Genomic DNA, 62,697 nt, shown 5'->3' with positions numbered 1-62,697 from the left:
CTCTGCTGATGCAGTGATTGGACCAGGATTTCTTTCGATTGACTTCGATTGAATGGTGATGGCTCAATGTGGCTGGCTTCCGATTAATCTTTTTTTGTACTGGGAAGTTGATTTAGATCAACAACCAAAAAATCCACTGATTTACAGATGCCTCTTTCTCAAAGTAAGTCCATGGGGAAAAGTATGGCATTACATAACGGACCCGGAAATTGTAATTCCACGGTTTGGCCACTATGAAAATTGACTTCAAAGCCCGGCGCTCTGTCTGAGGGCTTGTTGGCTCCGGCTGTTGCCATCTTGGCGGGGCCGTCTCCTCCCTTTAACTCCGGTTCTAATGCAGTTTTTTACACTTCCGCGTTCGCTTCACTTTTTATCTTGGTTTACTGCTAATTCTCAAATGTTAGTCTGCATACTAAACTACTAAAAGATATTAGCAATTAGCTCAAAGCACCGCTGTGCGAGAGTACTGGCCTCACAGAGCCGCTCCATGGCTGTTTTGTTCAATGCTTTTGTTGTCTACTGAGCTGTGTTCTAAAGGAGAGCTTCACATACTTTGTTCTGAACTGCAGTAAATATTCACTCTGTTGCATCTATGATCCTCTTCAGAACACTGAAGTGTGCCGTCAGTACTCTAAAGTGAATTCATTAAGAGCGATTCTCACAGTGCTCTGAAGTTAGTAGAGTATTGTAGCTAATGGTGCTGTAAAGTGGCACTTTGCAAACATTGTGCCAGCAGACTGTGAGGTCACTAACATGGTCATGAAGGTTTTTGGAGGGACAACAAATGAGACAGTGGTGGTCACAAAGCATCATTTTAACATCCAAGTGTGCAGTCCCGTACATTTTTATCTTTGCAGCATTTTTATCTTTGCAGCTTTCTGAGCCAAATCTAGCAGCAATGGGATGCAACACATTCTGAAGCTATGTTGCTATTGTGTGGCCTGTTTGTTTAATCTAACTTCTGTGTCTGTCAGGAAAGTGGACAATTTGCAAGTGCTCTTGATATAAAATGTTGAAGTAGGGTTGGCTCATTCCCACATTGCATTCCCACCTTTCCTCCTTCCTTCCCACTTTTGGTTATTTGAAGTGGCGGTTGGAGAGCTGTAACAGGAGTATCATTCACTGTAATGGTGGAGCGTCCTCCTCCACAGCCCTCACTTAGATCACTTAATCCACTTTAACAGTCCAGCGCTGTGCTATGCGTGAGCACAGCACGTTCACAATAGGAGGTTAGACAGAGACTTGCGATGACCTGTCAGCTTGCACTAAAATGCCACACTAAAACACTTGAAACCCTTGTTTCCCAGCTCGCTTAATGTGGATGTGGATGGCTGCCACACGGCTACAAGTCAAAATCTAGAGCTTTTATTGGCAAAAAAGTTTATCATACTATACTCTGAAGAGGACAAAGACGATTAATTGTGATAATTATTGTGATATTACTATTGTTCTGTATTGAATCACTTTCTTTAACACAGGTTTGTGATAGTTTGCAGTTAATGTAGACAAAGTGATAACAGACGGAAAAATTCTTTAGAAATTGTAAAGTCATTGGAATGAACTCAAAGACATTAACAGACACAATGTGGATAAACTATATTCAAGCATCTGCTTTCTGCTCAAGCATACAAAGGATTCAGAGGCAGGTATAGAAGTTCAAAAGAAGGTTAGGCAGCTGTAGAGAAGGTGTTAGTAGATTTAGAGCTAAGTCCACAGCGAAAAAGAAAACAAATTAAAAGACAAACTAAAAGCTGTTGTTCTGGTTGTTTTGCCACGAGACAGTGCTGTAAGTTTCTTTCAAGGGCAGAGAGCTGTAACCTTTAATGCATAATTGAATGTCTTCTGCAGCTGACAGCGGGCTGCAGCCAGTGTAATTGTGTGGTAGTTATATTAGATTGTGAAGGAAACCGTTAGAATATTAATGCCCTGGGCATGCACAGAAAAGAGGCAGGTTGTTAATGAGTCCATTAACGGGTTGCCATACACAAATGTGTGAATTGAGGAATGAAATGTGGCGACCCGTGGACAAGTCAAATGTTGTGTCATGAACATTTAATACCTTTTTCCAGGAGGGAAGGAATCTGCTGTCAGCGACTCTACGTTAACCTCTGTCATAAGTCCATCACACCCGCAATCCATTTTTCATTTCTGCTTTATAGCCAATGATCAAATACCATGGATAGACTTTAAAGAAACACAAAATCATTCTTTGACACACACTGTAACACCACAGAGGAAAAACAAGCTGCCTGTCCCACAGAAATGCAGATATACTCAGTGGTGGGAGGTTACTAAGTACATTAAACTACCCTGCATGCCCCACCTTTACAACCTGCAACATTAAAGTGATGTTTACACATGAATGCGTCGATACAATAATTATAATCCATTATTACACATTTTTGTTGAATACTTGATTATGATTGGTCAATTACGGCATTCTATGGTCTGTCTGTTCTTGATCGCAGACCCGCTTGCTGTACATTTTCTTTACATACCATAATATATATGATTATGTATTCTACATGAGTACTTTTACTTTTGATGCTAATATAATTTTGAATGACTTGTGAGTATTTATACCCTGTATTCCTACTCTTAATTAAGTACAATAGCTGAGTACTTCTGCCACCACTGGACACACTTTCCTTCAACATCTGGACAATGAATTGTACGAACGTCTCCCCATTCTTCTCAGAAAGTCTCACACAAAATGCTTCACACAGTAATTTAATAAAATCAACCACAGACTTGAAAAAAGAAAGCAAAGGCATTTTGTATTAAAGAGGAAAGAAAAAAACTCAACAACTTATTACATGTTTACAGTCTATAACACCTTCATGAGTTCAGTCAAGCTAAATGCTCGACACATCATTAGTGTACGTAACATTGTTTCTGTATCAGGTCATGTTAGCCAGCTAACTTGTAGCAATCAGATGAGATGACGACCATTGAGGTTAACATAAGTATAACCAAAGTGTATTTTATATTTTTCCATAATTAATGAGGACATAGGTTGGACAGTAGCCATTTAAGGTACTGATGTAATGACCTACTTGAGGTGAGCAGTCGTTGACAGTAAGGTGAACAAATTGTCTTTTTAATTTGAAAGCGTAGCTGACTGCAGAAAACACAGAAATGTTTCAGATTTAGAAAGAAAGCACAAAATAAGGCAAACACTGTGAAAAACAAACCAATATCATGACCGGTCCTTCAGAATGTCACTGTGTGTGTGTCTGTCAAAGAAATTACAAAAATATCCGTAATAACAGTGTAATATCTTACATAGGGTCACTCCTGTATCAAACACAAAGGACTTGTTCTGTGGCTTTGCTGCAAAATGTCCCTTTGCATTCACACCAGTGCAGTTTAATCAGTAGTTTCTTTAACTCAGATAGAGATCAGCCACAAAACAAATTATATTGTAAACATTTTAAAAAGAAATGGCAATCTTAAATAGGCTTCTATTTGAACAGAAGAAGGGCGTGCTCAGCATCTTAGAGAAGAGTCAATACTGACCCTTTTTCCAATTGTAATATCTCTATCTAGCTATCAACACCTTACAGTAAAATACTCAGACAGGTAGTTAGGTGTCAGGAAGATTAATGTGTGAGCACTGCACTCTTTATCAGTTTGAAAATCAAACCAGAGATAAACCATTAAACACATTCAAATGTTTGTCCATTTGATATTTTATGAGGCAGTCAGTACAGACAGAGGGTGCTCTTGTGAAAGGAAGAACCATATCGAGCCAGAGAAGTAGGTTTAAGGCCGTATCCCATTAATGAGAATAACATGAGAATAACTAATAGCGTCCTTCTTACTTTGATCCTTATATTATTTTAACCCCGTAAAAAGCCTTCTTGATTTACAGGTTGAGCATGTATTGTTGTACTGAAAGGGTCAAGAACTGGAAGATAAAGCTATGATATGCAACTCCTGGGATTGAAAATAACAATGCAAATGATATTTTATACATTAATCTCAAAATAACCTTTCGCTGATGCACAATGATGGATCCCACATGGGTTATACCAGGACGGTAAAATGACCATGTTTAAAAGTGATAGTTATATTTAGTTATAACGTTTAAAATGGTTGTAGATCAGGGGAGGTTGGTGTTAGGATATTTGGTCACAGTTTGTAGCAGACACGTACATCTCTGCCAATAACTGATGTGCTGTGTTTTGATGTATGTGTCTTCCCGTAGGTGTCATTTGAGCATGGGGTTGTAGCGACGCAGCAGAAATACAATGGCAACAAGAACAAAGCTTAAAAAGTGGAATTAAAAAATACAGTGAACATTATAGTAGCTCCAAAAACTTCTGGTTAATGGCATCATGCTTAAAACAATCAGACTGAAACAGCAGTAGCCATGAGTAATGTATTCACGTGCATGGCATAGCAGGCGACACAAAGAGGAGTTTGGTCCTGATTACTTCAAAGTGGACAACAGACAATAATACAAGTCGTACTGGATAGTCTGGGTTACCGTTTAGCTTAATTAACTCATGACTGATCTTTTTAAAATAAAATCCATCCTTAAATGTTGCACTTACAAACTGTCATTTAAAAAACAAAAACACTCTAACAGCAGAGTCCATCACGTTTCTTCTCTGTGTAGTTGAACACTTAACGAGACAAAATGGAGTCAGAAGCGCAGCGGCATAAAGGCACTGTGTTATTTCTACAAGCCAATAGAAGTGAATCCAAGAGAAATCATGAGCGTATCGCTGACTACAAGTGTCCAAAGGTCCAAACAAAAAGGAATCCAGGCAGGAAAAGCAGGTCGACCTCCAATCACCAATCAAACAGTTTCACTGAAATCTGTCAAGCAGACTCCAGTGAGCATCCAGAGGAGGCTGAACTGAGGGAGCAGAACCAAGTGCAAAGGTCACACAGTAGGGAGGGCACTGAGGGCAATCTTGTTAGTTTGTTTGTTAAACGCCCACAGGCTCAAAACACACACACACACACACACACACACACACACACACACACACACACACACACACACGCACACACACACACACACTGAGCTTCCACCTCACTCGAAATTATGAGAGAAAGTAAATAAAAATATGAATGAACGCAGCAGGTAGAAAATAAATATCAAAGATAATAGACTCAAGCTGCATTTCTGAAGGAATAGTTCGACATTTTGGGAAATGTTATTATTTTTTCAGAGAGTTAAATGAGAAGATCGAACTGTCATGTGTGAACGGGAAATATTAAGCTACAGCCAGCAGCCCGGTTAGCTTAGCTTGGCATAAAATCCAGATCCAAGGGGAAACAGCTTGTTCAAAGTTAAAGAAAATATATTTTTAAATCAGCCTAACGTAAAAAAAAAGAGAGGCAAATTTGGTATGATGTATTAACATGCAGTGACTGAAGGCAAGAAAACATGGAATAGAACCAAAATATAAAAAATGACAATACTGCATTTAGAGCTGACATTAATAAAAAGCTGTGCAGCTCAATCAAAACACAAAACAGTTCAATTGAATGCAAACTTTCACAGGAAGTTGTTACTGAATAAAGCTTTGGATACTTGTTGAGTGTTCGTTGTCTGTATCTAGAGAAATGAACACTACACGCCTGAAAGATGCAATTAAGTGGTGGGGGCAGTATATCATGATGTGGAATAAGGTTGGCAGCGGACTCTGAACAGATTACATGGCATGAAGTTTTGAAGAGAAACTTCTCCCGTGATATTTACATTAACTCAATAGTAATCCTCTCAAGTGTTGCCCCAATTATTTTTAAGCCTTCAGGTACACAAATTACGAAGGCAAGCATGTGTACAACAACGCTCGTGTTGTAGCTACTTGTCCGTGCAAATGTGTTGGTAAAAAAAGAGGCCTAAAAGTGTAAAGGAATGTGATCTGGCCGACGCTGTAACAACAGCATCCTCTCCAGATTCAGTGCACATGGACATTCACTCATCCTCACAACAACAAAAAGCCACTCAGTAAGACAAAAAAAGAAAATCTTTGTGCTTGGTGCTGCTTGTTCGCTTTGATCCACGGCCAGCTAAAAGGTCAAAGAGGTCACTGTCCAAGAAACACTCAGTCTGTTTGGTTAGTTCCATTCAAATCCATTTTATACACATTGTACATAGGTGGTGGAGAAACGGCAGAGTGCCTGGCCCTTCTAGTAGTTGACCTCGTAGACAGTCGCTTTCTTATCGCCTGAGCCCGTCACAATGTACTTATCGTCTATGGAGATGTCGCAGCTCAGCACTGAGGACGACTCCTTTGACTGTAAAGGGAATAAAAGATGAGTGAAAAGTGCGCTTGAGACTGAAAAAGGGGATGAAAGCCAAATGTGTGACAAATAGATGTTAAGCAGAAGATTTATTTCTCAGTCCAGTCCACAGGTATATGTAAAGAGTAAAGTGCAGTGGCAGCTCCCACCTTTTTTTTTTATTAAGACCCGCGATGACGGCTTCTCTTTCAGACATTTGTGTCCTTGACATACAGCGACTTTTACTTTTTAAGATTCTGATTTCGCTGTATTCAGCACATCCACTTGTGTGTTAAAGCTGAAAGAACATTCAATGTCATGCTTAAAGATATTTCACTTCTTTATTTTCTAAATCTTTTTTAATTGAAATGTTCAGCAGAAATCCCCAGGATTGGGCAAATATATTATTATATAATGCAGCAATGTAGAATCATATAAAGATAACAGCAATGACAATAATAACAGTAATGAAGTAAGGCAGCCTCGCCCCGCGCCCTTTATCAGATACTTCCCATTACAGGGCAGGTCATTTAGCAGACGCTCTTATCCAGACCCATGTCGTGGGTAGAGTTAGAAAGTCATGCCATGTTGTTTGGGTGTTATGAAAGTATGTCAGTATCTTGTAGATATTTCTAAGAGCTACTGACTGAGAATTGCTCAAAGATATTTCTGTAGACAAATATTATATTTGACGTCTAAGCTGCCTGTGCGTTTATGTTCTTGTGGTACGTTCTTCCACATTACCTGGAATATGCTGGCTCCATACGGGGTTCTCCATGCGTTAAGCAGATTGTCTTTTCCTGTGCTCACAAACCACTTCCCTGCAGAGGAAGACAAACCACATTAGGCCACATCAACGGAAATCATTTTGGCACAAATTTGAAACATGTCTCAATTACCTGAGCGATTCAGATTAGTGGTGATTAAGGGAGCTAAGACTTACAATAAATGGCACTTTAAGTTAACTGAGCCATGCAGGGTTCTTGTATCAGATTTAAAAAACACTTGAAAATGTATTTATCTGTAATAAAAAATGATGCTAATGTCTATCATTGTCCGGTCTGAAGATTCAGCTGCTAATTCAAATGACAGTTAATCAATCGGCACACAAACTGGCTCAAACAAAGCTGGTCTTGATTTGTCGCTTGACTCTGTAGTAACCTCTTTGGACAATAAACAACAATATCTTGTATTTTGTAATTATGGCAAGTTTATCAATTATATCTATTGCAGCGATAACTCTATTTATTTGATAAGCCAGAGCATAGTGAGTAATAATGTGACTCATTTAACTCATTAAGAACGCTCCCAGCTAGGATACATCAATTGCTTAAGGTCGAAATAAAAAAATAAAAGAATGTAAAGTAAGTCTCAATCCCACATTGCAATATGAAGAGCAGATGAAAGTTGTAACTGAGTAAAAGTGTTGCATGCTGTCTTTAAGAAACGTTAAAATGAGAGGAGGGGGCACCAGCATCTCATTTTAACCGCAGGAGGGCGAATTGATCCAGACTTAGTGGGAGAAGTACGATACCAGCATACTATGATGCTCACATACTGACAGTAAGGGCAACATTGTTGTTGTGTCTGTTATACCTAAATAAACTCAAAAAATCTAATAATTTAGGATATTTTGTTAACATTAGTATGATCCTACATTAGATATGTATGTACAATACAGTACTGATATACAAAGTGGTGGCTTCAAAATTAAACAGGTTTGTCATTATCAACATTTTGGGAAATTGTCCTATTGATCAATTTAACCATTAAGTGATGACAATGTAATATTGGTCGACCGATGTGAGTTTTTCAATGACCGATGCTGATAATGAGAGAGCAGGGCGGCCGATGCTGATATATAATGCCCATATATTGTTGTTGTGTTTTTTGCATCCGATAAAATACAACAATTTAATAATAGCAAGAAATGGGACACAAAATTGCTGAATTTAAATGAACAGTCATTTAAACACTGTTATTGTCTGCATTGTGTCTGTTTGCTTAAGTCGATGGCAGTGCATTTGAACAAAAATGTATCAACTAAATAAATGTCCACAGGTCCAAATAACTAAACGAGTAAAATGAAACTTATAGATAAATAATATATAGAGTTGTAGTGCACTTAACAACAGCTTTTATCAGCAGAACGCAGCATGTTGGTTTCGAGGGACAATGAACATTTGTAAACGTACATAAATAAAGTGTAGTGTCCTTCTCTAGTGTTGCCCGAGAGAAATACTATAATACATAAATATTCAGCCTTGTGAGGGCAGGGATAATCTTCACTACTAAAAAGTCATTATTGGTTTGGATTTTTATGTCATCACTCACCATGCAGCAGTATAAACCTGCAACAAATTGTCATTTCCTCTAATGCATAGTATCACTCAACACTTTATGCTAAAGCAACACTTCTCATCAATTCCTACAGAATTTGATCGACAAGCCAATACACGAATATGACAAGACTCGGTACACACATTCATTTCCTTCATTTAAAACCTTTTCAAAAACACTGATAGGAACATGTTTCAAGACAAATTGTCGATTCTTACCACAGTGAGCAAATCTGAGTGAGAGCACGCAGCTTTCATGCAGGTGGAGCTGGTACTTGTCAGGTTTGGTAACATGTAGGACCTCCACATTATTGTTCTCCATCCCCACTGCCAGCCACTCGCCCGTTGGACAGTATCCCAGTGAGAAGATCTGCAACAAAACCCAACGGTTGGTAGTTATATCTCTCATAGTTTACAATATATAACACATATATTAGTCAACTGTTTGTAGAGATTGTGTTTGTCTGCGGGGGTGGCTGCTGATATTAACATATCTAAGGATGCTGGCAAAAATCCACTGTATGCTTTTGCAAACCATCATAAGCATTTCATACTAATCTGTCAAAGCAGATGGCTGTTTCTGCTTCTAAAATCATATTAAGTATGCAACAGTCCTGCCAGCAGCAATTACACATCATGAAGGTGGGTGAATGATTTAGTCAAATCTCATCTCTTTTTCCAGATGAATGAGACACCCGATGGCTCGATAAACAACATTTGTATTTTTGCTGTTGTTAAACTTGCTGAAGCAGTTTTTAGGGAGGTGGAGGGGTTAGAAGAGATATTATTGGATAGTATTAGCACTCTATTGGCCATGTCTCTCCCTGGCTGGCCTGCCCTCTCTGAGCTCTCTTTAATGCCCACTCACCTCCTCCTGTGCACACTGAGACTGTGAAATGGGTATTTTCAGGAGAATTGCAGTAATGGTCTATTATTGCTGCTCTTTTCCTCCTCACCTGAAAAAAACCCCTAAATTCTAACCACCAGTGTTAGAGTTATTTGAGCACAGAAAACTAGAGCTCAGTCTGGCCTTTATGGTGGGTTAAAATGTTCTGAACTGAGCTTGTAAATTACAGCGATAAAGCAAAGCTGACTGACTGACTGACTTGTCCTGAGATTTTCATCAATCTGTGTATTTTACTTGCAACCACCAAATTGTGCAAAAGCAAACCTGTAAGCAACTATTACCCGCAAACTATTTCCACCCTACTGCTACACAAACCCAGTTAAAATAATAAAGAGGTTGTGTTTGTGTGTAAAAAGTGTCTTCTGTACCTGGGAGGTAAAGTCGTGCTGCTGCAGCTGCCGTCCCTCTCTCAGGTCCCAGGAGCGCACGGTGTTATCCAGTCCTCCAGTCCACAGCTTCGTCCCATCATTAGAGATGTCTATACAGCTGGCTCCGTCGGTGTGGCCCTGAAACTGCCTGCATCAAATCACAGGAAACATATGAATACTTGTGTCTCGTCTTGGGAAGAAGAGACACTCTTAAGATGGCAAAAGGAAAGATCTTTACAGTTTCGGTATGTAGGCCTCAGGTTGCAAGATGTGTTCCATAAATCAGCCACATCAGCATCCAATGGGGGGACATGTCAGAAATCTTACAGCGGTTGCCCCATATACTAAGGCTGTGTCCCTACTTCCCTAATTCTTGTTTTAAAAAAATCCTCTGCTATTTCAGGGGTATGTTTCAAGTTAATGGCATCTCTTATAGATGACTGTCTTGCAAAGTATGGTAGACCAATCATTTGTGGACTGTAGATGGAATAGAGTTGGTGGAATGCCATCGGTTGTTGTAGGTACTTTCTGTTTAATTGTATCAGGTCCAACAACTGGTTTTAGGTTTGGTAACACAACCAACATTTAGTTGATCATCCAGCACTAATCAATACCCTCACACATCACCCCCCCAGCTTCATACCTAACCAGAGTCTGGTTGTGAAGATCCCACACGGCTATGTTTCCGTCGGAGCAGCAGGAAAAGCACACCTTGGAGTCGGGGCTGATGGCCAGAGCATAGCACGCAGGTGCTGACGAAGTTAGTTCAGCCTTGATTCGTGGAGTTGGTGTAGCCAAATCCCAGATTGACAAAGTACTCGCCTCGCCCCCAACGATGAGAGTCCTCCCATCCGGAAGTAGCCGACAGGAACGTATGTAGTTATCTCTGTTCTGATGAGACAGAAGTTTTGTAATTTCATTAAAAAAGTATCAATGCATAAACTAGTTGCTGTCAGCAGTAACAGGTAAAACAATAGAAGACATGTGCTGCCTTTTAACCATATATAAAGTTACATTTCATGTATGTAGCGGTCATTGCACTCACAAGGCAGTCCAGCTGGGACACAGGGGTCTTGTTTCCAGGGTGACTGATGTCCCAGACCTTGACGCAGCCCTTGCCGCCGGTGTAGACATGACGTGTCGGGTTACTGATGGTGACAGCACACACCACCTCCCCGTGGCTGAGAGTATTGATCTGTCGTGCGTGGCGCGGGATGCCGGAGCCGATCAGCGCATCCGGGGGAAAAGGCACAGGCTGCATTTGTCCATCAGCACTCACATGAAACGAGTAGGCTCTAGAGGAAAGAAAGGGAGAGAACAGAGGTGGATGTGTGGGTAAAGGTAAATGTGACAAAGAAGAGGAAATAAATGGGGATTTATTAAACAATCTGGAAGCATACGGTTTTCCACCAGGAATGCCTGACAGGTTGGGAGGAAGGCCAGGGACACGAATGTGGTGGTGAGGATCAAATCCCACCTAGAAAATATGAGACGAGAGTTTAGAATACAATTCAACCAGAAACAAATTACACAAAAACTAGAGCTGTTGGTGGCTGGGATCGTGATGAGTATCTATGTCTCTGTTACTCAGTAGAAAGGTTTTACAAAAGATAAAGACCTTTGATTGCTGCATTGATCTTTTAAAACCAGACATCAACTGGCAGCTTGCATACTATACGCATGTCCTGAATGCTGTTTCCTGTATTCAGTGCATCATAAATTACAAAGCACCAGCGCTGTAAGTGGGTGACTAGGCTTCTGAGATAGTGCCAAAAGTTATATTTTTAGACAACCAAGTTTCACATGGTGTTTCAATAGTATTTAAATGACAATATTTGAATGTGAGGCAGGTTATAACAACTAAAGTATAATATAGTCAACTAAAATGTAGTCACTGAAATGCTGTTGGTTATATATTAACTAGACATTGAAAAAAAACACTTTTATATTTGTATTGAACGTTTTTGACTTGCCAATCACCAAATCAATGCTGATCTACCCAATAAAATAATACTCTCTCACTCACATTACATTTTTCCACATATTTGCCATTTTAGGGCAGTTTTTTAACCATAATTTCCATTTACAGTTGTAAATCTAGTCAAAAATAATGACATTTAAAATAATTAGAATTGGAATGAGTAGCAGAAGCAGGCATATGATTAGAATACTTCATATATTATTTTATTTTTCCCTGTTTAAGTTTAAGTTTGTATGTTGGTAAGTATCCATACATATACAAAGTGTATGTGTGTTGTGTGCATGTTGGGGTACCACTTGTGTGCGTCCATAAGCTGCCACTGCAGCAGCAGCCACTGCGCTCATCTGTGGAGAAATGTTATGCAGGCCGGTGTAGGCTGCTGCGGCTCCACTCAGCTCTCCGTTCATACCCGGGTGGGGAACCATTCCAAACGGACTTGGGTACGTGCAGGGCACTGCCAACGGCGTGCGGAGACCTGGAGCTACAAGAAAAAACACTGTCTGACATTTGCATCTGAGGAAACAGGGATGTTTTTGTACCAGGGATGTTTTTGAGAGGCTACTTTACAAATCCACTATCTCACTGAGGCGTTCAGAGAGGTTGTATGTTCTGCTGCAACACTCACCCAGCGTCTCGACTCCTGGAGGTTTAACGGGTGCTGACCTCAGGCTCGGGGTGGAGGTGCTGCTGGGTGTCGGGGCGTCAGAGCGGGATGTGGGAGTGCTGGACTTGGACACAGGCGTTGTTGACTTCTCATTCTGCAACATAAAAGAAAGAGCTTAACATCACAAAAGTTTAAAACACTAATCCAAAGATTGTCTTCAGATGGAGTACATATCTCGTTGCAGAAGGGTTTTAGAGCTGAAAGACACACGCAGCCAGATTTAATAGCAGAGCAGAAACATTGAAATAATACAGGAACTACTCATGCTGTGGCTGAATTTATGACTCATAAAATTGATATTCTTTAAAAAGGCATTAAGTGCTAAACGCTTTGTGCACCTGATGAAATCCAGGATTCTTCACCTACATTCTGCCCTTTATTTACACTTTGCTTATGGTTTATCTTCTTTTTACCAACATCCCTTCATTAACCCCAAATCTTTATCCTGTTCTATACCTTACTTACAATGATTACATTTTTCTGAATGCCTAAAAATAGGATACTACCCTGAGAAATGATGAAGAAAAAGATCAGAGGGCTATAATTACCCCAACGACTCACCAAATTAATCTCTTTGGATTTGGATGAAGGTGTGCTGCTGGAGGAGGCGATGGAGGACGGACTCAGTGGAGCATCCTTCTTCAACAGGCGGCTCTTGTCCAATCCGTTCTCCCGAGGCGAGTGGGCAGGACTTCCTCTAGGAGACGTTGGATCCTTTGGGTGGTGAGCACAGGCAACAATGAGATCATAAAATGGATTTATTTTTTTAACACAAAAGACGGCGTGCTGCTAAACTGCGTTGTACCTCAGTGGAGACATCCACCACCAAGTTGTCGTCGCTCTTCTCTCCATCACTCTCCTGGGACGGACACATAGGAGACACACACACACACTTGACATTTTGAAGTAGTAGTATATAACATTTGCATGTGCATTTAATGTGCTCAGCATTTTATTTTATTTTGGACAAAAGGGATTTTCTATGTCCTATTTCTAAGCTGTCATAGGAAAAAAAAACATCAACTTAAATTCTCCACCAGTAAAAAATAGAGATAATCAGTGCTTTCATCAAATTCAAAATCCCATCTATTTAAAAGTACATGAAATAGAAATGACATACATTTATAAAAAGGGTGATCGTAAAGTCAAGGATTTAACTAATGTTCTAAAAGAGGACCATGAAGACTGTTTTAATTATTCCTCTGGCATTATTCCTTTTGTATTTTTGCATGTTTTAATTATCATATAAAGTGGTCAAAAATGGTTCCACTGCGTATGATCCAGATGGCTTATCAGGCTGAAGAACAAGTCATAAACTGCAACACACTGAGTTAAAACCCGAGCTACAGCCTTTGACATGGTCTCTCTCACTGTGTTGTCAAAAAAAAGAAAGTGTGTGTTTGAATGTGACTCATGGCGGATAACTTCCCTGCCTGTCTCTGTTTCTCTAAAAAAGGTGAATATTTGAGCCCAGACTCAATTCTGGGCTAAACAATCAAATGAAAAACTCTCGTCTTTCCCTCAGAAACAACATGTTTAAAGGACAAATACACTTATTCAGTCAGAAAAGGTCAAATGAATGTTGATGACTCACATAGCGTGTAGAGGCCAGCTCCTTATCGTCTGTCTTCTGTTTCTTGCTGTCCGAGGAGTAATCACTTGAACTCCTGTGCTTCTCTCGGGTTCGAAAACTGGCCGAAGGCGACACAGATGAGCTCTGGAGGTGGGACAAGAAACAAAAACTTAAGGAGAGGAAAAAACAATCTTTTTTCATTTTAAAAGATATGATTCAAGGTCTCAGTCCTGCTGTGTGTTCATTGTAACCACCTTTATCTTTATGTCAGCAGTAAAGCCGCTCTTTCAACGTTTTTCCTTGGATTTACTTTCTTCCATATAAACATTCCCACTGAAAACAGTTGACAGCGTGATCTGTGAGTTATTCAGAGTAATATGGACATTGATGTTTTGCTGTTAAATCCTTTAAATATAAACAAGCAGCTAAATTCCTAGACGAAAATCCATTCAGCTCCTTTGTATTGGGTGAAAACAGATATCTCCCAAAACCTGAGCAAATACAACCAAAACCATCTGCATGGCTTCATATCAGAAGAGGTAAGAGAGAAAATATTTGTTTGTAATTTGGGAGAAGAAAAACAGAAATAGAATTGCATCCAGTACTGTCAATCAAAGTAAATTAGACGCATGGGCTATTATACAAAACCATTATTTATTTAAATTAACACGGGTACATATTGGCTCTTTATAGCTTACAATTAAAAAATATCCAAAGAGGAATTCAACAGACAGACAAAAATGAAACATTAAGGTCTGAGCAACGCTGGACTGAGACTACCAAGCAAAGAGCAGGGATGTTCCTCTCCTTCTAAAGACAGTGATAGCTGGAGGAAAATGACTTACATGAAAAGCCCAGGACAGAATTCTACTTTGAGTTAAATTAGGACAAATCAAATCGGACCTAAATCAAATCAAATCAAATCAAATGTATTGCTATAGCCCAATATCACAAATTATACATGTGTCTCAGTGTGCTTTACAGACTGTACAGGTTACGACACCCTCTGTCCTTAGACCCTCGCATCGCACAAGGAAAAACCTCCCAAAGCGTGCCGCCAGACAGCAATGCAAACAGCGCAAACACAAAATGACTGTTATATACTCCAGATCACTTTAAAAAACTCCTCTTCCTGTCAAAACTATTTTATTTTGATTGTATCACACAATAACAAAGCAGTTCGGCATCCTCTGAAGTTTGTCTACGCCATCTTGGCTTGAACACCATTATTTTGAAATGTGGAGAAGGGTGGAAGTTGATCCATTGATGTCATCAAGATATCAAGATATTCAATACTCAATATGGCATCCTTTAAATACCATTACTGAAGGATTACAATCTCTCTCTCTCTCATATTGGGAGGCATGGAGGCTCTCCTTACACGGCACACGCCGGACAGAGAGAAGGAAAATAAAGCAGGACCTTTAACTCGACCTTTCCACTAACTCACGCCTGTAACCTTTCCACTGCCCTTTGCCGTGCTGCAAGTGTTGATGACAAAGATTCTGTGGGGGAGCAGTGAGTTTTAGTGGGTGTATGTGTGCGTGTGTGTGCGTGTGTGTGCGTGTGTGTGCGTGTGTGTGCGTGTGTGTGTGTGTGCATGTGTGTGCGTGTGTGCGTGTGTGTGTGCGTGTGCAGTCGGGCAGCACTTGTACCTGTTTGCATTTTAGTACTCCGTATGTGCAAACAGTGTTAAGATGTCAGTGTGTGTACAGGTGTCTCATCTTGAGTGAGAGCAGGTTGGCCCCCCCCCCCCTCTCACTCATTTTCTAGACTGATTAGATTAATTATCCTGCAAATTAGCTCTTTGAAAAACATCAAGGCAAATAAATGTTGCTGCAGAGACAAATGAAGGCTCCGCCGGCAGTACAAGCGCTGCGAGTGTGAAGAACCGTGCGGTGTGACTGGGTGAAAGTATTAATTTACCAGCACATCATAATTATATTTGCCTCCCATTTCAAATTGATTCTGCATGTCCTGATAATGATACCTGTAACCTTCACTGTTTTGCTCAATTACAGTTTTGGAATAACTTTGGTGTCTCTCTTGTAATGACAGGCCCAGAATAACCAAGTGTTTCTTAATGTTGTTAAGTGGCGTGAAGTCAAGTCAAGGCCAGCGATCCTCAAGGTGGATGTTTGGGCTGCATTACATATCAAACACAAATTAAAGGGGAATAAACTCAGTAAAATGTGAAACCTGTAGCTGTTAAGAGATGTTTTCAACATCTTCATGACAACATTCTTCACTTTTACTGTGTAGTTTTGTGTTTTTTATGCTTCATCTACCCAGGGAAGTATCACTGATTGTAATGCCCTCCTTTTTCAGGAACTTCCTGCTCGCAATCACACAGTGGATCTGGAAGCTGCCCGATCTGATTGGCTAAGAGCATCTCCGACGGAGCAGAAAGAGTTGCTCTTTCACCTTCCCCCAAATGTATGCTTTTATAACAAAATGTCTTAAAAAAAAAAAAAAATGTAATCCATAATGTATCGCAATACTGAAAGAAAACACTGTGATATGCAACAGAGTATGTGATATAATATGATGTATATATATATATATATATATATACACTGTATATATATATATATATATATATATATATATGTATATATATATATATACATACTGTATATATATATATATATACTGTATATATATATATATATATATATATATATATATATATATATATATATATATACTGTATATATATATATATACTTATATATATATATATAGTATATATATATATATACTGTATATATATATATACTGTATATATATATCTATATATATATATATAGTATATATATATATATATATATATATATATATATATATATATATATATATATATATAGTATATATATATATATATATATATATATTCTGTATATATACTGTATATATATACACACAATTTGCCATGAATGCATACAAGTTATAGTTTTTAATAAAACAAATATACAATATATACAGTAGATAGACTGTATATATTGTACTGTGAGTGAGAATGAGACGTGTCTGCCATTTGGAAATCTTGTATTTCCTTCGCTTTGTTTTTCAGCTTCTTTCGCTCAATATCCCACAGAAACGATGGCTGTGCTGACACCAAAAAACCTTTTTAACTGTGGTTTCAAGTCAGCATCACCTCTGATCCTTCAGTTCGAATCAATTTATTTCTTATTCTGCTGCGAACACAGCATGGAAGGCCAGACTGTACACTGTAAACACACTTTTTAAAAAGAGCATTTTGACATTAACAAAAGAGACTGACTGCAGCTTACCAGTGGGAAAAAAAACAAGACAAAAAAGTACGAAAAAATGATGTGATGGCGCAGCGGTCACACTAAAAACAAGCTGCAGAATGTTTACTTTCAACAAATGACTCATTCTTAAGGTCAGTCTAACCCTGAAAGCGGCCTTATTAGGAATTCATCCTACAACTTATTTTCTAAGCGTACAGTACACAATCAAGGATGTGTGACTTTGTTAAAGATTTTACATTGAGCGATTACGATTTAAGGTTATTGCGTTTTTTATTGCAACTACTCAACATTTCATCGCATAGTGGACTGAAATGGAAACATTACAAATACACAAAAAAAAAAGATCAATGGAGGTGCAGTGCTTGAACGCATCACGGCATTATAGACCGTCTGTATTGGCAACAATAAGTATGTAGACACAAATGCACGTCTGCACCCACGTACCTTTATCAGGCTGAGGTGCTAACGCAGAGGACATTAAGGCACAGATGTTCATGCAATTCACACACACTGTACCCTGTGGACTGTTGCCAAGGCAACTGTGGACCCCTGACGAGGGGCTTATTGGTTTCATGAAGTGACTGTTGGCTGTGTGTGTTCTCACAGGGCACTAATGAAAGGCATTCATCATTCGGGTCTCTCTATATCTTTACCCCCGATTTCTGACGACCTCACACACACACACACACACACACCTGCACACATACACAGACACACACACTGCTAATCGCTCCCATCATGGTGCCTACAGCTGTGTGTGTGTGTGTGTGTGTGTGTGTGTGTGTGTGTGTGTGTGTGTGTGTGTATGTGTGTGTGTGTGTGTGTGTATACACTACATGGGGGGCAGGAGATAACATATTAAACATTCCTCCTGTCTCCACCTACTCCAAAAACACCAGAGAACACCCATAACCTGCTAAACTCCTGCATGTGTGTGAGTGTGTGTGTGAGCTCAGGCTGCCGGAATAAAGAAATGCTAATCTGCTCATTGAGTATTCAACAAACCAAATGTTTGCCTTGGGAGAAAAAAAGCTCAGCTTAAGGGACTAATTACTACAAGTGCTGGATGTAATGTTTCTCGGTTGAACTGCCTCATTTTGCCCCCTCTTTCCTTCACTAGTCAGACGTGTGCTTTTTGTTTTTCCTTTTCGTTTCTTCCCCCCCCCCCCCCTTCTTCTTTCTTCTTCTGTCTCCAGTTCTACAAATCAGAATGTTTTTTAAATGCATGATTTTGAATGTGGAATACATAAAGGACTAGTTGATCAGAGGATACTAATATTCTGCTAGAGAAATAAAAGTAGCAGTGTGATCATTATAAAACAATATTAAAGTGAAAGCCACATTTCAATTGGTATTTAAAAAGAACACACCTAGGGTTTATATCCAAGTATGTAATATAGTAACTGTTTTCACAATGCTGCTATCAAATTAGATGTTTTCCCTGAACATGCTGTAAAATTAGATAAAAACATTGTTGGTGACAACATGAGACTTTAATTACAGTCAGTTAGGCTGAGACTTTATAACAAACATCAAGTTGACAAAAGAAATTCAAATAAATGTGGCAAAGTTTATGTCAAGAGGGTATTAGCATACCATATACATCATAGCATGTTGGGCTCTGGTGCTGTGTTATTTTTTCCTTCAAACCGTTTTGAACTAGGAAGGCAGGTATCATATATATCAGTCTCACTTCATGTTCTTTGCATATGATTTCAAATCTTCAGCTACTAGTAGGTTACTAGTTACCAATAAAAGTAATGAAGACATTTGGTGGGGAATGATTTGAGAAGAAATTGCTGTATTGCAGGTTGTGTCACCTGATAAAGAAATGTTGATATGATTTAATTAAAAAAAAACTTTATCAAGCTAGGTGGAGTGAGAAGAAATGTACAGCAAACACATCCGTATGTAACGGAGAATGAAAGGAAGGACTTACCTTAACCGAGTCTCTGTCTGAGGAGGCACACATCACATACAGAGAGAAAGAGAGAGAGGGATACGGTTAATGAGGGATTACCATTGTTAGTGATTCTCCTGCTTCATGAAGATACGACCTGAGGTATCATTAATGCCGTCTAAAACTAAAACATTAACTCATTTACATTTACTGGCTGGCTGTACTCTGTCAGAATACAGTGTTTGTGTAAAGAAAAAGTACCGCAGTGGCTGATTGTGCAACAAAAGCATTTTGAAAGTTGTCAACTCTGTTGTCTCTGAAGAGGTCGCAGGATGACATCAGTTCACATTTGCAAACTTTTCCAATGGAAGTTCTGTGATCATCTAATCTGTTTAGATTAGACAAACTAGAAGCCTAAATGTACATTATATGCATGGGTGTAATTTATGGTAGGGACTTTTTTGATATTAATTGCATATGTGTTTTAAATAAAACATAGTTTCCATCGGCTCTACAAAGGGTTAAATCCCTCATGTTCCAACTGGATGACAAATAAAGTTTCTATCGGTGTTTGTTCGCGTTGGTCCTTAACATGCAGCGATGTGATTGTACATTTAGAATGTAAACGCAGTTTAGACAGAGTAGAGATGTCGCCTGAGCAGGCTGTCTGTCGCAGGTGATCGTTATTGTACCGTATCAAAATTAAACACAAAACGATGCTTGTTCAGCGATATGAAAGACAGCTGTCCCGGGTACACACACCAGGAATTGTTTTCGTCTTGCTATCTTCAGCGCTGTACAAACAATAATAGTTAGGTAGTACTTATAGCCTCCTTAGCTAACATTAACAGATAACACAGATAACTAAATGTGGGCCGTAGAGTGATTTGTGTTATTAATGTTACTTATGACTTGGGTACTTTTTTTTGTTCTTTTAAAGTTGGCATTATATCTACATCTCTGTGTGGCTACAGCCTGGGGTTACTCTAGGTAACATTACAATGAATTATTGTATACAATATGCAGACCACTTGTGTCTATCAGTGAGAGGAGAAGACGTGTTTTTGGGTCATACACATGAACTTGTGGGTAATGTAATAATACGGGAGGGGAAAGAAGACAAAGAAATACGTGTTGAATTACAGCTGATGTATAGAGTAAATCTCATTTTAATATAGAGTAAATCTCATTTTAATATAGCATCAACTGCTTTTCGTCTCTAGGTCTCTAGGTAACTGAACACTGAAACCCACTGGAGAAAAGTAATAGCAGGGTATATATCTATGTCTATATATCTATGTCTGTATATCTATGTCTATATATCTATGTCTGTATATCTATGTCTATATGTCTATGTCTATATATCTATGTCTATATATCTATGTCTATATATCTATGTCTGTATATCTATGTCTATGTATCTATGTCTATATATCTATGTCTATATATCTAATCTATGTCTATATATCTATGTCTGTATATCTATGTCTATATATCATATCTATGTCTATATATCTAATCTATGTCTATATATCTATGTCTGTATATCTATGTCTATATATCTATGTATATATATCTATGTCTATATATCTATGTCTATATATGTATGTCTATATATCTATATATCTATATATCTATGTCTATATATATATGTCTATATATTTATGTCTATATATCTATGTCTTCTGTGACCACATTTTTAAAAGGTGTTCAGCAGGTCATTATTGGCATTTGATAAACTTTTTAAATACTGTTAGATTTGAATGAATTCCTAAAATGTTACTTTCACATTGAATTCCCATCTAGTGAAAGATGTTTTGGGGGAGCCCAATATAATATTATTTCATAGGGACTACATTTTCTAGGGGCACCCCTGAGTATATTGTGTAGAATTTCAGGAAATGTGATGAACATTTCAAAGATCTGGGTTAGGACTCCCTGCCAAATGTATGTCCCGACCACTTTCCAAATCAAACCTACGCCATTGATTATATGTCCACATGATCAGCTTTGTGTATGCTTTGAAGGTCCACATATTAACACTGACGATGGAGATATTGTCCAAAACGTTGGTGGATTTGTAAATTAAGGAACCCTTGGAGATCAAAATGACATTACTAAGTGACCTTACTGGCAACATCATTCATTAGAACAAATGCATTTAAAAAGACAAATAAAGAAACCCTAACCCTAACCCTTATATGCTCTGCATACACACAGGAACTCAGCTAGAGGAATTGGATTGTTATTGATTGTACTCCTAATGGGGGTGAGTATTACCTGAGTTAGCAGCTGTTAGCTTTACTGCAGCTACAGGGCAAGGTTAACTGCTCTACTGCACAGTAAAAACACTCACAGTCATGCTGCAACAGAGTAATTAAGAGCTGGCACACACTGTTGCTATCATACACACAGACACACACACACACAGAGACACACACACACACACACACACACACACACACACACACACACACACACACACACACACACACACACACACACACACACACACACACACACAGTCTCTATTAACTGTAATTAAATGCTTGAGCTCAAAGTCAGCTCGCAGAAGAATTAGCAGAGGCGTTCTGTGTATACAAAAGAAAAGAGGCAACATGGTGGTTGTGTATATCACTCCCTATTAGGCCAATTAAAACAGCATAATGACAAATCAGTTTGTAATTACTTTAACTAGTGTTCATTCAGAGTACTAACAAATACGCATCCGCCAGTGCAAGTGGTGGTATCATTCATAACTTTGACTGAATATTCCAGACATGTAAAATTAGTTTGGGATCATTAACTGAACAAAAGGAAAAAGCTTCAGTATGTCTATTAAACACATTTAGTATCTGCTTATGAATGTTTGTGCAATATGTATTGAATATTGACACACATCAACACTTGCAGAGCAGGCCTTACCTCTCGGATGTTCGTTGTTGTTGTCGTGGTGTTTCCTCTCGTCTTTGAGCGGCAGCTGGTGGCTCAGGGCCGAGGACAGAGCCAGCAGGCTGGCAGTACTGGCCCCGGGGGGCAGGGGGGGCTGCAGTCCCGCTGGGTGGGGTGTGAGCGGGACGGGGATGCCGTGGCCGTGGGAGAGGTGCTGAGCCTGGAGCTGCTGCTGCTGAAGCACACACAGAAATAATCTTCACTGTGATGATGCATTTCGACTTGAAGCACTTTGCATGTTCAAAGACAAAAAAAGAAGCTGCAACGGAGAGACAGACAGGAAGGAGAACTGAGGGACAGAAGAAAAAAAAAGAGCCATGAAAGGAACAAAATACCATTTGGAGCACCACAGGTGGAGACATAAGCAGGACTGGATTTTAGAGGTGATACTAATATTTTAAAGTGTCCTCGCAAAAAAGGTTAAAGGTCTCTGGACACCTGAATATGTAGCAGGTGTGTTGGAAAGCACGATGTGAATAAAAATGTAAAACCTTATTTACAATGGTTCAGTGTGTTCCTGATGAAGGTTTGACTAAATCAGTAAGCAAAACACTGTGCAGTGGGGTTTTTCATTCTTATGTAAATGTTTTAAAATAAATGAACATTTCTGAGGATCCCTTAAATGTAACAAGATTTGTTCGAGGTGTTTGAAATATAAACTTGTCGGTGCTCTCTGGTGGACGAACTTGTGACACTGTGTCTTAATTACCTCAAACATATTATCTTTGTCATGTCTGTAGTCAGCTATCATTAGACCTTTAGGCTGATACTCATAATCTGTGATCAAACTGGCCAATGATATGCAGATGTAAATTCACAGCTCTAAACCTATTGCCGTCAACAGCTGCAATTTTAAATGTTTAATGTTATAGGGTTATAATAAGAGTTATAATCATACATGTTGAAAATGTATCTGAAAATGTAACAAATAAAATCCCAAATCTGAAAACTTTATTTAGAAAACATTATTTAAATCAAATGTGATATAATAAGAAAAATTAATTGAGTCTTGAGAAACGTTTATCACAAACTTGACTAAGACAGTAGTAAAAATATTTCCTCTGATGATAAAATAAAAGTCCCCAAATATGTTGCTGCAAAGGCCTTTAGTCTCGTTGCCCCCCCCCACACTTAACATGTGGATGAGAGGTGATGGCAGGTGGAGGAAATCAGCTGCTGGCGATCGTTGCAGAGAAGAAATAAGAGGTTAAGTTGTCTCGTGTTATTAAATGTGCAGTGTCTCTCATACACACACACACACACACACACACACACACACACACACACACACACACACACACACACACACACTTGTGAAATGAATCTGGCGCTCTGATTATCAGGGAATAAATAGGGTGCGTCTGCTGGACGTTTTAATGGTGAGTTTATTGCGTTCTTTCAGATGCGTCAGAGGATGCGCACCTCATCTTTCTTGTTGCATTTATGTCTTTCTCTTCAAGAGCACTCATTTAGCTTTAGCAGTTAGTGTTTAGCTCCAGTATCACTCTCTCTGTTACATCTATTGTGTGTGTGTGTGTGTGTGTGTGTGTGTGTGTGTGTGTGTGTGTGTGTGTGTGTGTGTGTGTGTGTGTGTGTGTGTGTGTGTGTGTAATACACCCACTCCTATGATGGCGTTGAGTTCAGCCATGGTGACCTGCTTGGCCCGCTCCACCGCCTGCACCACCTGCTGCTGATGCTGGGAGAGAGACAGACAGGCATATCAGAGAAAGTGAGATTTTGAAGCAGCAACTGAGACGGGGAAGAGAAGGTCTGTTTGATTCAGACATCTGGATTTTTAAAGAGAGATTATAAAGATGATGATCCCTGTGAACAAACAGAAGGAAGTACAACAACAAATGTATTCCTCCTACATAATTCTCTGGTATAAATGAAGATAAGACTCTCTGCACACCTCACATCAAAGCCATTATTCTGCTTTTTCTATGAAAACCTGAATCACAGCAATACGGCAGCTGTCAGTTAGTCTCACATGGTAATATTACACATCCTGACATGCACTTATCAATCAATACACAGCAGTGCACTGATCATAAAACCTGACAAACTGTTGTACATCTCCGCCTTAATGGTGCAGAGTGAGCTGCAGTATCTTACTGTACCTTGAACCAGATACAGACTAAACCGTCAGACAACGACGAGTTATCACTGCTCTTTATTTGGAAAACAAAAGCCCCTCCTTACAATTTCATACTCACCAGTAGGTACATACATTGTCCCAGAAATAATTGCAATAAATAATATTATTGTCATTTTAAGACCATTTTATACCACTGATGTAATGATTATATAATACCATAAACAAATGCAAGTACAACCTTTCAAAGAGCAACTCACTTTTAGTTATTGAGAATATTAGAACATTGGAATTTAATTTAATAAATGTATTTAAACCCTAAATAAAGGAGCTAAATGTGCAATATCTGCGCTGCACCCAAGTCTTGTAATATTAAAACCCTGCTGTTTATTCTGACATCATCTTGGCTAAAATGTTGGGATGGTTCAAGATCCATGTTTGCAAATGTGTTTAACATATACTGTAGTATAAGTGGCCAAACATCCTGATACAAACACCTACAATATCTTATAGTGAGGCTGTCTATGTGTGTGCATGAGTGTATGTACGCGGGGCTGACAGTAATGAGAATAGAACCGTCCATACAGACACAGCAGCTATAACCATAAATTCGATGCAATCCTGTCGTCCGTTTTCTGCCCACACATCTTAAAATGGTGTAGCTGCAATAACTTCAACATAGAGTAACTGACATATTTGTGGAGAGAAAGAGACAGACAGCCAGAGAGACAGACAGCTAACAGGGCTAAGTCATCCAAAGGTTACAGAGTGAGAACGAGAGATCCAGACGGCGAGAGAGAGCAGCAGAGATTCATCCAGGAGCACAAAACATCAAAGTAGGGCAGAGAAGAAAGAGCTCTCCGGTGTGGAAATGAACCTGACCATCAAGTTCAGGTACACCTCTGAGTCTAACAGCCTGAGCGTGACTCACACACATCCATCAGTCTGATCAATATTGGCTTCTAAACCATTATTACCAATACTTCTAAAAACTATAGACCTGAGATAGACACTATTTACTTTGACATGGTGCTTTTCATTTAATCATATTGCCATTAATATGTATTTGTTACAGTGTAACATGATACTTGATGCAGGAACAAACATCTAGAACATTGCTTTATTAAAACACAGTTTCTATTATATAATATTAGGTAAGATTACTTTTGTCACAACATTGTTAAACATCTTTGTTGTTTTATTCTAAATCACTGAAGGCGTACATGTAAAGTAGTGACTGTCACACACTTACACTGTTGCAAATCAGGTAAAACAAGACTTTAAATACCAAACGTTCCCTGCAATCATTATAACACTTTTAGAAACTCACATCAAATAAGATATTAGTTTGTTCCATTTCATAATTGGCTCGTTATTGTTACATTTTAAAAGACAAAAAGACCAAAATAATTATATCAGTCTAGCTAAATGATGCTGGATTTAAGGCTTGGTTTGTTGAAAACTGATATACTAAAACATTACTTTATTCAATCGTATTATTTGCTGAGTACAAACGCTTGTCTACAGAACCCCTGTTTTCCCTTTTCTTAAAAAAAAAGCACAAACATGAACATATAATAACTTTGCCAAAAGAAAATGCAAAATCATGATTTAAATCAAGAAATATGTGATCAAAGAATGAGACGAGACTATGACCTGGGATTTAATGCTAACTTTAGTTGCTTTACAGTTTTAGATACTCCCGGATGATGCCACACTTTCTTTATTTAAGGTGTGAAGCATAACAATTATTTGCATTAGGCACAATTCTGATAATTGTCAAATATTTCTGAGCAATTACTTTTTGATACAATAGGTTGACTGACACATCAATCGATTAGTGAGAACAACGCTGCTGTCAAAGAAATGTCCGAACTGCAAGAAGAAACAATATCAGAAAATGAGACAAATAAAAACAAAGAGCTATCACAAACACACACAGTCGATTTATGATTTGCTGCACAATTATAATGTGATTGTGTTACATTTCAGATGCAAACCCAGTAAACGAGAATGTGCATCAAAACAAAAGGCAGCAAAAAAGCCATTTCCTCTCCCTGCCTCCCCTCTCTGCGGGCCTCAGGGCTGTGTAGCAGCACCGCAGTCTAATGCCATTATTCCTAATCCACCCTAAACCCTCCTAATCCATGGCTAATCTGGAGGAGAGCTTTGGAGTCCACACTCACTCCTTCCTGCTGTTCCCACCCCTCTCACACACACACACACACACACACACACACACACACACACACACACACACACACACACACACAGAAAGGATTCACGAGTTACACACACACCTAAAGATTCCGTAATAAACATACTGTATGAAACACACCCTCACACACACAGTGTTCTTTATGTGCATGCAGGTGTACAAATACACACACACACACACACACACAAATGAACTCAAACACAAAATATTTTTCTCACTCACACACACACTCAGCCGCTGACTCCTGCATATGTTAGTGGGAGACATTTAATAAATTCAGAGCATATCTGCCTATCCCGAGCAGAAAGGATTAGCCCTGGATAATCTGTGCGTGTGTATATTTGTATGTATGTGTGTGTGTGTGTGTGTGTGTGTGTGTGTGTGTGTGTGTGTGTGTGTGTGTGTGTGTGTGTGTGTGTGTGTGTGTGTGTGTGTGTGTGCGCGAAAGGCAGTGTGCAATCATGTGTGTGTCCATATCTGTCTGTTTTGCCTCACAATCCACCACACACTTCTATTCCTTCTATGGGTTGTATCTGTCTTCCTTCCTCCGTCTCTGTCTCTCTCACCCACCTCATTCTTAACTCACAGTGACAGGCATTTTTGAGTCTTACCTCTTGAGAGAGGAAGGGGATGACTTGGGCGCAGATTGCGTTCAGCCGTTTGACGATCTCCGCCTGCAAGACAGAGAGGTGGGCGCAGACAATAAAATCATGTTCAAATTCAACAGACAAGGAGGCGTCGGCCTCTTCACACAACCTACAAATGCTCAGTGTGATGTGCGTTAAATTAAAGTAATAGCGCACATTATTTTCACATGATGGTCAGCTCATGTGAAACAATAGTAATTTGATGCATTCTCAGTTGTTGAAAGCTTTAACGTGTGGTGTTGGAAACACCATGTCTTGTGGGTTTTTCCCAAGAAAAGTATTTTGGCTCATAGGAAGTCAGTCTTTGCAAATATTTTACGAGGAAGGAAATGCATTTGGCACGTTTGTTAGATACACAATGCATTTTAATGAGTAACACTGAGTGTACACATAACTTTTGTTTACAAAAAGACCCCACAGAGGCCCTTTAAGTTAAGCATTTTAATCAACAGATGAACTGTGATGGATAGCCTGCGCAGCAAGGGCCTTACAAAAACAAAACCACCAGAAACTCAAACTTCATCTGCAGAAAGATGCAAGATAAAAGACATCAAAGCACCACCCACACTGTGTGTTTTAAAGAAGATCTCTGGAAAGTGCAGTGCACAGACAGCACGGTAATGAGCGCTTAGCACCAATGTCACTAAAACAGAAAAAAACAAACCTCACAGAGAGAGTGCTCTCTGAAACTTTATTATTCGGTGTTAAAAGTAAAGCTGATTGTCAGCCAAGAATTCTGACTACATGTCAACCAGGGAGAGAGTTAGCAACACCTGTATAAGATTGTCAGGTTAAAAGGTACAGCTTAATTAACGAGCAGTTCATTATTCGATGGCCAGATAATGAATCAATCAATTAATTGTTTCAATTATTATTCGAAAACAAATGCAAAATATTTTCTGCTGTCTGCGTCTCGGAGGTGAGGATTTGCTGACAAATCAGCAGCCCAAAGACACGTGTGTCTGGCCTTTTTTCTGAGATTTTATAGACTTGCAAGAAGATTAATCGATAGTGAAAATAATTATTCGTTGTTGCCCTGGCTGAAGGTGATCTTTAATGTGATTCAGATAACGATAGACAAACACTGCTCAAGGTAGGTTACCTAATCACCTAATCACTCCTAGTCAACACACCCCATATATTTACACATGCACGCACAAACACACACACACACAGACAGACACACACACACACACACACACACACACACACACACACACACACACGTCATAAAATATTGCTGATGATTTCTTCTTTGCTATGAATCGATGTACACACAGCACATGCACAGAGTGGCATTAACACTGCCAAATCAATTGACTCAAACACGAAATTCACAGATTGTAAGGAGAAGTCAGCTGCTTTTCAACAACCTTAAGTTATTTTACATCAACAAATGCTTCTTCAGACAATCAGTTGTTTAAGAAACTTTAATCCCATGTATTAGAAGCAAAATAAATGTTGTTAACGTACTGAAAAGCACTGCTGCATGCTGTGATATTGTTCTGTCTTTTCTGCCAAGACGCCGTAGACTTCCTGTGCACCCTACTGTCCAACCCATCCATGACAGAATAATGGAATAGAAATAATTGTCCGACTGTTCAGCAAAAGACAAAAACAAAACCCTTGGTTTGCGTTAAGCATTTTCTGATTTTATTTCATGCATTCTTCTTCCTTGTCAAAACCATAACCCACAATGCAACCAGGCCCTTCATCGGACTCCCTCTACTGCCTCGAAGGCCACAATGATCACAGCACTGACTGACAATAAAAGAACGCACAAGAACCACTGCTATGACAAGATTTGTGACTTTTTTAAAACTATTTGAGAGACATTTTGTCAGCAAGATTTAGTACTTCATGACCGTTAAACTTCTTGTTATCTGATGACTCAAAGATCGATATCAGTATCAGCCTCAAAAAACACAGTTTCTGGCTTTACCACATATCCTTCAGTATCTCTGGAAAGTTATTACTCTCTGAACCTCAATCAACACCAGCCTAATGGATGATTTGTAAATATAAATCCAAGATGTTCTCCTTTTGAGAATTTGGAGGAGTACAGAGAGGAGTCTGAATTGACTGCTGAAGGGAAACGTGAGGTTTTTGTCAACTCAATCAGCTAGATTAAGAGCCAACTACTGAAAAAGCCATCAAGGACTGTGATAATTCCTTCAAGTCAAACACAAATGCAGAGGAAGCTACATGTCAAGGGCTTCTTTCATGTATATAACCTTGACAGAGGTGATCTTTGCTCTGGTATCAGTAATAACAGAAGCCCCCGGAGGCCATGAGAGCAAACCTGCAGACACACACTGATACGAACCCTTCAGACAGAAGCACACAGAACACTGCGGCAGGATGGTACACATAAACACAACCATGTGCACATAGGCAGGTACACACCTCCACAGCCTTCTCTGTATTCATCAGATGATTTTACTGAACCCAAGGGTTGGCTTTTAAAGATTATACAGCACTCTCTCTCTCCACATCAGGTAGGATATTTTTTAACAGGAAATTGCTTGATCCACTGTCCCAGAGGGAGTGCTAGTAGTGCAACTCTAATCCAAACACAAACACAGAAAAGAAGACAGACTTGCACAAACCCACACACTAAATGGCACATGAGGAAAAACACTACTTCCTTTATTTGTAAGACTAACACTATATAACAAAGTAACAGCGTATAAAGGTCACGTGACCTGCAAATCAAAATCAAATCAAATCAAATTTATTTGTATAGCCCAATATCACAAATTATACATTTGTCTCAGTGTGCTTTACAGCCTGTACAGGTTACGACACCCTCTGTCCTTAGACCCTCGCATCGCACAAGGAACAACTTCCTAAAAGAAACCCCATAATTAAAGGGGAACATGGAAGAAACCTCAGGGAGAGCAACTGAGGAGGGATCCCTCTCCCAGGACGGACAGACGTGCAATAGATGTCGTGTGTACAGGATAAACATAGTACAAATACAACATTAGACAGAGAATGATGCTGTGTTGAAAAAGAGAAAGTTTGGATGAATCCAGGAAAATGTCAATAAGGCTTCCCGGTGTCCAGCAGGACCAGGGCAGCAGGCGCTGTCACGATTCATGATCCTGACGTAAACTTTATCAGAGGCAACCTGCCACATGAGACACAGAAACTCCGGGGATGATGCCCCGGATGCTGTGTTAGTAACATACATTTACATAAATGCATACAGATAGAGAGGGAGAAGAAGAGAGAGGGAGCGAGCAGAATGGCAGGAGAACTCTGGGGCTGTGCTGCGGTACTGATTTTACAAAGAAATTGATTAAAAAAATGTACAGCAGCATTTGCTAGCGGTGAAACCAAACAGTCGACTATTCGATCTAAGGAGCCGGATTTGACTTCCAATCTCACAGTTGAATCGACACAGTGGCAGGAAAATGTGGTTATGAAACAAAGGATCATTCCACTCGGTCTACATGGGGGTGCTGGAGGTCTGATTTTACATATAATTGCTTGGATTCTCCCAATAAATCATGATATAGGCCTATTTTTCTATAAATATCACCCTATTAATAACACTGAACCCCAGCAGGCTTCTAGCTCCAAAACTGAAACAGTGTGATCCAGGGTGACTTTCATTGACTCAATACAATCCCCTATTAAAGGTCTGGTTTCAGATGTGAGGGACACATTTTAAACAAATTGCAAAGATTTGTACACATGGTTGTTTGCACTTTTTGTGCGTCGCTTTGGACAAAAGCGTCAGCTAAATGAACTGTAATGTAATCATCTGGTTTTGACCCAGAGAGATCACACATGTTTGCAAGGTTTGGATCTACCCACCTTACAAGAACATGAAGCAGCAGATTTGGGGCGCTACAGGAACTAAAGACTGCATTGTGTGGATTGTCTAGACTCTAGAGGAAATCTCCGGGCACTGGCCGGATACTACTCAAAGTATTTCTGCACTTTTGGGACCTCCTTTGGACAGTACTTCTGAGCTCCATTAGTTTCCTGTCATTCAATTAGTTGATTAATCGTTTAATACACTGAAGATCGACAAGACATCAAACTTCAGATAGAACATTTCAAAGTGCAAGAAGTCAAGAGGACCTGTCTTTACACTAAATGCAAACTGTAAAATATAAATGTTTAATGTTCAAACGTTTATTGCTATATGTTGTGTTTATTGCATAACATCAGTGTTAAAGATCAGCAGAAAATGTTCTTTTATATGTCTGATTTTATCTTCGCTGATGCATAAGAGGTGTGCTCTGCCAATGAAGCAGCACCAGCTAAGGTGAAGGTTTTGCCAGATAAGAGTATGCTGCTAGAATAGATAAGTAAAACATTCAGCCATGTTCTCCTTAGCCAAACAGCACACAGACTGAAAAAAACAAACACAAGTGCAGAAGCATAACTTCAGGCTGAGCCTTATTCACTCGGCAGACATTTGCAGTAATTCCCACAGATTTGAGGGGTAATGTACTGAAGAGATTCCACCGAGTACATTGATTCATTCAGTGTTCACACTTGATGATTCACTTACTGACAACTATCTGTCAGAAAATACTCTTCAACATCTCTCACATCTAATGGCACTCGTTCTTTCTGCTGATGTGTTTTTATTACTGAGTGTTGTGCTGAGCTTCTTAGACAAGACTTCAGAGGCAATAAATGTAGATTTTAAAAATATACTTTGTAAGACACAGGATGTCTGAGCGGCAGTTATCAGTAGACTTAGGGAGCCATTTAGTGTCAAGCAGATGGGAAACTCGGGTTGCAGTTCAACTTACCTGCGATTAACACAGTGCTGTAGCCGCTCACACTCCCACAGACAACCTAAAACACTGACATTTTCATTTAATATTTAACGTTTATCCAGGGATGACTTGCTGTGCACACATGCCCTTTTTCAGCTCGGTTCGGCTTCACATTCATACACACCGGGGAGCTGCCAGGTACATATTAGCCTCTCAGAAACTACACTGTATATTAGTTAGTTGGGGTTTAAGTGCCTTGCTTAATGGTAACTATTGTGATGTGTTAAGGGCAAAATAGGCCATGCTGAGTATTTGCACCTTAAGAAGTAAATGAATAAAGTAGCTGCTTCCTCCGGTCGAGCATAAAGGATGTTGTTCAAGGACACAGTGAATGGATGGCAGACAGCTACAGAGGTGAGGATCAGGCCGTATGAGCTGTATGGACATAAGATTGCTGCTCGGCAATGCCACAGTTAGAACAACATCACATATCAAGCTCCTAAAGGTGCTATAGCTCTGTACGTATTATTATTGATTTTGAAGTATTTGGAGGGAATTTTACACCTCTATTAGAGAGCGGTCAGGAAATGAGGAGAGAGACCGATGGGGTTTTCATTCATTTTGTTATTAAAGTAGTATTGACTGCAAACGTTACGCTCGTTGTGATGGTTTAAACAACTGCTCCATCTTATTATTATCTGCAGATTCTTACATCATACAGAAAATAATAAAAACTGTCTGCGACACAACTGCATGGTTTTCTTAATGCTTTTAAAGTCAAATGTATGTAATTCAGAGCTAAAAGGTTAATGTTAATGTTAGTTACAATATTAAACGACAATATTTGTTTGTTTTTTTGTTTGTTTTTTATTTATGCCAGACAAACAAAAAAAAGGCTAAAGCTGTAAGTAAAGAAAAAAGTAAAGATGCAGATCTTCGCTAACAGCTACTACAACAAGCTGAACCTCCAATCGATACATTTTTAAGAGTTGACCCTGAGGTGTTGGCACAGACAAGGAAACAAAAGCACTGGAGCAGAAAAGGAAATGGAGACGCTCTTCCACGAGGCAACACAACCAATTTCAGGTGACATTTTACATCAATGGCAGACAATTGTGACTGTCGGCCAGAGTGCGGGGGATGTCAGCCTGTTTGGCCAACACGTCTGTTCACACTACAGAGACCAAAGCGAAAAATCAGGGCTCCTTTTTTTCTCCAAAAGTGTCCAGTGGTTTGTGTAAACCTAGAGATTTTATTTTCTGCAGCGAGCAGGCCTCGACTTCAACCTGGACCTGTCACCGTCTCGACAGTGAATAAATAACAAGAAACGACTTGCCAGAGAGTCCACTAAGGTTAGGACTCAAGCTCAGGTCGATCCATGGAGCTTATTGCTAGATTAGAGGACTCTGTGGTCACATAAAGCCCAGTAACCTCAAAGGCGAGATCATGTGCTCTGAATTTCTCTTTGACCCTTTGTGTGAGTCGCTGGAGAAAATGTTCCTCCAGTTAAAAAAGAGAAAAATCAGTAAGCAGCTGTACAACATCAAGCTTCTTATTTTATGGTTTGCCCCTTGTGATCAGATCAACAACATGCAATAAATGGTGTGATCTGCTGAGCCGATGACTTTTATGAAGAGACAAAAGGGCTACAGCAGAGCTTGCCACTGAATGCGCTTTCATTATTTACCTAGGAGCAGGTACTTGATATATTATGGACTACACTACTCTCTTTGTGATAAGAGGATAATACCCCAGCAATAAACACTTATCACCAAAGATGTTGCCCATAGTATGAAAAAAACCAGTTCAAATACTCTCACTTTAAAACCTAACAACAAAGAAATTAGATCAGGCAGGAGGCCCGGAGTCAGACTGGGTCAGATGGAAGATCAAATGTCCATCTCCCCTGTGGAGCTTTGTAAGCACCACATCAGCACCACTTTTCACCACCAGCTAATACACCTAATGGACCCCACCGTATAAAGGCTGTATTCCCTTGTGACTGTATGTGTGTGTGTGTGAGTGGATGTGTGAAAGACACCCCTAGATAGAGAGAGGTGAGAGGAAAAAGAAAGGGTGCCATACAGACAGGCGACTAACAGCTCAAACTGCAAAATGTGTGCTTAATGTCAATGATGCAGTAATTTTGCACTTCATTAAAGTTTTTCAAAAACCCTCTCTTCTCCTTTCAGGGTTAGTAGTGGTGTCTTGATGGATTATAAACAAGAGAACATTGAGACTTTACATAATAAGCCAACAAAAATGAAAACACAAATAAATATGCTACTTGTTTCTTTTTGGATTTTAATTACTTTAAAAAGTAAAACAATATCAATGTGTGGCCAAATGTCACAATTGCATATGTCTATAAATTCAGAAATCTGTGTTCAACTGTTGCTCAACTTGTTTCTGAGATAACTTAAGATCCAGACATCCAATGACTAAAATCCTTCTTCCGGTTCAAAGTGTATAGCTATATAGACAAAGATCTAAAAAGTGTATTGTAAAAATATTTCTTATATCTTGATAAAAAGTTAAATTATGACAGCTTCTAGCAGACAACCACAACGCTGACAATACTTACAGCAGACCAAATGAATTATTGAATACAATAACAGATTTAACTAAGTTTGATAATTGTTGAAAACATTTGTGATAATGTAAGTACACAACTCAACAAAATATATAACAAAGCTCTAGTTGTTTTTAGACTTTGTAATGTGGCTTACATGTTACATATTATACTTTTAACAGCTGGAAAAGACAACCATCTGTAACTCCAGGACGTCAATGCACTCAGTCAACAAGCTGTCCGTCACATAAAACCTCATAAAAATGCACCTTGTCAATTTTACATCTTGGTTTCTGTTCGGACAAACAGAGCAAGATACTAAGTGTTATTAATTTGTGAGCTTAACAAGAAACTGATTTGGCTATTAGTTTCCCCCTGTTTCCAGTCTTTATGCTAAGCTAAGCTAACCGGATGCTGTCTGTAGCCCTATATTTATGTGACGGATACGAGAGTGGTATCGATCTTCTCATATAACTCTCAGCAAGGAAGAGAATAAGTGTATTTCCCAAAATGTCAAACTAATCCCTTCGGTCATTTGGAGACCGCTTAGACTAATCTTGTGACCTCCTTGTGGGTCCCAGTTTTCCCAAGCCTGCCACCGTTTTTACCTTCCTGGTATACATAGAAGTTAAATTTAAAGTAAACGCTGAATCTGAAGATTTATAAATTGCTTTATATGAAAATATTAAGAAATAGTTGCAAGGATGTCATTTAAAATTACATTTACTGTAATTCAAAGGTTCCAACGTGCTTTTAATTTTGTTCTAAATGCATATTCTAGAAGACATTACGTGACCAAAATCCTCAAAATGAAACAAATGGCTCCCTATCCATTGCTGTAAATTGAGTTGTCAGACCTTGTTGAAAACACTGCCAGTCTTCAGTATCAAAACGTCTTATTACTTCCTTTTTTCAACACTTTCTCCTCCTTCCTCCTTCCCTTTTTCTCCCAATTCTCCGCTTGCTTTATTTCTCTTTCAGCCTCACTAATTTGCAATTGATTAGCTGTCCTCTCGCAGCTCAGTCCCATGCTCTACACCCCTCGTACGCTCCTCCCGCCTTATCCCTTCTCTCTCTCCCCGCCCCCCCCCCCCCCCCGTCCTCTCCTCCATCTATGAGTCAATTTCTCTTTAACGAGGGCACCAGAGCCGTTCTGTGTAAATAAAACAGAGCAGAGCCAAAAATCAATGGGCCTATTACCCTCAGAAAATGCTAAACAAGCAATATTAGCAATTCGCTTGGTAGCGGAGGTTGACTGCCTTAATGGGACTGAAGCTTGACGCCCCCCCCCCTCCCCAACAACATCACCACCACCACCACAACCTCCACCCCCTACTCTTCAATCTCGGCATCCACTCAACGAGCCACACACGTCGTATCATCATATCCAATGCCGTGGATAGAAGACACACATTACCGCCCATGCACGCTGATGTACAAGTTCACACAAACACAGCCTGCACATCAAAATCGTTTGCTTCCAAACACACACACACACACACACACACACACACACACACACACACACACACACACACACACACATACACAGCTGGCAGAAATGAGAGATTCACTCTCCAATACTGAAATCATTGGGCACCACACAAAGCCACAGGCCACATTTGATCTCTTTATATTTATTCTCCCTTTCCCCCAATAAACATACACACACACACGCACACACACACACACACACACACACACACACACACACACACACACACACACACACACACACACAAACAGCAGCAAGCTTTATAGTAGACACCCCATATTTCATCAGACAAGTCTGATTAGTGTGCTAGTAAAAAGCAGCATGTGTGTGCAACATTCTCACACACACACACGCATGCAAACACACACACACAGACACGCACAAACACACACACCAACAAAAACAAACACAAAGACCAACACAAACTCAAATAAAGGTCTACAATATATGAGCACATGCACACATACGACGAACACAAATACACAAATAGTACACTCACAACTAAATAAACAACGACAGTGTGCATACAGACAAGTACACACAAACACACACACATACTAAGTAAACATGTACAGTATACATACAGGCTGTTATACAGATACCCTGCCACACAGACAGACACACACACACACACACACACACACACACACACACACACACACACACACACACACACACACCATATAGATACACACAAACACACAAACAGAAAACCATACACACAGCAACACAAAGGCCAATCATTTATCACTTCCTCTAATACTCACAGTCGTGCACACACTGGCACACACCATTTCTCTGGAAATGAACGTTTAGCTGGTTAGCTGTGGCCCATTTAGCCTGGCAGCTCATGTGTGGTTAACACAGACATTTATGCTAATGACCTTCCACATTTAAAAAAGGCAGCAGTAATGTAAAGGCTCGTTAAAGGCCAAATCTTCGCTCACTCATGTCATTTTTCAGCCCATTTTCTCGTTAAATTAAACTGATGAAATCATTATTCACACGTTGAATTACTATTCAACCTCACAAAGCACACTGGCTCCAGTTTGTGCCTCTCGTGTTTTACCATTACATTCAAGTCACAGCTAAGCATCCAGTTTTCATAAAAATAATTACCCGGCGATCTTTGAAAAACCCAGAAGGTTGTTTGATAAAACTGACCGCTGTGCTGAAGGTATTTCCAGAATCTTCAAAGACTCTTCTAACCATCTCTGGATGAAAAAAAGATTCTGTATGTTGCACTTTTTTAACCAGTTTGCCTAAATTGTGATTGTATTTCTTAATATAGGAAGCCAGAAATGGCTTTTTTTAACCGTTTTTAATTTTGGTTCACGTGCAAATTGAGCAAAGAGATATTAATTTCAGGCAACTATCTTAACAGAGTAGTTTGATTAATCTTATTTAAAAATTCATCCAGAGGTTTAGAATAGTCTTTTCTTCTTAAGTGGAAAGGATAAAATTACCTTTTAGGTTTTTTAAAGATCAGCAGGTAGATATTTTTAGGGAATTCAGATGCTTAGCGCTGTAGCTCAAATGTGGAACATGACAGGCCCAAACTGGGGCTAACCATTGGAAAGATATTTCGGTTTTAAAATTCAAAACTGCCATCAAGTGACTGCAGTTTGGTCTTTCCAGTGATAACCTTTTAGCACTGGTGGTCAAAAATAAATAATCTGTATACATCCAGTATACATAATGTAGAATTCAACAGCAACTGCAGATTTCAAAATCCAAATTTAAAACTCATGTTAATCTTTTCAACCATCTGCAATCCTCGTGTGCAGTTTTACTTCTTTTCGTCTTTTGATTAAAAAAAGGTTTCCTACCTGTTTATGCATCTCAATGTTGAGTCCGTACGACATTTCGTAATACTAAAAGAAACAAAGATCAAAGCAGGGTCAAAGAAACGTATCTTTTCTGTTCCTCTTTTTGCACACACCAAACACAGTGATGCACACACACACAAATATGCACACAAACACACAGACACACACAGACACACACACACAGACACACACACACACACACACACACACACACACACAGACACACACACACACAGACACACACACACACACACACACACACACAGACACACACACACAGACACACACACACACACACACACACACACACACACAGACACACACACACACAGACACACACACACGTGGTTAATGAGACTCACCATGACATAGTGCCTCTGCATCTCAGTTTTCTCACTGGCCAGTTTCTCACACTCCAATTTCAGACTGTAGGCAGAAGGAAAATGTTATGTTAGTGTATGAAGTGATTAGACACACACACGTTTGAAAGTAAAATATTGCACAAAATAACACCTGAAATAAACTATGACTTTAAATGATGATACTACAAGATAGTTTACATATTTTCTCACATGAAACTAATTCACAAAATCTGATTTTATGAAAATCACCTACAGAAAACTGACATCCTGTTACTTTAAATTTGCATTTCTAAATTTGAGTGCAATGTTTTGCTTGGATCACACCAGTTTCCCTTGCAGACACAGACACTTACTCAGCAGGTGCAGTGCAGTAATTAATGGATCAATAAACAACCACACAAACCTCATCATATATCCTTTACAGAGTAAGTGGATGCACCATCAACAAAAAGCAGCCATATAATGAGGATCCATTTTACAACTGTGGTTACACAAAAGCTGAACTCTTTCAAATTGTTGTCTGTTACTGGAAAGCCTTAAACTATATTACTACAACAAGCTTTTGAACACGTCATTACAATGTTGCAGGTAAAATTAGGATGCTGACATGCCAAATACGAACAAATAGAGACATATTTCCAAGTGACTGAAATATAAATGATAGAATAAACTGAAGAATATTGGCACTACGAGATTTAAAATGTGGATCTTCGATACTTTAACATAAACCTTGAGCTTGATAATGAATGAGATTGATAATGAATGATAATGATGCTTTTCTGATAGTGTACACATGGTATCATCAACCTAGAAGGTTGTCCCAAAAAGTCGCTTAAGACTCTTCAGTTGATCCAAAATGCAGCGGCACGTGTATTGACTAGAACAAGGAAACAGGATCATATTACTCCTGTATTAGCTGCTCTGCACTGGCTCCCGGTAAAATACAGAATAGAATTCAAAATCCTTCTCCTGACTTACAAATCAATTAAAGGTCAGGCTCCAGCATATCTTAAAGATCTCATAGTACCTTATAAACCAACTAGAGCATTACGCTCCCAGACTGCAGGGTTACTTGTGGTTCCTAGAGTCTCTAAGAGTACAATGGGAGCCAGAGCCTTCAGCTATCAAGCTCCTCTCCAGTGGAACCAGCTTCCAGTTTGTGTTCGGGAGGCAGACACACTCTCCACATTTAAGAGTAGGCTAAAGACTTTCCTTTTTGATAAAGCTTATAGTTAGGGCTGGCTCAGGTTTGCCCTGGATCAGCCCCTAGTTATGCTGCTATAGGCTTAGACTGCCGGGGGACACCTCCCTGCTCTCTTCCTTCTCTCCCTCTCTCTTCTTCTCCCTCTCTATCTATATGCATTTATGTAAATGTATGTTACTAACTCACCATCCGGGGTATCATCCCCGGAGTGTCTGTCTCTCACGTGGCAGGTTGCCACTGATAAAGTTTCCGTCAGGATCATGAATCGTGACAGCGCCTGCTGACCTGGTCCTGCTGGACACCGGGAAGCCTTATTGACATTTTCCTGGATTCATCCAAACTTTCTATTTCTTTTTTTTCCAACACAACATAATTTCTGTCAAATGTTGTATTTGTACTATGTTGTTTATTCTGTACACACGACATCTATTGCACGTCTGTCCGTCCTGGGAGGGGGATCCCTCCTCAGTTGCTCTCCCTGAGGTTTCTTCCATTTTTTCCCCTTTAATTTTGGGGTTTCTTTTAGGAAGTTTTTCCTTGTGCGATGCGAGGGTCTAAGGACAGAGGATGTCGTAACCTGTACAGTCTGTAAAGCACACTGAGACAAATGTATAATTTGTGATATTGGGCTATACAAATAAATTTGATTTGATTTGATTTGATTTGGAGATTTTACTAAATGGAGACACAGGTTTTTTGAATGTCAATAAGATTTTCCAGATATTTGATATAATATTACATATGACGGGAGATTGGATGATCAAGACAAAAGTCTTAAACTCAGAGAAAGTTTCTTTACTTCCTTCTGAATAAAGCCTAACATACAGAAAAACAAAATTTCCAAAGATGATGTGTATTCAGTGTGAATATCTGACTGACCCTTATTTCCTTTTTTTTTTTTTTTACTAAAGCTGTGTCTCCCTGCAGTTTAGATTTCATGCGTATGCAGCAGTTTGATCACAATATTACGCATGCAGCAGACACCATCCTTGGTTCAGCTCACTCAGCTCCAGGATTGGCCAGCATTGGTTCATCTCACCAGGTGATTGGGCAATAATTACAAGGAGGCCAGAGGTGGGCGATTATTATGCATTGGTATCGTGCTTATGGTTCTGCCCCCAAGCAATGTATTTCACACTTCATCATGTCGGCTAAAAAAGTATTTCACACCACTTGCGTTTGCAGAGAGAGACGTGCTTACCAAGGTTGATGGGCTTTACCTGTGGTTAGTCACCAGTGATAGATGGACCTGAGACAAATGTGCCAGCACCTACGGAGGGTCCACGGAGAAGCATTTCATGGGACCTCCAGGTGGATATTTAGCTCAAACTAAATTTGTTTTATTTCTCAATCAAATCCTTAACATCAAATTAGTTCCTGTCTTATATTTCATGTCGTTGCATCATGCATTTCCCGAAACCTTTTGGCCACACTGTGTGATTCATACTTGACTGGTGCAAGGGAGGTTAACATCACAGAAGGACAGGAGGTTTCAGTTTATGATATGGAATAGGGCTGCAACTAACGGTTATTTTTAATATTGATTAATCTACTGTTTGAAAATGCCCATTACAATATTTAATTCACTAATTGTTGCAGCTAATTTGGACCCAGAATAACACATTGAGCCAAATGCAAAGTTGGAACGTTTCATTTGTATATTTCATCACTATTTTGCTGATGAGCAGATGTTTCCATGTCATGCTCCATCCAAACTCTCACCTGTGATACTGAGCTTGCAGGAAGTGGAACTCCTCCTTGATCCGGTCGCAGGACTCGGTGACGGTGAACTTTAACGGCTGTCCCGGCTGGTGGGGGACCTCAACCCCAACCAAACGGCGCGTGGGGGGGAGGGGAGAGAGGAAGAACTGAGCCACAAAAGTTCAGTGTCACGACACACACATACACAGGCAACACTGTAGATAACAATAGGCCCCTCTGTGATACGGATGGCCTTTTGGTTTCACTCAGTCTCTTTACACGTTAACCCACGCACACTCACAGACACACACAGCTGCAGCAGTTTGACAATGAGCGCAATTGTCCGTGCGAGCGCGCAGTGGCACGGAAACTCTAAACTGATTACGCATCAGGCGCGCGGCTGTTAATCTGCGCTGTTTTGACATACTGCCTTGGCTGATACTGCTCTTTACTTACCGGATGCCGTGCCGGGGGGTACATCTTGCTCAGATCTCGAATCATTAAAAATGTGTTGGAAAGTTTGTCCACATAAACACAAAAACAAATTGTGTGGAAACGGATCTTTCCCCGTGCGTAAAAGGTCAGTCAATGGCCGGTTCGCGGGCTATGTGCAGGTTCCGTGAAGAGTTGAAACATCCCGGGACCTTAGGCTGGCCGTCATGCTTTCAGATAGTATTTCAAAAGTCCATTCAGTTTGATAATCAAAGCAGCAGTTGTCTCAGTGTTCTCCAAAATCTCCTGCGCGTTATTCTAAGCTTAATATTCTCCCTCTGAACTAACAACAAATCATCTATTTTCTCTGATTTTCCCTACAAAGCATCGACTTTTGACACATCGTGACCTTGCTTGTCCGCAACTGAGCTTCTCCAGGGCGTCCCGTCGTCACGCATTTATCGGTTAATTTCCTACAGCCTCCGTTGATGTTGACATCCTCACAGCACCGGCGGAGCGACCACCTTACCGACTGAAGCAGCCTGCCACCGCGAAGCCAAATTTAGAAGCAACCAGTCGTACGAGCGCAATTACATATTCACAACAATTATAAGAGCCCGTAGCGTGACGTCGGGACGTGTAGTTTAATTCATATTAGTCGATAATAAGCACTACAGATGTGCGTCTGCTGTAAAGAACTACAACTTCCCGGTTCCTCCGCGAAGCCCCCGAAGCCAATGGTGTGTGGTCTGAAGGAGGAGTAGCTATTAAAGGCAGCCAATAGCAACGGATGAGTGTACATACTGAGCTCCGTCCGCCTGCCAATCATCGATATGTTGTCCAATCACCTCCAGCAGAATGCAATATATGCAGACTCCCCACGTGGGGGCTCGGTCTGGTACTAAAACATGTCACAGGGATTAATCTGGAAACTATCTGTTGACTTATGTTTTTTTTTTTATATAGAGACTTCCAGGCAGAAGCGAACATATGGCCCCGAGGTGTCTCATGTTTTTCCTGTTTTTAATTGAATTGCCTATTAAAACAGTCTGCTATTATGTCCACAGATTGCACTCACAACCCTGCAATTAAATTCTCATTGAGCTCCCTTGTAGGCACTTATGTTTGCTTGTATAGGATGTAAATCATATAGGCCTAGGGGTAGACAAAATATTGTAAACACTTAATGAACTTCAATTTGAATTACTATTACTCCTACAAAGGTGGGGTATATTAGGATTTCTCAACCCCCTTCTGTCTCTAGGACCTGTTTGATACACATTTTAAAGATTTTATAGACCGATGCACCTGTAGTTTGGCAGTGGTGGAAGAAATACTCAGACCTGTTACTTAAGTAAAAAGTAGCAATACCTTAGTGTAACCAAGTTACAAGGAAAGGTCCTGCACACAAGTACAACCGCATGAGCATCAAAATAGACTACCAGAAGTACTCATTATGCATAATGGCACATTTCAGAATAGTACATATTTTATAATGGAATTATAGTTATTAGTGCATTTATGTGTACACATTACTTTAATGTTGAAGCTAGTAAATGTGGAGCTAATTTCATTTACTTCATGTATTACTGGGTAGCCTGAATTTCCATCCACAGATCAATAAAGTTTTATCCTATCTTAACCTATTGATATATAACAAATCAATTGTTGTATTGTAATTTGTATTAACAACAATAATCTGCAAAGTAACTAGTAGGCCTAACTGAAGTTATGAAATAAATGAAGTGGAGTAAAGTAAGTATGATATTTGCCTCTGAATTGTAGTGGAACAGACATGTAAAATGGTAGAAAATGGAAATAAGTAAAAGTCATGTAAAATTACTTAAAGGAGCTAGAATCAGAATCATGACATTTTTACATTGTTTTTCTGTAATCCAATTAAGACACACATTGAGTATTGCTCTCTTTCTCTCCCTTACAGACACACAGATCCTTCTTTGAACGTATACAGTATGTCAGAGACCATTTGCAGCAGTGAGTAGATATTTAGTGTGGGTAGATGAAACGCGCTGTTGCTGGGTCAGCAGCTTGCTTAACCACTGCGTTCAGTCATTTAGTTGCACCAACTGACTGTTTCGAAAATCCTTATCATCTTTGATGCATTAAACTTCATATTTATTCTCTCTTTCTCAGAATTTCTAATCAATTCTTATAAATGTGGATCAGATCTGTTATCATATGTGTGCCTAATTGTGTCTTAAAGCTGCTGTGCTGCTTTAACACGGTAAAGGACGACTTCTATCACTGTTTCATCTTTTATTTTTCCTTGCTCAAACACACACAGGCGTACAAATGGTTATCCACAATATGACACCACATCAATCCTCTCTCCTCTCCTCAGTCTATCTGCCTCTGTCTCTCTGTCTTTCCTGTTGTCTCTGCCTCTCCCTCATACATACACAGGATTGTGCACACATGCAGACGGCCTCAGCCATTCAAATACACATCTCTATCTACCACACATACAAACTAATATCTCAGGTAAGCACAGGGCCTAAAGTGACCTGCTGTCGTCTGCGTGAATCCACTAAGGCTCAGAAAAGGTAATATCATGCCCTCCCTCTTTCCCCTCCAAGGGTTGAGCCGTGATGTGGGCGAGCAGGGGAGGTGCAGAGGTGAGGGAGGGGGGTGAAGAGGAATAAACAGATTTATTTGCCTGCGCCCCTCTCTGATTATTTTGCCCCTGCCTTTTGTTCCAGACCTTATGAAACCCAAATGTCAAGTGAGGCGAGGGCCTCATATCGAGCCCTGTCAATCACAGCTCTCTGCGCACCTGAAGCCCTGACGCCAGATTATTGGCTTCAACACAAGGGCTGCCTTAGCCGCCAGCCACGCTGCCTCAGGCGATTCGACAGCCAAGTTTTTTTTTTTCTAAAGAGGAACTTCATTTGGCAGCTGATGCGCAGGAGATTGCATGGGAGCGGATTTTGAGGGTAGATGGGTAGCAGGCTGGATGTGTGTGTGTATGGGGGAGCCGAGTGGCTTATCGCGGGAGGGGGATTAAGGGAGAGGAGGTGGACTTGACAGGGGGTTGAGGTGGGGAGTGGGTGGCGAGAAACCCCGGTGTCAACATCCTGCTCGGTGCACTGATCCCGACTAGCTATCATCACCTGTACATATGTCTCTTAATGTCACTGCAGCTCTCTCTATCCAGTCCTCCCTCCTTTCACTCTCTCTCTCACACACACACACACACACACACACACACACACACACACACACACACACACACACACACACACACACTACACACACACACACACACACACACACACACACACACACACACACGCGCGCGACTTTAAAATAGTTCTCCACCACCTGAGCATTGGATTCCTGTAACATTGTCAAACAAAAGCATAAAAACTGATACAGCAGAACGAGAGATGTTGTCATTTTCTATTCCATGCATTCTTCTTCTTTCTAAAAACCTGCCGACTAAATTACCCAAAATGCAACTTGGCCGTCGAGAGTTAGGTCAGAGATTTGGGTGCTAATAACGGCGAATTTAGCCTCGAGCCGTTACTAGCCTCATGCAGAGATGAGGAGTGCTTGAGTCCCTTGTTCCAATCCATGGGAGTCTGCCATATTGTCTTTTTTGATATTACCATAAGGGACTGCCAAAGTCAGAAACTTTCTAATCCTACACATAGTAGCTTTAACATCATGGAAGCGCATAATATCTTCCAAAGTCTATTATGCCTAATTCCTAATGCACGGTTCGGCTCAACCCGACTTTTGGTACCAGATCCTTTTCTGTATTTCTGTAAGCAGGCGCTGCTTTCACTTCAGTTGATCACTTATCTCATAGATAACCTGCTCCGAAGCAGGTTATGTGTGCAGCATAAATTACAATAGTGATCTACCCTGATAAGAAGTGAACCACCATCGTAGGACAGAAAATCCAGGGTTAACCCTGAAGTTACCTCGCTAACCCTATATCCTGCTTCCTAGGACAGGCCTCCAGTAATGAAAACATGCAAACACAACAGTTTTTTCCATTATGCTACATTACTATGCAGTGGTTTTTAACAGCAACCCCAACTGTTTTGCATGTATGCACACAAACTGCACACACACTGCAGTTTTAATGAACCCTTTACACACATAAATAACATACTTCTTGCACTTATTCTATCTCTTGAGATGTTGTTCTCACATACTGGTTGATCAAATGCATCTCTGTATACGTTTTTTAAATGTCACTTACATCCTAACATGCCAGTTAAACTTTGAAACATTTGAAGGTTCAATGTGTAATTCCAAGACACCTGCTCCAAAGAAATAGGAGGCAGTATTTCACCTCTAAATTGGGTCTATACAATCTCTAATGTTTATATTTAGTACTTTGGCTTATTTGTTGTATTCTAATTCATTCTTTATATTGTGTATTGCATTTACTGCCAGTGGGCAAGAATATGCTAAATTCGACCAAACTGCTGAAACTCTGAGAGTCGGTCAAAAAACACTGTTATCTTCTCATCTTCACGTGGAGCTGATCGTCTGTGTTTATTGGAGCACTGATGTGAACCGGGGCTGTAGTCCGTGTAACGTTACGTAAGTTTGTTTATTATATCAAATCCAAAGTGGCAGAAACTAGAAAACGACCTGCATATTCGTCTTGTCTTCCCGGTGGCGGTGCAGCCAGGAGAGCAGCCCGCCGGGGTAAGAGAGGGGTCAGCAGAGCCGGCACTCGGCAGCAACAGGGGTTTGCAGTACCCCGGTGCTGTGGCTGAACTCCAGCTAACTGCTAACTGAAGCTATCCTCCTGGCAGCTGTGAGGACGAAGCGAGGTGGTTTTCTCGGTTCTGCCACTTTGAATGTAATCCAATAAACAAACATAAAACATGAACATGGCTGTAATATCTACAAGCGAGTCAGACGGCTTTACATCTTCTCCATCTGGTCTGAGGGCAGACTGGAGCTACAGTGACTCACTGTCGAGGAACACGTGGTATTACAGACTGGACGGAGCAGAACTAGTTAGCATGCTAACTCCAGTAGATATCTCTGCAACACAACACATAGATGTCTTTGACACAACGTCAACACTGTTACCTCTTCACACTCTGTTCATAATGTTAGTTCATTATTTTAATGTTTTAAGTTTAAATTCTGACTTATCTTACACATTGAACCTTTAATGAATAAAATTCACAGAAACAGGGTAAGACAAGGCACACACACACACACACACACACACACACACACATATATATATATATATATATATATATATATATTGCTTATTGTAGATGCAAAGGCAATTCAAAGGGCTTTTTTTATATAAGAAGAAATATAGCATAAGACACACAGTAACAAGATAGAAACCATTTCAAAACAAGTTAAAAAGATTAAACAGTCTTCTTGCTGTGACAATGATCCTGCATGTTCCTGTGGCTGTCCTATAGGTTAGCAGAGTCACAGAGGTATAAAGAACAAGCAAAATGTTATTGTCCTTTGATCACTACACCAACCTCTGGGTATATATAATAATAATATAGCTCCTGTCTGTCATTGTCTATGTGTGTGTGTGTATGTGTGTGTGTGTGTGTGTGTGTGTGTGTGTGTGTGTGTGTGTGTGTGTGTGTGTGTGTGTGTGTGTGTGTGTGTGTGTGTGTGTGTGTCTGTGTCTGTGTCTGTGTTGGGGGTTAAATGTAAAACTAGTCATACTTCAGTGAGCACTAACCACTGGTCCATGTTCTTAAATCTCGTGTCCTTACAGCAAGCTGCGTCTAAATCCCTCATGCTCACCCCTTTAACGCGCCATTAATCCCCGGCGGCCGCCCCTTTGAACAGGGAGCTCGTGTGAAGGGATAACCAGGCCTCCTCAGACACAGAGACGAAGAGGCGGAGGCAGCGCTGGATTTACTCCGCTACCAGCAGGTTAATCCTGCCCCCGCACTGAGTGAGCAAAGGGAGGGCGGTGTGTGTGTGTGTGTGTGTGTGTGTGTGTGTGTGTGTGTGTGTGTGTGTGTGTGTGTGTGTGTGTGTGTGTGTGAGTGTGTGTGTGTGTGTGTGCGTGCGTGTGTGTGAGGAAGTGTGCGTCTTTATTGGCGACAGTTAAGGATCGACTCCATCACAGTAACGACTCTGGGGGAACATCAGCATCTGGTGCTCAAAGTCATCCAGTCCCCCAAAAGGAACATACAGATTGCTGCCATTTCTTTATTAGATTACAAATGGATGGATGCAAGTGTTTGTGCTGATAAAAATCGAAATAGCATGCAGCGACCAGATGACAAACAGGCCGAGACGCTGAAGGCAGAAAAAGGGAGACAGACCTGGATGAAGCACAATTAATTAACAGGGAAGTGTTAACATCGAGAATGGATGAAAAAAAGAAGTCCCGAGGGCCTAAGTAACGCAGTAAGCTAATCATGACACCAGTTTCTTCTTTATTGTAGAAGAAAGTATTTTGGGTAACACTGCTTTGGGTCCTCCTGTCTATAAGCTGTATATAAACATGTAATGGATGCTTTACAACACACTTTAATGTGGGTATGAACAGCTATAAGGGCATTTTATTAAGGAATAGTATTTATCAACAATTATAACTTCATCTATAAAGATCATTTGTATATTATTCTATGTGTTTATTTTCGAGCCTCCACTTATGGGTGCGCATGTATTGACAAACACATAAATCTGCTTACTACTACATTATAATGTGTCATGAACCATTTAATAAAAGTGTATGCAGTGCTCACAAATGCTATAAATACAAACAAATCAAGCGGCAACCTCTGAGGCATAAAAATTAAGCCAAAGTGCCAAAAACTGCGGTTCCGTGATGGCAACTTGAGGCTGCTTTCAAATGTGAGGCAATCCCATCAGCATTCTTATATAACCCACCTGTTTCCATTATAATAAGGCGTAGCGTTATGCATAATTGAGGGCGTGGCCAATTTGATTGACAGGTTGCTAGTTGTATGATCTGCTGCCCCAACCAAGCTATTCTCAGCTCCACCAATAATCCACCTCTTTGTCTATTTTTGAATAGCACAGAGTTATACGGAGTTAGCACTGCCAACATAGTGACAGCCGGAGCCTCCCACTTTGAGCTTCAGAGCGGCTCTCCAGAAAGCTATGAGTAACGTCTGGGAGACTACGTCCATGTTTTATACAGTCTATGAAATAACACAGTGAAAACTTAAACTCGTATACCTCTTATACCTTAAAAAGTCTTTATTCCACCTCAACACACCCATGTTTAGGATTTTATCCTAAATCCTAAATGCATGCTAGAAACAACATGTGTGTAACGCTGGTAAATGTAATTATTGGTCAGTTTAATATATCAAATTCAAAAGGCCACAACGAGGCTGCTAACTTTTCTTTTCAATATAAAAAGTCCTTGCCTTTGTCTGCTGTGCAGAAGAGTCTTCGATATGCAGTCAGACTTTTAACATTCTGTCTCCTCTTCAGTCTAAAAGACTAATCAGCCACTCGGCAGGGCTCTGGCTGCTAACCAGGACTAATTCTGCCTCCTGCTGGCTGGTGACACACACTGGGACAGCCATGATTGGCTGTTTAGCACCAGGGGGTACACCTCTGATTGTCTGCTTAGCATATTTTCTCCCCTCATTCTGATGGCACATCCTCGCTCGTATCCTCATTGCACAAAGCAATGAAATGGGTTGTGTGTGTGTGTGTGTGTGTGTGTGTTTCACATGTCAGACTGTGTTTAGGAAAACAAAAAAATCATCACCAAGCTAAACCTCCCTCCTTCCCTTTCCTCCCTCCTTTATTGTTCCCCCTCTCTCTTTTCTTTCCTTCTTCTCTTCCACCGCGGCACAGATCAGATAGAATGTCACCTCTGCAAACTGCCGCAAGCTAATTAGCTGTTAGCCATGTTTGTGTTCTTGACTGATGACAGGATCATTTACTCTGGTCTCCAGCTGGCTCTGTTTGTCGGAGCCATCTCATTAGCATGGTAAATTAGTCCCACTCAGTCAGGGTTCTGCCTCGCCCAATGAGAAGTGATTGGAATGCAAATCAATCAAGAGGGCGGGGAAATGGAAATCACTAAATTGTGGTGAAGAGGGGGGATGAGAGTATCATGTAAAGTTTTATTTTGGAGGAGATTTTTCAAAATCAAGTTGGCTTGTTTGCTGGAAATTAGAGACAAAAGTGGAAAAGGTTAAGATTGAGCTTAATTCATTTGGGATGTTTGTTACAAGCAGAAGTATCAGAGAGAGAGAAACACTCTAGTGCGATGCCTTACAGTGTTGCATGTGATTGTTATAAGTCTGCAGTAATCGACGTAATTGTAGGCACATTATTCTGAATTTGTGAGTTTAATTCCCCTAAAAGCTTCACTTCATTCCCAATACCAAAGCCCAGATTTAATCAACAGCAGCCATGTATCAAACCAACTAGGTACAGCCTGACACTGGTTTAAATAAAATGAACCAATCCTGGGGGAAAAAATGTATATCAATAAATAAACAAGGTTCAGCATATTAACAAGCAGCATTGCCTGGCAAAGGAACCTTGTTTGTCATCATTGCTTCGTAATTCTGCTAAGTGAGCCGTTAATACATTCCCAGCGTAAAACAATCTCTTTAATTTAATATTCTGTCATCAGGTTTTTCTCCTCATCAGCAGGAAGTTATTGATCACACTCAGGGCAGCTTTTACAACAAGACAGCTGCATTTTCTCTGCTCGTCATTCAAATCAGTAGCTGCATTTACATTCTCATGCATTCTCATACAGCCGTGATTTACTGTGACTGAAGAGAAGCAAAGTTTGCGGAAAGCATATAGCACATGTAGGAACCTACACAATGTTACTTTATAGATGACCGAGCCACTGGGGCTTTCTAGGTACATTTATGTTGTTAGAGGTGCAGGAAGTCTCTGTCTCGCGCTCCCTTTTCTGTGTGTGTTTTACTCCTTCAAGTCAATCTCTGTGAAGCTGCCGCTATCTCCCGTTTCATTTGTCGACAGGCCTGGCAGCAGGGAGGGAGGGAGGGAGGGAGGCTTGTGGTGGAGAGAAGGATGGAGGTGGAGAGAAGGAGGGGGAGCAGTAATGTAAGAAAATTGGAGGATTAGACGGCGAGCCCTCTTCCTGTCTGCTGCATCCCCCCTCCTCCTCCTCTTCTTCTTCCTCCTTCTCATGCTTCCATCCAACCCTCAGACTATAATAACACAGCCTGACATACTGACGACCAATCCCCCCTCCCCCCTCCCCTTTCTCTGTTATCCCTAACAGATCTGTCATGCCTCCTTTTTCTCCTCGGCTTTGTTTTCCTCCTCTTTTTGCAGTTCTGAAACCTGGACTTTTCTCCCTCTTAATTCATCTTTTTAAGTTAAAAGCAGGATTACGCTCTATTTGCGTCTCTCTTAGCCTTACTCCATCTTTCTCACTGTCATTTTCAATTACTTTGCTCACCAGCTGCCATCATCAGCTTCTCTAATCTTTGCCAAGACCCGGTCCAAAGGATGTGAAAGATCCCTATATCGAAGTTTGAGGCAGATTGTCACTGTGTTTTAGCATGCGACTAACAGAGCGTAGAGATGTGGCGCTGACACGATACAAGGCAAAGCGGTAGTAGTAGTGGTGGTGGTGGAGGTGGAGGGGGGTGTGAGCAATGAACGGGAGTTTCAGAGTGTACGTGTAGAGGTCTAAAAGGGCCTAAATGGATCTGCGACTGGACTCTTTGAGGTCGTCATCAGCCCAGATTGGAGGCCATTAGGGCCTATTTAAAAGAATTACTTCCAGGATGCAATCAAAAACTCTGATAGGTAATCAATGGCAACTAGATCAGGGCACAAAGGCAGTCCATGTGTCTCAATCAGCCACCATTCAGCAGGACAGGGAGATCAGTACTGGCCAGAAACTGCATTCACTGTTTGCAGTGCATGCATGCACACACACACTGTTATAAAAGCTACAACCACTTGGACAATACCATGCAATACCAGAATATGTGCACACGCATACACACACGCACACACACACACACACACACACACACACACACACACACACACACACACACACACACACACACACACACACACACACACACACACACACACACACACACACACAGTAAGTTGATCTGCAGATGGCCATGTTACTCTGATCTGCTCCCAGACAGTGATTTATCAGGAGGCACATAATGCCTCCAACACCACCCCCTGAGCTTTAAAAGAAGAATTACAGGACATGAAGGAGAAAAATGGAAAGAGCGATGGAGGAAGAAGGAGAGAAAGAGGGAGCAAAAAGGCAAGTGGGGAGAAGGGAGGAGTAATGGGGGAGTAGGTAAGAGCGAAGGAAGGGAGGAGGTTGTGGACAGACAGGTTGATTTATTAGACCTTCTAGTTAACAGAGCCCTCTACACATAGACACACATACTGTATACTGAACTCTCTCACACACACACACACACACACACATACACACCGTGAGAGTGATGAGTGGGGAGAGGTTAGTAATGCTGCTCAATGATGCGTATGGCGTTTAGTTCAGTATGAGTTCACCTGTTTCTCTCGCCATTCAGGCACACAATATGCTCCGGCAGGCGGACAAAGATCCTTCTTTCCGCCTGAGAGACACAGAGAGAGAGAGAGAGAGAGAGAGAGAGAGAGAGAGAGAGAGAGAGATCACCAAGGCCACAAATTGGGTCAATATGCTTCGTTCATAACAGAGCAGTACCCTTAAAGCACCACGACACATTGAGGGTAAAAATTAGCACCCACATCCGAGCTGGAGGGACTTTAGGGTGCACGCAAACATGCACACGTGCATATGCAAACAGAGACAGTCGCTCAAGAATGCTCAATAACTCAATTTATTAGGTTATAGACACCAGCGCATATAAATGCAGAAACACATAGACCAATAGGAACAATAATAGTCCTGACATGATAAAACACCATCAAGAAGGGGATATGAAACACACCGCGCTCCCTGCAATAAGATTACAGGCTATCAGCCCTCAGTAGATTTGCCAGCGGGAGTCCCCAGTATAATAAAATCAGATTAAAGGACAATCATATTTATTTCTAGTATATACAATATATCAAGGTTGCTCAGTAGCTCTTATTGTGATAGGCTGTGAAAAGGCGAGCCTCTGTGTACTCTCCTTCTTCTAAGTTGACGTTAGGCTGTGTTTAATGAGCTTCAGGTGTCAAGGAGTCGGGAATGTAACAGGATATGTTGGCGAGGCTTATTGATTTATTGTTTTTCAAAGAAGTTTTTGCACTTTTGTTATTGCCTGGCTGTCACCAGTAATGTCATTTCACAATCATTTCAGGTGAATAAAAGTTGAGGGACGATGTGTAAATGTGAGCATGTGATTGCTCTGCAGCTGGATAAAATATTATAAAGTAAGATGACTTGGAGAGGTTAATGTGACTTCTGGCACATAAACAGATCTCCTGCTCTGGGAATAGGAAGAGGTGTGGGAACATATGCAATGATTTTAATTCATAGGGATTCAAACTAGAGGCATGGGGGTGATAAATGAAATGGATTCATTATTGCCACTATTAAAACCACTACTACCAGTTCTGCTTATGCTGCTACTATCAACACCAATACACACTGTACACAAGTGCGGAGGATAACAAATCATACCATAAAACTTTTTGTATGAAGAAATAAATCACCACACAATAGCTGAAAGTGGCAAACCTAGCAGATTTAGTAGCCTACACTTTTATAAGTTGTTCACAGTTGTACTGCATGTATAAATGTTACTGAGTAACCTGTGCTTTGGACCAGATGATCTTCTGTGCAAGTGTCTTTCCTCCTTAATTGAAGCTCCAGAAGGTTACATTGGCAGGAGATATACAAAAGCCAAAAGGATTGTTTGCTTAAATGTCAGCTCATAACCAGAGGTTCTCTATATAGATTTATTATACAATCTGTAAAACATCTTAAACTAGAACACTGCCACGCGTTTGCATGACTCAGCGAACCAGTAAAGTTGCACTTTACCTCCATAAACCTCCTAATTTTATCCTATTAGACACTTATGTGAAATTGTCATAATTAGCATATGAATTATTGAGTTATGGCTAAAAATATGTTCACAGTGACCTTCACCTTTAATCACCATTTTCTAATCGGTTCATTCTTGAGTCCAAGTGGACGTTTGTGCCAAAGTGGAAGAAATTCCCTCAAAGCGTTCCTGAAACATTACGTTCACGGAAAAAACGGCAGATGGACGGACAAACTGAAAACATAATACCTCCGGACTCGGCTGTCGGGGAGGCGTAAGAAAATGAATGACAATGTACTGTGATGCTGACAATCTAGGGACTCTAATCCTACTAAGAAAAGATTTGTCTTATAAAGGTTTGTCACAGGAGCTTTTCTTAAAGCTGTTATAATAAATATTTTTATATCCATCAGGAGCTGATAGAAACCAAAAAGGAGAGTAAATATATTGGACACACATCTCCAAAATAATGCTAATATCTGCTGGATGTGTAAATAGGCAACAGTTTGCTAACATGATTGCCAATATGTTCTTGATAGAGATACTATTTCATTGTCGGGTTTTCAGCTTGTTTCTGCTGCCAAAAAGTGGTCGAACAATCTGTTAATGCAGCTTTAAATGTTACAGGACACGCAAAGTTGTCTGATGGGATGCAAACAAATAAATAGTAAGTAACTTCACTAGGCAACAACAAATGCAAATGCTATGTATTTTGCATTACAAAATATACTTAGATAAATTAAAAAGACCTTAATAAATACAGAGATGATCCTGTCTTGAGTTTGAGAGCTATGTTTGTTTGACTGTTAATTGTTTTAACTTTAAATGCCAGAGAATTAACAAAAAAGCCCCGAAACTACACACAACCACATCACATTTCAGAAACATTAAACAAAAAAACTGTAGGTCATTTGAACTGTACGGAATTGAAAGTCTGAATTACAATAAATGAAATAAACTGATTCAAGTCTAAACATTTCTTTTTAGTTTACATGCTTTATCAGTTCTATATCTACTATAAAGCTCGCTCATCAGCCAGAAGAGTAGGCAGCATGTATGCAGTGTTAGGGTTCATCACTCTGCGCTGCAGTGTTAGAGGTCACTTAACATACATGCACTTAATTTAGTACCTGTCTCGTGACCGAGAAGCTCTTTTCTCTCCATACTTTTGCCTCCACTGAATAGAGGCTCTGTGCACTCTGCCCCCAGCCAGCTTTGTGCTTATGCAACCAGCTGTTTGTCTGCTTTGCTCAACCTGTCCAGGGAAAGCAACTGTCTAAACAGCACTTGTATCATTGGACCGTAGAGGTTGTTATCAGAGCCTGATAATACAAAGAAGGTTAAAAACCCAAATAGATTTGACTGATTCCACCAGATTGTTAAAATAAGTTATCTCTGCAGTGACTGCAGTGTCCTCAAGCATCTTTCTCAAATGTTACTGCCTAGATAAAGGTTGGTTAATTATGTGCTCTCTGTGCAGTCTTGTGGACTGAAACCATAATTTTCTTCTAAAGCCGAGTGCAGACAAACACAACTATCGAGAGAACAACAATGTGAGCTGTGAACACCAGATGCAGTACAAATGTATTACAGTCTGTAACACTGTGTAGTTACTTGGTAAGACTTTCAATGATCACACATGTATCAATGTCAAATCTCTTTTATATGATCCCAAGGGGCAACATCAAAATCAGTCGTTTGATTTTATCGGGGCTTGTGTTTTCTTTCCCATAATGTCCATCCATCATCTTCTGAACAACGTATGCTGTTACGGGTCACAGAGGGCTGGGAGCCTCTCATCTCGTCACAACAACTTTTGAATAGCTAATAAAATAACTTTTTACTAAAATAAACTTTTTCTCCAGTCAAGAAAAAGTTATTAAATCTGCATTTATTTATTTTCCTTTTTTAGGCACTTAGGGGCAGTGAAACAAGCTGGAAACATATTTTTAATATTAGCACCTTATAAAGTTGGTGAACATGTTAGCCAGCAGATTCATATTTTATATATTATATTCATATTAAATGGAGGAACATTAGCATTCATTTGTAGTCATGTTTCTGACCACCTGGTGAATCTAACCCTATACTATTAGCTCTCTTTTGGTCTCCACAAACTCTTTAGGGAATTGTTTTGTTGTGTCTTGATGGTAACCCTCGATTTGCAAAACTCTGGCGAGATTGTAGATGTTAGACTTTGACCTCGAATGGTTAAGGTTAGGATAGGTTGTCGGGTAACAGGTCTCGCAAAGGTTTTCGCAAATATAGGATTACCATCTAGTTGTTCAGCTCTTACCTGTGTCTGCTGCTCGTTGGTGCTGAGCAGTTAGTGTGCGGTGGGTTTTTAGAGCTGACTGCAGCTGGTAGAAAATACACGGATGAGAGCGGTAAAACAATAAAGCTGCAAAATCAAAAACAACGAGCTGAAAGATGCTAAAATGCTGAGGCAATCTGCAGAGAGGGTGATATCAATCTGTGGGTCCAACCCTAACAGATCAATTGTAGATTACTGCTGCTATAATGTAATGTTCACTGTGTCTTATGTGACCAAGGCTTTAGGTTGTTGCATCTTCAGTTGAAAATATTTTTCAGGATTAATTGCAAATACAACACAAAACAACAACAATAGGTTATTTTATTATTATTATTATTATTATGTAAAAAATAAATATATATATATATATATATATATATATATATATATATATATATATATATATATATATATAAGCTTAATATTTGTAGTCCACTTCAAGATCAGGGAGATTGCAACTTAGCCTAATTATTCTCAAATAACAGGCTAAAATGTAAAAGTGAGAGCTCAGTCTTTTCAGCGGTCCTCTCGCCCACACGACTAAATGTCCCTTTCCTCTGCGTAAATGCCACACAATTATGAGTGGCTTCAGGTTTGGCAGGCCAAGATAGTTGAGGAGTGAGATTGCATGCGTGAGTGCTGTGTGTTTGTGTGTGTGTGTAAATTGTGTGAACAGAGAAGTCATCGTATTTACCCACCTTGGTGTTAGGGGTGGCCATCGCCCGCCCAGCTAAATGCCATGCAAATGCTGCTGCTGCCGTCAAGCTGCCAATCACAACGCTTTTGGCATTCACGGCATGCCGCAAGAGCATTTACAGCGTCTGTGATCTTTACTAAATGAGAAATAACCCTAGCCTGTCCAAGCTGGCCGAGGCGTTTAAACAACGCCGTCCCCAAATTCCCACTGGAAAAATGCTGTGAAGTGAAGACATCATATTGTGTCAGAGGAATGATAAAGAAAACAAAGGGGGTGGAGGGAAGGTGGGTGGACGTGTGGGTGGTAAGGGAGGTGTCTTACTCCCATAGCACAGCATCATTATGATGATGTGATTTGGTGGAATGGCAGCAGCAGCAGCTCCCGTCACTAATACCAGCTCCCCTGAGCCACGAAACAGCGTTTTATTAAACTTTATGAAAGGCTTAGCTGTCCAATTTATGAGCCTGCCTGCTGAGGACATGAGCGTGCAGAGACAGAGGAAACACTGCAGCACTACATCAGATGAGATTACACAGAACAAAAAGTATGACAGTATTTTCTCTCTCGCTTAATTCTGAAATGCAAACACAAGACATTGTGTTAGACTGTTCTTACAAGAAGTGAAGGAATTGGATCAGCTCGCTAACGAAAATACATTCCTATCACCATGCATTTGTGGAAACACTGAAAGTTCAGGCTTTAAATGAAACATGTTATTACGCTTTTATAGAAGTGGAATCATAAGGCAAAATAATATTAATTAGTAAGTCAGCATGATTCGCAGGATGACATTATCTTCATCTGTTAAATCTGCTATTTGGTTCACAATAAAAAAATATTTTCACATAAATATATGTTACTGTATTTGAAAGTATATAGAAACGCTCAATTTATTGTAACTAATGTTTTTCTCTTTTAGCTTTTAAATGCTTTACGGTAAATATTTTTTGATGTTTAAAATAAAAGCAAACTAGCCGCTAATATATAAGCAGAATTCGTATTACACAAATGTCACTGTGTCTCTATACACAACAGCCAACATTAGACAATTTAAAGGGGTTAAATATGAGATTTGGAGCATTTCCATGATTGAGGGATTAACTGCACAAACAGGACTCACATTTACTAACAGGCATGTGCAGCCGGACCTGCTATGTAAGTAAAGCACAGAGAAACTCAGATTACAACACACACACACACACACAGATGGAAAGGGACTTCATTCTCTGCTCAAGATGTAATTACTCTATCATATCTTTACCTGGCAAGTAGTTGTTTGCTGCTAGAATATTGTTCTCAATGACGTATATAGAATCTTTAAGATGTGTCTTCATTCAGCTGCAGAATGCTACCAAGAAGCAAAATGATTGAATTGCTCGGGATAAACAGGTACGAACAGTTGGCTGTCATCAGCATAAGAACTAAAAGAAATACTGTTATTACAAATGTAAATGTAAACAGAAGGGGACCCCCTAATCAAGAACCTCAGGGAGCTCCACATTTTGCCCCAGACTGTCAAGTAGGAGGTTAAATGCAATTTGTGAAATGCCGATGACAGACAAGAAACCTATTGGGAAAACAGGTATAATTTGACATGCCAAAAGCACAATATTGTATTTCCATTTTATATGTAATGATAAATTGTTAATTTATCAAATACACAGGTTTACGTTTTCTCTGGTACTACCTGAACACTGTCATTTTAGTTTTTCTATCATTTTGTTTACCCGTCCAGTTTAAAGCAGATCACAACATCAATATTTTTTCGTAGTATAATTACTCCCTATTATCATAAACATAAGAAATAAAGATGGTGATTGTTTAATGATGAAAAGATGAGGCTGAAACCATTCTCTTTGTGCTCTGATGAATGAAGTCTCTGGGATTGCAGAATCGTCTGCTGTGTTTGGCTGGTGGATTGATAGTTTACTGTACTGATGATGAATTTAAGTATCTGTTCTGATACTGCACTACGGCTGCACGGGTTAGTCATGACAGTCATGATTATATACAGAAATGATGCCCACAGAGATGTGTGCACCTTGCTCAACTCACTCCTGGTGGCAAAAAAAAGGCCTCATTAACTCCTGTGTCTTTGCTGACATTCGGTTATCACACACTGACAGACACACACAGATAAACACGTGCAATAAATATTCACTAAAGTGTTTATCTTGGCAGAAAGACAGCCATGCAAACACACACACTTGCGCGCACACACACACACACACACACACACACACACACACACACACACATACACACACACACACACACACACACACGCACACACACACACACACACACACACACACACAAATCCCCAGGCAGCAATTAGTCCTGCCCCATAAGAGTCCCCCCCCCCCCATCTCACAGAGCTGTAGGTGCAAATTAAATTTATCTGGATGCACCGACACTGGTCTCTCATCCTACATGAACATGTCGGGGTCACAGAGACAAAGACAGGTACACATTGTGCAAAAACACTTAATTAGAAGGGATTTGTCCTCATGAAGCTTACAAACACTGTCCGATTAATCACACAACTGAGTTTATGGCAAAACTACAATGTGAAAAGGGGAATTTTAAATAAATGAAAATAATAATTTAGACCAATTTGGACAGATTGAGTCAGCCTGTTCATATTTACGGACATGCAAGGTACACAGTGTGTGTGTACATATTAGAGATGTGGACTTGAGTCGACTCGAGTCACTGTTTTGATGACTTGCAACTTGATTTGAAAGAAAATAAATGACTTGAGACTCGACTTGGACTGAGAAGGTAAAGAATAGAGTGACTTGTCTGTGTTCATTTTATATTTTCAGTTTGAATATGAAATATAAAATATTAGAAATGTTCAACGTTGTCAATGTTGACATTACACCTGCCGGAATAGGAGCGTAAACTGGGAACTGCATTGTCATGATTGGGTGACTACCCTGTCAACAAACAAATAAGCGTACATTATTTATTTATTTTTGATTACGTTGTAGTCTGGCTGTCAGTATTTCACTTTTTGAAAGTGATGGTGAGGGAATATTCTTTTTGAGTGAAAAGAAATAGAAAAATAAATAAGCTTTCATAAAGTTTTTAGTTTTTAGTTTGATTGTATTTGTATCACTGAATATCAACAATTATAATACACATTCAATTCATTGTCAAACCTTTTGAAAAGGTTAGATATAATAATTATATATATATACATATATATACACTATATATAATATATGAAATATATATATAGTATATAATATATTATAATATTATATACAGTATATAGAATATATACACACTATATATAAATAGTATATATATATATATATATTATAGAATATATTATATATATAGAATATATATATTATATAGCATATATATATATATATATATTATATAATATATTATATATATATTATATAGCATATATATATATATATTATATATATGTACAGTATATATATGTATATAAAATATTTATTATATATAGAATACATATGTATATATACGATATATAGAATATATATATATATGTATATACAAATATATACATTCATACATATACACATACATATACTGTATGTATATATATATATAAATAAATATACACTGTATATACTGTAATCAAAATCAGCTCATGTATTTAAGGAATACAAACTATTGTAAACTGAGGTCTGCAAGGTTTTTAAGCTTACTTTATGTATTCATTTCAATAGTTACACAAGGTGAATTTTACTTTCATGCCAGCAATTATGTTTGAAAGTGTTCAGTGACAAAGTGTCGGCCTTGTCTTTCATACTTTTCATAATGATGTTAGGTGATGATCTACAGACAATCGGCCGTGATGGAGCAAATTCAGTGAAGTTCAAAGTCCATCTGATGAGATGCACTGAGCAAGTTTAATCTGTATTAAGAATGTGTGTATGCATTTTTGGTTGGTCATGCATTGTTTGGTTATTATTGGTGACTTTATTCTCCATAAATGTTGATCTGTATACTTGTCTGTAGAAACATTTAAGTTTAAATTTAGTTCAGCTATAACCTGCTGTTTACTGACTAAAATGCTCTTTAGGTCACAGACAACTCATTTAATTAATTATCCTCCTATAATTATTCCACTGAAAATGAAATATTTACTAATTTGGGGACTAAAACCACAAGAACTCTTAAGTAATCTGATATTAATTATATAATATTAAGGCGTTTGGCAGGACTTCTAAAATGCCGTACAGTATTTTGGTTTTATACAACAGCTGACACCAGTAGAGAAAATAACATTTCTTTATTAATATGTTGACAGCAAAGAGATAATTGTCTTTAAGACGTTGCAGCAAAATCTAAATTGGATAAAGTTTAAAATGTGAACGCCATCAGTCAGCTGATTGTGTTGAAAGCAGGAAAGGAAACATCTACATGATCAGAGTAAGCAAGAATAGTCCTTTTATTAGCTTCATTTCAACCAGAAGAGACTAATTGAAAAGAAGATTTTATTAAAAAATGATTTGATATAATAAAACAATTATTATTATTAACTTATTTCGGTCTGTAGCACTGTAGCAAATTGGTTATTTGAAGCTAATGGTTGAGTTTTTAATTCCATCGTTTCTGTATGTTGCACTGACATTGGTTTGGCTTATTTGAATATATTGTACTGCACTTAAAATTATAACAACTATTTGAATCTAATATACTTGTAAGATTCTTGCTGTTCGAAGTTGTATCCTGATGATTGTTTGCACGTATTGTAAGCCGCTAAATGAAATGTAATGATATATTGTGCAAAATAGAAAAGATTAAGGAGATATACGAGGAGTCTTGTGCGATTAAACCCCATGATGACATCACATGGAGTTCAATCCATTTGAGTTAAGGATGGAGTTACAAAAACCTAGTAACCACAGGTAGATTTCTCTTTGAGAAACACAATTATTTGGCCATGTAAACCCTCAGGTCAGTTGCTTTCTAGACATAATTTCATTGGAGGATTTCCCTGCAACAGTATGGGAAATGTTGAGTAGGTTAATCAAAAAAAAGAAATGCATTTCCTGGGTTTCTTTGCATCACTATAGCCTGATTTATCACAGTAATTTTGGTGTGTAGACATAGTCAGTGACTCAGCAAAACCATAAAAAACAAATGTGCAGCGATTCCACGCCACCTGAATAAGTTAAGCACACTTGTACCATAGCGGCGCTAAATGAATGAGTGTCAGCGGTGGCAAAATGACAAATAAAATCAATGGCACTCTGCTGCTAATGAATGACAAGGCTAATTGCGGGAACGGGTTGTTGCTCTTTGGTTTAGATAAATACTCCGACAAGTGAAGTGCTTTAATTATCCCCAGTGTGTTTGTGCCTGGGCGCCGTCACCGCCGCTGCACTCGAGATGCCTGCCGAATGAGACAAGCTAATTAAGAGTGATTTCCCCGCTCCCCACTCATTAATAACACAACAGCAATTAAGAGGAGCTAGCGGAACATGGTGCATTTGGTGCTAACAAGATTAGCCTCGTGAAGCAATGAGTTCAGAAGAGAGACAGACAGACAGAAAAAGAGAAAGGTGAACCTGGGAAAGCAATTTAATTGAGAGAGGAAGACATTAGACGGTGTTGAGAGGAAAGAGGGAGACAGTGTGGATGTGAGGAATCGAGATTAAGGAGAAATGAGACAAGAGGAGGAAAGGAGGCAGAGAAAAGAGGTAGTAGTAAGGAAAAGACAAATGAAGTTAAATGAGGAAGAGAAGGATGTAGAAGGTGCAAAGAAGGAGGAAGAAAGAGACAGGCGACATTAGTGTGTTAAATTGTGTTCTTCAGATTCGAACAAGCTGTTTTCTTTTTCATTTCCCTGCATGAATCACCAGATTGGCCTTTAAATGAGCTGTTGCATAAAGGACATTTAGTTTCATGGGCTCACTGAATAATAACTGAGACTGTGCACCTTTGATCGTGACAGCGTTTTAATTACCAACAATACTTGAGCCTGTGTGCGAGAGATTGTGGACGTAATAAACAAATTCAGGATGTAAAAAATATGCAGTATGTGGATTATGTTTACACTCAGGTACCAGTTTATTACACATGGGTACAACAATCAGTAGCCTACATAGATCATTAACATGGTGAATTAGTGAGTCACATGGCTGTAATTTGCTATAAAAAGCAGGCTGACGGGCTTTAAGGGGTTCCTCACTACTAAATAAAATAATAGG

General features: G+C 39.6%; 1 protein-coding gene across 7 annotated transcripts; it reads right to left on the bottom strand.

Annotated features, from left to right (window-relative positions):
• Positions 1-2,714: 2,714 nt before the first annotated feature.
• On the bottom strand, positions 2,715-42,042 carry LOC115013232 (transducin-like enhancer protein 4). 7 transcript variants are annotated; one of them, XM_029439336.1, is made up of 20 exons: positions 41,530-42,042; positions 41,095-41,240; positions 38,169-38,232; positions 37,807-37,851; positions 27,130-27,192; positions 23,827-23,901; positions 22,179-22,380; positions 19,293-19,309; positions 14,100-14,222; positions 13,311-13,364; positions 13,067-13,219; positions 12,467-12,599; positions 12,135-12,322; positions 11,261-11,337; positions 10,906-11,155; positions 10,504-10,751; positions 9,861-10,008; positions 8,805-8,955; positions 6,991-7,067; positions 2,715-6,261 (listed from the first exon to the last, which is right to left on the bottom strand). In XM_029439336.1, the coding sequence occupies exons 1-20, from the start codon at positions 41,572-41,574 to the stop codon at positions 6,154-6,156; spliced, it is 2,367 nt and encodes a 788-aa protein (XP_029295196.1). In that variant the 5' UTR covers positions 41,575-42,042; the 3' UTR covers positions 2,715-6,153. The 7 variants fall into 7 exon arrangements, 6 of the variants coding, with proteins under 6 accessions (XP_029295196.1, XP_029295197.1, XP_029295198.1 ...); XM_029439337.1 differs by having other exon boundaries at positions 22,179-22,377; XM_029439338.1 differs by having other exon boundaries at positions 23,827-23,895.
• Between the last annotated feature and the right edge of the window lie 20,655 nt (positions 42,043-62,697).

Source organism: Cottoperca gobio, chromosome 9 (assembly GCF_900634415.1).
Source record: "Cottoperca gobio chromosome 9, fCotGob3.1, whole genome shotgun sequence".
Lineage (NCBI taxonomy): Eukaryota > Metazoa > Chordata > Actinopteri > Perciformes > Bovichtidae > Cottoperca > Cottoperca gobio.
This window is presented reverse-complemented; position numbering and strand designations above follow the sequence as displayed.

What these genes read in the sequence shown, in the direction of transcription:
- LOC115013232 (XM_029439336.1), bottom strand. Translation starts at nt 41,574, where the DNA reads ATGATTCGAGATCTGAGCAAGATGTACCCCCCGGCACGGCATCCG. An exon ending in TCCCCTTCCTCTCTCAAGAG is followed by an intron (nt 23,902 to 27,129) that starts GTAAGACTCAAA and finishes TCTCTCTCCCAG; the next exon opens with CATCAGCAGCAGGTGGTGCA. An exon ending in AGCTGGCCTCTACACGCTAT is followed by an intron (nt 13,365 to 14,099) that starts GTGAGTCATCAA and finishes TGTCCGTCCCAG; the next exon opens with GAGAGTGATGGAGAGAAGAG.